Raw genomic sequence first — 72,089 nt, 5'->3', positions numbered from 1 at the left:
AACTCCCAGGACACTTCAGAAGAGGAATCATTTTCCCCTCATGAACTCAGTGCATTTTTAAATTCCGCTTCACCAGATAGACGTAGAACTTTGTTCAAAGTTTTCTGTAATTCAAGCTGGGAAGAGATATAAGTTACATTCTCTGCCTTGAATGTTAGTGTCCTGCCGCCAGGGAAAAGCTTTTGTATGTTGGATACACATTAAGTTTGGGAAATGAAAATAAGAGCTGGGGGCCTGTTAGTGGGGCAGTCATGCTGAAAGCACCTCAGTTGTCTTACTCCAATGATTATTTTATTTCTACGCATAAAACTGCTTCAACAAGGAGACTGAGAAGAAGCTTTCCCTCCATACGTGTCCAACTCCACAGCAGACCAATCAGAGAACCTCGAGGTCCCTCAGGTGGGAGCAGGTTTCAGTTCCCTGAGTAGACAGTGAAGCTGAGATGAAATTTTATATAATGCATAGGACTGCTCTAGGCCTGAGCAATAGCAGTAAAAGGCTATACAATTCCTCTTGGGGAGGAAAAAGAGAAGAAAAATACCCTCTACAGTGGACTGTCTCTCAGAATAACTACTTTCTCTGAAAATTTATTAGGAAATCTGTCACTAGAAGCAGAGTTTCTAGCTTATCTAGACTGATTTTCATCACTATAATAACAAGTCTTATTTAAAATAAATAAAACTACTTTCCCCTCCTCTTTGTACTACACAAAACGCAATCATTTCAGGGTATCACCTTTGTATGCTTAAACACACTTTAAATCGCTCTGACTTCTGAATTTTCTGATTAAATGTAATTGTGATTGATTACCTGCTGCCACTCTCACCTAATTTCTAGAAATCTCATAGAAATTAAAGCTTTCATCTCAACAAGAATAACCAGTTAAAATAATTTGCAATAAGCAACACTTTCCCTTTATGTGTTTTCAGTAATTCTAAAAGAAGGGCATTTTACTGAACCCTCTTGATACATCACTGTAATGGAAAAAGGAAGGCAGAACCTACTAAATCTTCAGCACTCAAAGGAGACGGATTCACTGTATGTCATTTAATATACAACTTATTCCAGTTGCAGTGTAATAACAAAAACGTTCTCTTCCAGTGAGGACTACTTTCTTGTTGACCTCAAGATGAGTGTAGACTTTCCTGGTTCATTAAAAATAAATGCTGAAGCAAGATTATGTATAAATGTGTTTATAGCTGATTACTTCATTTTCTCATAAACTCATATGTACATTTTTAAACCACCTATGTCATTGGTGACATGCACAGTCACAATTCTAGTGACATACGGCAGGCTTCCACTCCTTCCCCCTACCTTTGGCCCTATCCATAAAGTCTTCATTAATTCCTACTGCTACGGGGGAAAGAAAGAGGGAGAGATCATTGCAGCTGGAAGCAAGTGGTAGCAGCTATACTTGAAGGACTATTTCGTCTTTAGGGAGCACAGTTAACCTGCAGATTTTTCCTGATTCTAGTTCATTGCAGTTACAAATTTGGAGTAATTCAACTTTCATTCTTTAAAACGTAATTTCTTGGCCCACAGCTTTAGGTTCCTATGAATAGAATCTAAATCTAAGTTTCAAAAAATATTCCTTATTTATGTAGGTACTATAATGATATTAGAAAATAAAGCCTCCATTTAGCTGCTGAATTTGCTGCCTATACTGCTAAGTGGTCAAAGGGACCTGTATGTTGACTTGGATCCTGAGCCAGTAGTACTTAAAAGGAAGATGGAGCCCTTTCAAAATCTAACCCTGAGCTTCTTGAAACTCTGGCTCATTTTTAATATAGTCAATGTGCTTTTACCCCTGACCGAAACTTTGGAACAAGTCAGGTTTTTCCCACAGCATTCAGTCTTGGTGTACACTGAAGTCACTGTTTCTTGGATCAAGGACATGCCTCTCAAATGGCCAGAGTTCCTGAATTAGTACTCTGGCTCATGTATCAAGACTTGGAGTTGAAAGTCCATAATTTTCACTGTGCTTTAGAAAATAAGGGGGATAATACCTGAGTAATTAACTTCGGCTTTCTTTTTCTCCTCTCCACTCTTTCAACGCAGGTCTACCTAGCACACCCTGTATACATGCTGCATTGATATTTCAAACTAATCTTTGCTTTGTTTGTGACACATCTGAACTCTGCCCTATATATAATCTTTCTGAAGAGGTAAAGCAAAACTATTTTTTGCTATAAAAACATTTTAAGACTTTATTTCTGAGCCATGTCTTTGTATTGTTTTACTTTATGTTGTTTACAGACTTTAAAGACATGTAGAAGCCTGTAAGGATAAACAGATTTGCAGTATATTTTTTAAATTTTCTTCAGCTGGGCAGAAAGTCTGTATTTATAAACCCGAGAAACTTTACTTCTACAAAAGTTTAAAAATGTTTTAACCTGTATGTCCCTATTCAGGCAAGATTAGGAAATTCCATGGAATGAAAGGCACACCTTAAAAGACTACTTGGATCACCATCATATTTGCTACAAGCACCTTAAAACACACAGCCAAGCAGTGACTCACATTATATGTCTAAGCCTGACTGGAAGAATGTGATGTTTGTACAGTCAGGTATAATGTAGTTCTTCCTCTCTCCAACCTATTTCAGATCAGGCGAGCAGAGAGGGACCCAGAGGGAACACGGCATCCACTTTTCTTGTGATGCATTGGCAAACACATCGTGGCTGGTTTTAAAGGAGTCCTAATTTCCGGCTAGTATGGTGGGCTTCTGCTGTCTCTTGAGTAACGGGAAAGTACAGAAAGACTTGAGTTTCATGGACAGATGCATGGGCTGAACATTTGGTGTGCCTTCAAGTAAAGGAGATACTCAGAATACTATAGCATTGCAGAGTTTGTCACTGAAATTAGTTACAGTCTCTGTATAGACTTTCCAGGATGTGTGACTGTGTGTCATGGGACAACGGGCATAAGAGAAGGGGATATTGATTTTAGTTTCTTTTTTCTTGTTCCTTCACATGGGATAGAGTAGAGCAAAAACAGGCTGCACAGTTTGATGAAAACTCTTAAAGTGCCTACATACATGGCAGTGTGATATGCACCTCTGAAAAAAAAGAATAAAAGTAGACTTGACTTGCTGGTATGTAAGGAAAATACAAAGAGAAAGAAGAAAAGTTGTTCCCATGAAACAAAGAGGAAGTGGAAGTGACATGTCTGATTTTACTTTTAGACAATTCTGCTGAGCATCCAAGCCAGGCAGACCTGGAAAATCTAATAAAATTCAGCCTCTGAAGGATATTTCACATTGTAGACACCAGGTAGGCTTAGCTGCTAACATTTTTTTTTTTTTTTTTGGCAGAGAGGAGGTTATTGTGCTTTGCCTTTTGAACACTATCTTCCAGAATTGTGCCATGTTTCCCTCTGCGTATTTCCAGGTTTGTCAGCAATTTGAAAGAACAGATACTTGAAATGTTCCCCTGATGTCATAGAGCTGGTACTAACCTCCAAAATCGAGGTATAAAGAGGTGAAGTTCACCTAATACAGACCTAATTGCAGCAGCAGCAGATTTTGTTTTGTTTACTTTTGTTTTAAAAGTTATTTTAGAAAAAGTGGGGTTTTTTTTAATTCAATGAGTAGATTTATTTACACACTAATACTTTTAAGGGAAGGAGGAACAACTAGTTCTTCTGGTTTTCTCTCTTGGATATCTGAAGCTATTTTGTTTTCCCCAGAAAATTTATTTAGACTAAAATCTACCTTGTGCTTGGATATACCCATCACGACATCCAGTCTTGATTTGAAGCAGTCTGGAGATGGATAATCCACCATTTCCTTGATAGTTTGTTCCAACAGTTAATCATTCTCACTGTGGCTTATTTCCAATTGGAATTTGTCTGACTTCAGCTGTTAGCCATTGGTTCTTGTTATTTCTTTCTTTCTTTTTTTTTTTTTTATTAAAGAGGCCTCTAGTACCTCATATTTTCCTTCTGTGAAGCAAGGCATTTATGTACTGTAATCAAACCACCTCTCAATTTTCTTTTTGATAAGCCAAAGGGATGGAGTTCTGTAAAACATTCCTTCGGGCCTCAGATAAGTTTAGTGGCTCTTTACCGCACTTCTCCAATTTTTCACTATTCTTTTAGAATGTGGGCATAAGCTATGTGTGAAATAGCTTGTCTTGTAGAGAAATAGACCTACTTGCACTCATGTCTTTCCTGTTTATTCACCAATGGTTGCATTATTTTTTTTTCCACAGCAAGACACCAGGAGCTTATCGAGTTGTCTATTCACTATACTATCAGTACCCTTTTTAGATCAGCTCCTTAAAAAAGCAAACAGACAAATAAACAAAAAAACAAACACATAGTCTCACATTTCTGTTTGCTAGATATGTTACTTGGCAATGACCATACTAAATGCTAGATCCACAATACCAATGGATTCAGCTCATTCATTCTCCTTGATTACTGTTTTGCCAAATTGTGCTAACCCCAAATCTTAACTACTATTTATTATATCCAGGATTCTGCTGCATTTTTGCGACCCTTCAAAGAAAGCCAAGGATTTCACTTGGGTTCCAGACAAGGCACCTGGCTAATTACTCATGCATTCATTGTGCACTTTATTGAAGGTATTTGGCCAAATACTAAATTAGGATGGCATATAAGTGAGAGTTTGGCTCCATACAAAAAGCAAAATACAACCAAATGTGATTTTTTAAATTAACTTTCTGATTTTATTAAAGGATAAAATCAGGACAGTTTGAAGTTCTTTTTTTTTGCAAGATTCACCCCCTGTGAAGTCCTATTCACAACAAATATTGCTTATAAGCCCAGCTCTTCCTGTTTTTAATTTTATATAGCAAATTCTTTCTTAGTCTTTCCATCAGTTTGCATCCCCAAATGTGATTAAACTCGTGTGATACAATTACTTCATCTTGATGTTTTTACAAACAGCACCATTAGGACAGTTCTTCTGCCTTTTCTGCATCAATATGCAAAATGGTGCCACTTCCAATGAACAGAAACTGCATTTCTCTGCTATGCTTTCTTTTGTTTCTGGTGAGGCATTAACTATTCATTCTTACTGGTCTGAGCCTGTTCACCATTTCGCCTATGGTTTAGTCTCCATTATACTTATTTTCTGTACTAATGTTTATATTCTACTAATTCTTTACATCAGCTGTTACGGTATTTCTGTTTTTGCCACTGTTTATACCCAGTTTTAGTGTGTGCTTTCTCTCCGCCATTAAACTAAGACAGACTTTTCCCATGCTGATGACTGTGGAACCTGGGGGACTTCTGGCCATCTAAGTAAGACTGTTCTTAAAGATTCCTCAAATTGCATTCATTTTTTTTTTTCATCTATATTTTAAATCCCCTTTTTTCTCTTTAAAGGTAATGTCAATCTTAACTCTCTAAAAGAAGTTACACGTCTCTATCAGGACCCTCACATATCACTACTGTGGTAAAAGAAAGCTTTGCAACAGTGATGGAAGGATCTACTTCCTCTCCGTCAATATTCCTCAAAATATTCCAGACATGGTTTGGATGGGGTGTAGATCAAAAGAAGTAAACTGATGAGTTTTGACATAACACCTTCGCAGATGCTATGTTGATTCACCATAACTGCTTCCCATGCTCTTCTTACTACATTCACCTACCCACTTTTTCTTACACTTTCTACCCATTGTATTACACAGTCAACATTAATTGAGGAATAACGACTTCAGTGCAGGACACTTCCTCTAGATTAGTGACCAGCTGGGAGGGACTCTACGGCCTGAGGTGCAGCTGTAGGCTGGAAACCCCAGCGGGCCATTAATGTGAAGGAAATGTACTGCAGTGAGTTTGTTATTGCTAGTATAAAACAGTTTTAAAATGTTTTAAGAGTATCTTTGGAAGGGAAGGTTTCTATTTTCTTGCCTTGCTCTGTGTGAGTGGGAGTGCGTGAGGGTGGGTGGGTGAGGGTGGGTGGGTGTGCACGTGCGCGTGCGCGTGCATGCATGAATGTGCGTGTGCTTTGTAGTATTAATGATCGATGTACTGGCCAAACAGGGCCAGTCCATTCTTGCCAGGCTGCTAATTTATATGTTTTATGTTAATCTCACTTCCATGACAAAATCCATGCTTTCTGTAATGGTCTTTGTTGACTTGCTTATGACCACTAGTGATACTTTTTGTTACATGCCATTCACATAAGAAGCCAGAAAGCTTCTTATAAACTTTTATTTTTACTTGAACTAATTGTTTGGTTTTAAAAGAAATATGGTCATTCATAGTTGATGGGTGGACCTTGTTCTAATTTTGTCTACTGCAATTCCCTCTCAGGCAGGTAGAGATACTCCTTGGTCTGAGCATTTGAAAATTAAAAGTCAAGTTTACTGGAGCCCTGTTGTAAGACAATTAGATTTATTATTGACCAATTCAAATTGACCTGCTTTTCATGCTTTCATTTCATTTACTGTCCTGAAAAAAGTTGCAGACTTCTGCTCACTGAAACTCATTCCATATTCAACTGCTACTTTTACTGTTACACCCTTTTACTTGTGTTTCTATTTGCTAAAAGATCGAAAGGCTTATCTTTTAATGTGAGTATTGTATTCTGATCTTTCAGACTTTTGGGGGAAGTATTTGAAAATTAGACATCTGTTTTTTCACAGACCAATCATGGAAAATTTCAACTTCGAAGGTGAGAGTTTTCAGAAAGTTATGAAAATGTGCTTTTAAAATGAATACTGCATTTTCACTGTAACAATATTGATCTACCAGGCATTTACGGGAATAAGCATACAAACTGCTGAATTATTAAGCTTCATGATAGTGGTACTGGCTCAGTTTAAAACTTTAAATAGATATCAGGCAGATCTATTTTTTTCTTTCATTTCTGAAGGAAGGTAGCAACAAGTTAGGCAAATAAAACTAAGAAACCAGTGCATCAGAGGTTTTTACAATAGAAATATGAACAATTAAAGCCCATGTAGTTATGTATATCACACATGCTTATATTTGGCCTAGTTAGTGCACAAAAGCCAATGCTTAGAAATGTGAACCATATGGCGCATGATACTTCTGTCTCTACAAAAATTAGTTCTGACGTCTTACATGGGTTTGTTTTCTAAATCTAACCAGCCTGAATATCCCAGTTTAAATGTTGCATTTGATTTGGTTTATAGGAATACAGTAATATAATTAGAAGTGGGCTCACATAGAATTGCTTGAATTGAATATTGCATACCACAAACTTCGGAGAAGTTTGGATCTGTATTTGAACTTTTCACCTTGGTCCCAACTCTCAGTAAACTGTAGTATATGTGACTTCATTTTATGGGTACAAATTTGCCCTTGTAAAACTCACACTCTCATTCTATCACATACTTAATTTACAGTGGAAATCTGATCAAAGTCACCTCTAATTATCTGATTTGCAGCACTACTTATTGCACACAACTTATTTGCTGCACAGTTTATTACTGAAGGGCAAAAATGGGTTGTAAACCTTACAGATGCAAAATATCTTTATTCAGAAAACATGCTAGAATTTGGACTTTTGGAAAGCCTCCAGACTATTTTGTAGTTTTGGAAATTTGTTCAATGTCAAAAACATTTTTCTTGCGTAATTTAAACCAACATTTTCTTCAAGGCAGATCTAAATTAGAAGCATATTTTTCTCATTGGAGGAAATGCTGAATTAGACACAAAGCATGGATATTTCTCCAGAAAATGGATGGATGCAGGTGGATGGCTTTTCAACAGGAAGATGGGTTCAATGCTTTTTTTTTTTTTTTTTAATACCCAAACGATCTCAAATTTATAGTTTTCTGGCTTTTGTAATTTGCCTTGCTTTCAGTGTAGAATTTGACAACTGTGCTTGCCAGGTGCAAATGAGGACAGTGAGGAGTTTTTAATTCTTACTGGTTCTTTGGTCACCCCGTCACCCCCCTGCTTTTTTCTTACCTCTCTTCCCCCTCTCTTTTCCCCACATTTAAATTTCTCTGTGCTCAGCCTTTTCTTTATTGTTGCTTTGTATTGTGACTGGATTTTTTTTTCTTCTCTTCAGTTTCACTTAACTGGAACATAAAGTAATCCTAAAGTTCTGCTAAGAATCCTGAGCCACTCCAAGTTTTAAGTTTCAAAAAGGAAACAGTTGTTTTTTTCTTAGCCAGTGAATATAATTACTTTTAATAACTTATGGGAGTACCTACTATCATATCTCCTATTTTAAAGTGTCATATTTTAACTGATGACTTCTCACTAAGTGTGCTGCACAGATACCATGCTGAACCTGAACTTCTGCAGTTTGCTTTTTTTAAGCTAAAGTTAGATTTTAAACTTAGAAAAAAAAAAGATGGAAATAGAAGACCTAATTCTTATTTGTAACAGACAAAAACAGGATCAGGCTTTGTGTTAGTTTAGACAATAACTTTTGAGACCTTGAAGAAGGAAAAAAATGTAAATCCCACAGAAATCCAAAAAGGAGTAGGGATTTTTTTTTAAACAGGGTGGTGTGTGCATGTGTGTTCTTGTGATAAAGCTGTGAAGTTTTTGGCTGCCCTTTTCTGGCTTCTGTTGTTTTCTAGGGGCTCAGTGGGATAGATAGTTTGTGCTGTGACAGGACATGCCAACAAATTGCATCACTTCTGCCTCGGTGGCCGAGGACAATGACATGCCATATGCCCATGGCAAGAAATGAATGGGGCTCATTTACACTGGCACTGGGTGCCTTCAGCCCTGTCAGTCTTCAGAGGCTATCCATGGCAAATTGGAAAGTAGCACCGTAGTAGCAGCAGCGTAAGGAGAAGCAGCCTGAAAAGCTTCCAGCATTCATAACTTTATGAACAACACGCAGCTTTGAAAGGGGGGGGGGGGGGGAAAGAAAAAAAAAAAATCATGTGACACCCTGTGTGCACTTATTCTATCCCATTGCAAGTTAACATTTCATTCCTGGTAAGAGAAGGAAATCACCAATTGCTTTTCCCTGCATGTTTGTGCATGCCACTAAAAAAACAATAGATTTTTTTTTAAAAAAAAAGCAAACTTTGAATAAATTCCAGCTGCAAGGAGAAAACAAAAACACAGTGGGTGTCATGCTTCATGCATTCAAAATAGTTTCTCTGCTCAAGCAGATTGCCGCAAAGATTTGCCCCAAAGTTGACCCCACTGCCTGTAGTTTGCACTCCAGCAACAACAAAACTCATATTTGACCCCTGACCTTCCTGGCAACACATCATTTGTTTCCATGTGCCTACGCTAAGGATGATGGGTGATGATTAAAGAGCAATGGTTCTGCTGGCCTGAGACGCTAATGAGGATGAAATGAGAAGGTCAGTGATCATCCTCACATGGCAAACTAGGACATGGAGCTAATCTGTTGTTAATTGTCCTTCACATTTGTTTTAAGGGCAGTGGCAGAGGTAGGTAGCTCTTGCATGGCCCTGTTCTTTATAATCTTTGTAATTAGCATGTGAAGTGGAGTTAGGCTTGCTGGAGGAAGCCTGAAATGCGCTTTGCAAGGAGGTTCTTATTTTATTTCAGTTGTGTTTATTTCCTGCTCAATTTGCACGAATCAGAGTTGGCAAGAGGTGACCTGACTGCTAAGTGAGGAAACAGAAATTGGCCCTTTTCCTGAAAGGTATGAGCCAGTAAGCTGTGTAGGACACTCTTCCTTCCCCCAGCCTTTCCACAGTGGGATCAACATCTGGATGAAATGCGGCTGGTCCTGGATCCACAGGCTGCCAGGATTTCTCTGCATCTTCAACTGAGTTTTCTCATGAGCCACCTGGCCCAGCATTGTCTACTTCCAAGTTACCTAGGACTGAACTGAGAGCATCTCGTGTTTGTACACAGGCCCTCCCGTAAGTCTTGTGCAACCTCAGCCTCATCTGACATTGCGCTGAGGAGGTAGCAAAGAATATCTCACCTCAGGAGCAACTTTCAAATGCGCCAGCCTCTTCTGTGAAATTTCAACACTCCTATGAGTCCTATTTCAAGAAACCTATGAGAAGCTAGAGGGGAATCCTCATTAAGTAATATGCAGGTATCAGAACAAATCTGTGTGTTCAAGCTCTTGGTATTTTTGGCAGAACTGGCAGTAAAGTGGTTGGACACAAACCCTTTTCCATTACAAATCCATTTGATACCTTCTAGTGGAAAAGGGAAGCTAATGGCTCCTGTCTCCTGTTTTGCAGATTCTTCCAGAAAAAAAAAAAAAAAAAAGAGAGAGAGAGAGAGAAAAGAAGCCTTTAAGTATATGTTTTATGCTTCTTTTTGGGGTGATTGGTACACAATTTCTGCTTCGCTTCATCAGTTGCTAACTGCTCCTGATACACAGCAGTCCCATACATTATGAACTGTTTTGTCAGGTCTGCTGAGAGAAGGTTTGCTCCCACCTTCACTGTGGTGTCATTTTGGTAGGATTTTTCATTTTTATTTTTAGCTGTATTCTCCCCCTGCACAGCTAACGGGTGTGTTCAGCCTCTCAGAGGGAAACAAATCTGCTAGCCAAATGGCAATCAGCTGGTGAGCTAAAGCCTGAGAGCTTTAAAGTATTTGTCTAGTGAGGAGTTTACTGCAGTGCTAATCATAACACACTCATTAATTACTCATTTGGATTAAGCAGAAGGGTCAGAGGAGCCATCTTGACAATCCATGCCTATCAGTGCCCTTTTCCTGCCAATTAGCACAGAGACAATTCCAATGACTACTGACTCTGTTCTTACACCTCTATCACCACCTGCCTCTGCCCTTTATCCTATATAGCCCGTTAGCCATGACTGGAAGGCAAGACACACGCTCCAGTTTCAGGGCAGCATCTTGTCAAGTATGAGCAAAAAAAGTGGATTACAGACTATAATCTGGCCTAAGAACCAGCAAAACACTAGTCTCCCATTCGTTTTAGGGGTTTTTGAATGGAAGTCTTGAAGTGGATCTGTTTTTCTGTAAGCCTTTCGTACAATTAGAATGGCCATTGTAATGATGTGATTTGTGGTAGTCAAGGCCAAACAAAAGGAGAATCCCAGATGAAAGGAGATGAACAGCTGTTCTGTTTCTATAGTACACATGGGAGAGGAAGAGCAAGAATACTGTAGGGCTGAAATGGGGGATTTTGTGTCAGGAGGTTAGGTGTGTAAGTTACAAAGTGAATGACATACCCCTTGTACTTTCCAGACCAAAGTGCACATAATTATAGGCGATTACACATTTTGTTCTAGGAGGCTATCAAAAACCTTCTGTTCAGGCAACTTGTACCATCCTATTGGCAAATTTGGTTCTCGGCTCTGTTTGATGTTTCCAGAGTAACTCTACTGGTTGCAGTAGAGTTACCCTGAATTAGTCACAATGCAACTATTCACTTTTTCACATAAATTCTTCTTTGTGATCAAAATATATCAGATGTGTTCACAGCCTGAATAAATGCAGATTATTTTTATTCTGTGGCAATTAAAAAATGTCAACAGTGTCATTCTAAGGATGATGGAGATTTATTAGATGTGAAAAGAAAAAAAAAAGTAAAGTTTTTAAAATGTAAAAATGTAAGCTTTTGAGCTTAGATCATTATTAAGAGAAAATGTGTGGAATTCCAGAGACTTTTGATCTGCTCCTTTTGGACTTCTGCGATACACGCTCTATTCTTCTGTAAATTCTGAATTTAACGGCAATGGTTTTAAAATATATCTGTTCAAATGATCTATTTAAAAACATTTACAAAATGAAATTATTAACTATGGGTGTCCAAACCTAACAATAAATGTGCTCCATTTGAGGCTTTGAGGAAAAGTCTGATATCTCAGATGCAAGTGTTAGTAAATGCTACCAGTTTAATGGCAGCTTATTTTCTTTTCAATTCTTCCTCTTCAGTTCCTTAGGAACAGCCTTTTCTATAAACGTTTTTTCGAAGTCTTAAATAGACTCTGAAGTCAGGTAGAAATTACCATGATAATTTGGGGTGTATAGACCATATTTTACCAAAAGAAACCCATGAATATTCCCTTACATGATAATATCTTCTGGTTGATCTCATGCTTCTTTCTCATATTTTCCATATCCTGATGTTACGTAGGTTTTAGCTGTTTTAAATAAAGCCCAGTTCTCACTGTCTGTGACATTTCAACAGCTCAGTTATCTGAAACATTTGTGCAAATGAATCCCAAGTTTAAACATTGGCACTGGCTTGAAGGCATTCTTTTTGAGATGTCCTTGGCTTTGGAATTTCCATCCCTTGGTTCACAAAAGACTAGGTAGCTGAAAATACAGTTCTTCCAATTTTCCCTCAAAGTGGAGATAGGTAGGTGATAAACCACATCATAAATACAAAAGCAGAAAATTGCTTTAGGATGAGCTTTGGGGTGGTGGCCTTACCTTTTTTGAGGACTAGTGGAATTTTGCAAATATACATAGTTGACTGATTGAGCAATTGTTTTGGTATTTTTACTTAATATATGATTTTAAACTTCATACACCTTCTAGGCAAAAATAAAAACACAATTAAAAGCTGAAAATCTAGTTTATCATATTTTCCCAGCAACGGCAGTAACAGAAAATTCCTTGCAGAATTAGCTGTGCATTTGTTCAATGCACATTTACAGTTGCTTGAGGTATTTGTAGTAGAACTATGCTGTTGTCTCTTCCTTCAGTGAAGAGTGTCAAGCTATTTACAGCACTCTCAAGTGGAGAGAGAGATTTCTCTACTAAATTACTTCCTGAGGATTGTTTGCTCGTATTTGCAACTGAGATACTCGTTATGTCCATACAAAACCACATTCCCACTTGAACACAGGCAAAAACTGCAAGTCACACAAAAAAGCATTGGCCTCTTCATAGAAACTTTTAATAAAGGTAAATCATATATATATTCCTGTCACATGAACTCCTCCTCTATGTCAAAAAGCAAAATATCGTGCTCAAAATCAAGTTACACCTGTTCTGTGCCACAGATTTGGAGGAAATTATGGCTTGACTTCTATAACCAGAAGCAGAGACATGTCAGAAGCACATTAAGAAGTAATCTGCTTGTTTTCTTTGGCATAAATCAACTCTATCCTCAAAAATTTACACTGCAAAATATCACTTTTGCGCCTTTATCTGACAAACAGCAGGGTCACAAACTGTTAAGCCTTTTTAGCAGAAAACTGCAACACAAATAGACTTCGCATCTCATTGGATGTTAGCCCACACTACTGTTCTCTTAAGTTCATGTTTATTAAATATTTCTACTAATCAGCCTAAACATTTTTTGTAAGACACTGGCAATTAGGTCACTTAACAGAAGTTGGAAATTCACAGGAATCAAATTTTACTGGCAGCATGCTCCAGTGAGTAGCTTCATCCCATATGACGTTATATTAAATTGTGATCTTCCCTGTCATTGTAAGAGAATTCCTTAGAGATATAAGGATACGTTTTTGGTTAATTTTATGACCTAAATAAATTTCTGTTAACAGAAACAGCAGTGACTTGCACCCAAAGCAAGATAAGGATATGGGTGAAAAGACCTTCCACTGCTGCCAACACAGGGACATGAGAACTCACAGGAACATGAGAAGTTTAAGAAGCTTCTCACCTGCCTGGAGTTTAGGTGCAGCCCAGGTGTCAGCACCTTGAGCTTCTTGGTCCCTGGGTCACCCATAAGGTCACGCAGTCATACACTTAAACAGAAGCTGTTGTCTGCAACTTTGATCTTTCTTGAAGAATGATTCAAGAAGAATGATTCTTATTTGCTGTGCGGTCACACAGGAATCACAGGGAAGATACTTAGTTTTTTTTTTTTTTTTTTACTATTCCACAAACATCTTTAAGAGATGAGGAGTGTATGCTTTAAACTTGTCAGGCTTTGGTGGAAATTGAACCTGTCTCTACCACATTCTAGGTAAGAACCTGTGGTATCAGAGGTAGTAATATGTTGTCTGAATCACAGCAATTAACTGAGATGAGTCTTTAATAAAACAGTGGAAAGGAAAAGGCGTAAGTAGGGAATATACGCATAAAAGAGGATCTACTTCCTGTCTTTCTGTCTTTCCTCTGTTGCTGCTTGCCAAGCTCTTAAGAAACAATTATGGGTTTAAACAAAACTGTTTCAAGGATGTCACGTTATATTTTACATTTTTAAAGGACCAATTATGCATACAAGTGAGAATGCTGCTACCACCATCCACACTTCCAACACTACCACACTTTAAAGAATGAGCTTGTTCCATTCAATCAACAGCAAGGTCCTCAAGAGGACCTTTTGGGCTGTGGACTGCCAGAAGAGAAAAACATGGCTTCCACTCGAGTTAAGACTGCTTCCCAGGACAGAAGTGTTTAAGATACACCTTATTCTGAAGCATTTCAGATTGGCTGGCTCTAGACAGCTTTGTTCTTGGTGTATGGATTTTTTGGAATGATTTATCTGAAGCAGTTACGATTCCCATGCATTATATAGTAAATAAATATCATTGGAATTATTTCAGTGATGATAATTAACTATCAGAACTAAGTAAGTGATTAAGAATAGCAGTTTCACTTATTCAATAAAAATTAACTAATTTAACTAATATCTAATCAGTGTCATTGTCACATAGTTTTGGTGTGACATATTTTCTCATCTGTTTTTTGATTCTCTCTTGATTGTTTAGAAAGGTTGCATTAGAGCATGACTAGCATCATGATGAAGATATAAATATCAGAGATGAGTCAGTCTCTTACACCTGTACTGCCATTGTTCAATGAATTCATTTCCACAGATCCTGAACCATGGACTGTAAAAGGATTCATCTGAGGGTGGACAAGAAGAGCTCTAACAACCCAGCTCTTGTGAATTTTTCAGTTTCTGTGCACTGTGTCACAGTTCTTTACCAGTCTAATTGGTGTGATGCCCCAGTCCAAGCTCGCCACTCTGCACTGCCAGACCTCTGTGCCTAAGGTGTCTGTGGGGACCTTGATTACGGGAGCAGATTCTAGAGTTTTTACCATAGAGTAAACTTGTGCCAAGAGCAGCTGATGTGAACACAAGGTAAATTTGACCCGTTATAACTAGATTGACCTCACGTGAATACCTCATTCAAGCAACTCAAGAAAAGCTATTCAATACTTTAAAGGCCAGAGGTTTAATCCCTTTAAGTTGCTCTGGATAAATGTACATGGCTAAAAGAGTTTAGGCACCTGACCTAGAACAGATGGTGTGTATCAATAATATACAGTTTCTAGGCACTTCATATTTTCACACTGATATGTGAAAATCAGTGTGAATTTTATTCTTTAGATGATAGAAGCCTACCTAATACACATAGACCAGGATATGTCTGAGGGAGAAAAAGATGAGCCATGGGTTTATTTTAACTTCTTTGTCTAAAAATTAAGCTTCTATTGAAGGCATTTAGCAAGTCCTTTCAGCTTAATAAGAGTGCTGGCTTTCAGTGTCAATAACTCAATAACAGACTGGAGTGTAGAGCCAAATATGCATCATCTGTTTTTACAGACAGACAGGGTGGGGCATCAATGAATTGCATTTTCATGCTCCGATCATTAGAGCACTTGAGCATCTGATCCAGAAAAAGACCGATGTGGTCTTTTTTTGAAGACTTTAGAAATACTTTGGATCAGCATTTAAAAGATAACTAGGATTAATTGCCTTAAAAGTATAGTTGAAAACAGTACCCTGTATGTATTTGGAGAGACAAAGATATGTAAACACAAGACTAATGATGATGTAGCCTCTTGGACAGATTTTTAAAGGCAGCTAATAGAGACTGATTGCTTTTTTTTCTGTGTTAGGTGCCACCACATGTATGGGTGCTGGGAAATGCCCAAAAAGAAACATGGACAAACTCTAGAATAAATAAGTGTCTGACTTGCACCCAAAACCAACTTTGAGGGAACATTTAAATTTTAGGAATCAAAAATACAATCTCTTAAACGTCATATCTCAAATTTAGCATTCAGACAGGAGGAATATGACCTCTCTCTCATTCCTTTTCTTTACCCCTATTTGGAGGACTAGCTGTACACTGCTCTCTTATTTTCCCCTGCTTTCTTTGCATAGAGGATATGAGACCTGGCAGATCATCCTTCCATCGCTGAACAGAGTCTAGTGTACCATTAATCAGGTCAGCCAATCACAGCACAGGGATTAGCATAATGTACAGACACACTTAATCAGGTCTACTATACAGTTAATCATGTGTATGCTAATAGTTATGGGGGATTAACCATTTAGGACGCTAGCTTTGTGTTCTGATTGGTTACGTTTCCTACCTGTTAACTTTCCCTCTCTCCTTTTATGTTTTTTCCCCCTATTTGTTCCTTCCATCCAAAATAGTCACTGTTGAAAGTGCTTCTGGAAGGCTGCCTGTGTAATTAAAGATAGATTTTAAATAAAGGAAAAAAAAAAGCGTAGACAGATTCTAATGCTGAATTCACAAATGAATCTCAAACCGATAAAAATATGTTTTTGTGGAAAAGAAAAATACATAACTGTGCTTCCTCAAAAACTAGTCCTGATCAGAAGAAGGGCTATGAATCCGAACTACAGTATAATCACCAGAATATGTTAATTCTGGAGATAGATTTTTAATTTGTGAACTAACTTCTAATGGCAAAGGATCTGAACTTATTCGTTTTTGGCAACCAAAAGCAAAATACTGTAATAATATTCTTTGGCTATTTTCTGGAAACTGGTAGAGAGAGAACAAGTAGCAGCCAAAAGTAATCCCCCAAGCCGTCCCGTAATTGAGCGTTTGCATGTAGTGAGGGCTTTGGTCAGAAAGAAGGGTGGAGGGGGTAGGAGAGGTGGGAGGAAAGGGTGAGTGAGAGGCTCAGAAAAAATGAGCCTGCCAGTGGTTAATTGAGCATATAGATTCCTAATGTGTCAGGCACTACCCTCTCAGATGAAGGATGACACTTTTTAGGACACATCTTCCTTTGTTACCCTTTTAAGACTAACGAAGCCTGCAATTCATAAACCTGATGCTGGGCACTTATCTGCCGCCAGGGCGATCAGTGCAGCAGAAAAACATAACTTTGTGTGTGCGTATGTGTACATAAATTGTATGCAAATATGTTGCTCTGTGGCTATGTAGAACAAAACTGCAGTGTAAACAGTTGTGTCTCCAGATAACATTTCAGCAAGGGAAGAATAATTCGCAAATGCAAGATTGTCTCACTCAGCCACCCATCATTTAGCTTACTTTTATAATCAGATAGTCTTAAGTGTGTGCCAGAGCATTTTTGTACTTTTTCTTTTTTTTTTTTCTTTTTTTTTTTTTAAGTGAACCAGACCTGCTTACTTTTATAGTCTCTAAACAGCAAGGCACCATTATACAAAAGGGTTTTTTTTCCTGCCTTCAGGTCACTTGTTAATGAGCTGAGCACTGGGAGAGGATGGAAGCGATTACAACGGGATATGGGCAGAGAGATTTTCTTTATGTTTTCATAGATTTATGAAAGCGAGCAGGAGAGAGAAGTCATGTTTGTCAGCAGCCCATGCGAATGCATTTCCTTGGAGGCTGATGAGTGCAGCTGACGTCCGATGGGGCAGAAGTTGGGTTCCAGGCAGAGCACACTCGGGACCCACTTCAGCCCCTGGCTTGTATAGTTTCTGACCTTCCTAACCTCTGCAGGGCTTCCTTTATGAGAGTTCCCAGCCAGATGGTCGAGTCATCAAAGCTTTATGAGCACAAACTCTTTTTACCACTTCACAGTTTCTTCCAGCCTAAAAGCAGAGAGAGCAGAAGTGTGAGGAAAAGACGCTAAAAGGTGTTAAAGATTAAAACAAGACATAGAGGTGCCTTCTTTATCGATTAGTAACCTGGCATGGTGTATATGAGTTTGGTGTTGCCCGCCTGTATTGATATAGATGTGGTTACAAATATGATTAGATCGTTCTGTATAAAACACTTTTAAATGGAAAAGCACAGAATTATTTTCACTTTTTTTTTCCTCCACCATACCCACACAGTCATTGTATCATTCAATTGTATGAGGATTTAGATTTTTTTTTTTTTATCTTTTCTGTTTCTGATGATTCGGGACAGTTAAAAACTGCAAAAGATCTCTGATTCTGGTTTGGGAAGGCTGATCTGTAATGGTGGAGAATGTTACCTGCCTTCATTGGCAATAGGTGACTTAAATTACATGAGGCCTGAACATAGCAAAGTGACCTTGTTAACTTTATGAGAACTACACTTCAGTTTCCACCTGCATCCCAGGGAAACAGCCTCACTTATGAGGAAGTCAATTTTCAAGCACTCCTCCAGGAGAAAAGTTAACTCAGTCACCAATTCCTGGATTTAAGGGTTACACTTTTCCAATTAGAGAACACACACAGAACAGCAAAACGTGTAAAACTGCAACATTACTGAGACATGTTATAACAATACTTTGATGTACAGAGCTAATTTTAGAACCTTTGAAATCAATTCTTATAACTAGCAGGTAAAGTCAAAAATAGAGGACCCATGAATCTGGGTGAGGTCAGGCTCCTTTACAGGTTCAGGTTGATTGGTTTGCAATAAAACCACTGAGAACTGCTAGTTTTTAATGAGCTTTTCTCTGAAGAGGTGAACACGCATTTGCACCGGGAGTTGTTCTTGAGGGTGTTTCACAAGTCTGTCTCAAACATTCCTTGTAGACCTTACTCTTTTCCCCCGCATTAAAAATCCTCAGGGAAGTTGATGATTACCAGCCAAAGAGGCACAACGTATCATATTAGACCTACACTGAACCTACCATAGAGCGAGGAAGGAACACTCTTTGGGTGGTGCTCATTTTCTGTTCAATTGATTTCTCCTGTGGATAATGAAGCCCTAACAAGTGCCCATAGTTGAGACAAAGGTTTTTGACTCAAGAACCACTGGACTGCTTTGGAGGAAGAGGTGTGCTCTGGAAGTTTATTTTGCCCTAGCAATAGGAACTTTCTGGGTGAAACTGCAAGTAAACAATCATCTCACCTTTACCACGAGCAAAATATTCCTTGTATAATGCAGTATTATTTCCAGAAGCTAATGCTAGCTGTATAGGTTTGCTTTAACTTTTACTGTTGATCCTTTTCTAGATTAAAGGATGCATAGGTACTGTTTGCTTAAATATATTTTTTCCCTGTTTCTTTAGGAAGACCTACACATATATTTTTTTCTTTCATCCCTGGATATTCCTAGAACCTACACAGAGAAATACGAATTTGCTGTCTTTGGAAGATGACTTGTTAGCTCACCATTACACTGGTGAATTTAGTCTTTTGACCTTCTTGCAGAGGGTTTAATGAGATTTCTTTGAAGACAAATTTTGAATATATAACTTGTTTTATACATAGCTAATAATTATAATAAAATTTGCTCACAGGGTGGTCAAAAAGAAACTGAAATAGTTACAAACACAAAGAGCACTGATTTAAAAAAAATATATAAGTATCTCTTTCCAGATTGTATTTTGCAGTGCTTGCCAGACTGCAGACTGGGGCCTGGAAGATACTAAGAAAATCAAATACAACAACATTTGACCAAATGGCTTAAAAACTATAAATGATGTTGAAATAATACTTTTAATAGAACTTCATTTTGGTGATCTGGATCGAGTTAATATGTTTTTGAAAACTATATAAATGTTTGTAGTATATCAGTATATCCAGTATTTATACTATAGGTGATTGGCATTAGATACCTACTTTCATCTTCTCATGAGAAATCATACTCTTTCCTCCCCCACTGCCGATTACTTTTTTTTTTCCCCTTTTTTAACAGGAAAGTAACCCTCCAGACACACATAATGCAATGTATTCAAAAACATTAAGCATGAGGCTGGTAGAACCTAAGAAATTCAGAGTTAAGTCTAAAACTCTGTCCTTAGCTCACCCCGCTGTGCTTAGGTATTATAGCACATATGGTATGAACCCCCCACTGCTCTGAGGCCCCCTGATTAAGTGCTGCAATACTGTACCTAGACACAATGTGGTGACTTAAGGAGAGAATTTCAGCTTTAACTCTGAATGTCCTGGTTCATGTGAGACTGTTAATGTTATTAGAACATAAAGTGGGTGGTTTAATACCTTATATATGGTGCTTAAAGTCAGCAGCAGCTGCCAGGGACTGGGTTCCTGCACTATTGTTTTTTGCTGGGGGGAGGGAGGGTTGGTTGTTTTCCTTGCAGTAAAAAGTAGAGCACGGGACCTCTTTCTAATTAAAAGAAAGTTTTACTGACTATGGATGAGCTAAAAGAAAGCCATGCAACTAGCAAAGCAGAAACAAAGTTGAGAGGGAAAAGCCTCATGTTTTGAAAGACTGACAGAAATTCACAGTGCATTTTTGCTGACATAAAGGAAGACTGAGCTTCTTCTGCAGTCTCTGCGTGTTTCTTCTCACCTGCAGTACTTCTGGTCTCGTAACGTCTTATGAGATACTCGTAGCATTTGGCAAAATCTCGAGGTCCTGACCTCAGCCATTTTATGGATGCTACCTGTGAACTCAACGGCAGTTTGGACAAAAAAAAAAAAAAAAAAAAAAAAAGGTGCAAAATTAAAACTGAGTAGAGCCACTAAGATTTAGCCATCATGATTTTTGGTAATGTAATTTCTAATCTGAAATGTCTACTTGTAAAGAAGAGCCCTGCTTAGCACAAATAAACTAGCATTACTGAGTTGTTCGGGAGAACATACTTAGTGTTAGGCTATTACTGACAAAATTTCATTAGCTGAAGATTTGTAAATAGAATTGAAGACTCTCTTCTAGAGTAATAAAGCAAGTGTTGGAGCATTCTCCTTTGCTTCAATTTTGGTAAACAGAAAAGTTTCAAATGTTGTTGTGATTTTCGGCTTATTGCTAAATGGCTTGTCTCGATGTTTTAGTATGAAATTCAGAGGTGATTCCTAAGAAGTATTAGGCTGTCAAAAGTGTACAAAGGTTCACACCATTTTTGGCACTCTATAAGGCATGTCAAGGTATATGTAATTTGTGTGTGAACAGCACAAAGAAAGTAGTTGTTAAAGACAATTTCATCCTCAGTTCAGATGTACACCTTCTCCCAATGGCTTGGTGAGCGGCGTGCCTTGGTAGCCAACTGCTAAATCAGCTTGAGAGGATCAGGAACATCAGCTTAAATACAAGAGGGCGTGTGGCCGCCATGTCCTGAAGCTTTTGCTTAGCTGACACCTTGTGTGTGTGTGTGTACGTATGCATGCATATATGTGTGTGCGTGTATAAAATATTATGTATTATAATACATTATATATATCACCTTAGGAAAAAGAAACTTATCCAAGTATTAAAGATCATGTAGGTCATGTAGGACATATGTATGTACACACACACATACACACAAATTTTTCCCAGCCAAAACTTTCACAGACTTTGAGAAAATTCCTTCCCCCACTGCTCCACCACCCCTTTTTCAAGAGGTTTTATGATATTCCATTTGCAAATAAAACTTTGGTTGTTACATCCTTTTTTTGCCTACTAGGAGAAAAAATGACCAAATTATGTGGTTATCCTTTGCCCTTCCCTCAGTATAATGTATTAACTTCTGTCAACCTGAAATGTCCACATTTAAGTGGTGCAAGCACGGGGCATATGTTTTCCTGCTGAGGCTTTCTGGCAAATACAGAAATCCCTGCAGGAGTTCTGCACTTCTACTTCTGAAGGTTTCTAAATTCATTTGTGGGGCAGAAGGTCTTTTCCATGTGTGAGAAAACAATGTTTGTTTCGCGCAAACATCTTCAGGAGTCTAGGTAACTGAGAGGGGAAAAAAAGGCATATATGCTTCTCATCTTGAAAAGATACTTATGTGAATTGCTTATGTTATTTCCAATAATATCAGAGGTTTGTGCATCACAGAAATGTGTTAGAAAGCTCGCAAGTACACCCCTGGCAATGGCTGGAGAGGGAAAACAGCACTAAGATTCGTTGAGGTTTTGCGGATTACGCTTAAAAAAAATATGCAAGGTGGGAATATTAAAATATCGTACGAGCCCAGAGGAATAGGCTGACCATTCGTCTTTGGGAAATACCTGCAGAGAGCGAGAAGTTAAAGAGGTTGCCTGTCGAAGAAGGCAGGAGCTGCACCTGTGGGGATTTAGCTGGCTTCTGGTTCACCAATTTACTCCTCCGCGACCTGGATCCTTCACACTGGGATAAATTTCACATTACCAGGATGAATGGAAATGAAGAGCTGTGTAATTATTAGTTTTGTTGCTCGCAGATCAATCATCTGCGATGAACTGCTCACAAAGGTCACGTATGACCTTTCGGCTAGAATTTGGCTGGCACGGCGGCTGCGATTTGCTCGCAGCAGCAGTCCCCCGCTGGCTGTATTATAACAGCCTTGGCAGCGTCAAAAGGCGGGCCTGCATTCCATGTCATCGGGACTCTTATAATTATGACAAATGACTAAATGTGTTATTTTCAGCAAAGCAGTGGCAGTCAAAAGGGGTACTTAGGGGTTTGCGAGGGGTGATGGCTGGCGTGGCTTTGAAGGCTTTTCCTTTTCTTGACTGGAGGCAGGCTGAATCATACACGGCCACCCCACTGGTAGCTGAGCAGCGTGTGAAACCCATTTCACACGTACGCGCTGCCGTACAGCTGCGATGCCCCCTTTCAATCCGCAACAAAACCGGAGCCGGTGACGGCCACCGCTTCCAAACGGGCGCACGGTTGGATGGGGGAAACTTTACCGGCTTTGTTTTAAGGGGGATGAATAGGAAATCCCAAGCACTGAAGGGTATTTTACTGGAGTCTGGGAGGTGGGAAGGGGAGGGAACAAAGCCTAATAGGAAATGTCGTCCCGACGGCATTTCTGACACCAGAGCGAGTTTCTGTGTCCATGAAGGCAATGAAGGTGAGATCAGTAAAACATACAAGGAGGGGAAGGAAAAATGCATGTTTCTGAAGAGCTATATGGAAAAAACATTAAAAAAAAAACAGCCGTTTGTTTAATGCTTGCATCTTCTGAGTAAGCTGCAAATTTTATCTTGCATCACTGAAATTCTCAAGACTAAACTTTTCAGAAACAACTTTAAAAAATAGATAAGTAAGAGAGACAGGTGAGGTGGATTGAGGTTGAGCATGAGGCAAATATTCCTAAACTATATTACTGGGGGAGTTAATACCGCAAGGTAGAGGAAGGCCTATAAAATGGCTTGTATCGTGGCAAACAAAGATTAAACCTGCTCTTAAGTTTGCGGCATCTCTTGCCATAAACTGGCACAACAGTATTGTCATTGATATTTATGGTTATGGATCATGTTCTGTTCCCTTAACTAAAATGTTTCATGTGTGTATAAGACCTGGAATTCTGCTAACTTTCAGAGTTCAAAGTTAGGGCTTTCAATGCTTCTTTAAGCAAATTACATACTGCTTTTTATTATTCTTTTTCTGGTGTTCAGAGATATCATAAGGCAGTCTGCCCTCTCACAATTTGCTTTGTTATCACAAGAAAGGTGCTTAACTTGGATAAGGGTAAGCATTTAAGTGTGGTCTCAGAATTGACCACAACAATAAAAACTGGTAAATAATGAGTCTTGAAGGACAAGCTCTGTTCCCTGAAAGATTGGGCCCAGGAACACAGTGGAAATAACCTAGTGATGTTTTGTGCTGCATGGCTAATGCCCAACAACACTATGCTGAATTTTCGCCACCTGATTCATTGTGCTTTGGATCATCTCTTTTTAATGGCATTTCCTACCTCACCTGAAGTAAAGCAGCTGGCACTTGGCATTCTCTGCATCTTGCACAGCATGGCACCTTATAGAGCTTTACCTTATAACCTTATATACAGCAGGTGTTGGATTCTTATTTTTCTAGTCAGCTAGCAGCAGAGCAGTTGCTGAGGATCCATGATAGACTTGATAGGAGAAGAGGGCTTCCTGCTACCATTTCCCATTTGATAGTGTGCTTGTTTCCAAAGCAGGGGCCCTGGGTTGTCAGCTTGCCTTAAAAACAGCTTGGTGGTGACATTAATTTAGTACTTCTGACACCTCATCCTGTGTCTCTAAGATCACCAGTTTTATCTAGTTGTTTTGCAAGCATTTTTTTAGCATATTCTTCTTTCGAGGGATCATGGGTTAACGGTTGCACAAAAGAAATGGACTACTAGTGAAGTACGGAAGGGCACAGTTCTTGAGATTGTCATCTAAAGGTTGAAACTTTCCTATAGACCACCTGAGAGCATTCCTTTTTTTCGCTATGCTCAAGTTCAAAATACTTCTGACTAACCTCCCCATAAAAATTCACAATGTGAAAGAGTCTCAGTACAAGTTATAAAACTATTTCCCCCTTCCTGGGCCAGAAAAGGCTAGTAAAACAGTGACAAAACTGCTTTATGTGACCACAGTCTCATGACAGGTCATCAAATTACTGGTCACTTCATACCTTGCCTAAGCAAGTTCTTAGACATCCTGTTCAACAAGATGAAATAGGGCCCAGCTAAGCACTTGCTACTTTTACTGGCTGTTAGCATATTTCAGTTAACTTCAGGGGAAACTCGGTCATGGGTTAATACCCTTTATTATCAAATTGAAGATTCTGTGAACACTTCAGGGTTTTTTGCTTATCGTTCGTAAGACTTAGTACAACATGACAACTTGATGACAAAAGAAATAAATATTTGTCCTGGGGAAAACTTTAATGCCCTTCACACATTTCCTTATCTAATTGACATATTCATCTATCCAACTAAATCTTACACACTACAGGAAATCACTCTCTTAAAAATTTACCTCAACGGTTGTATTATTGGTAATGCAGCTTATTCTTTCTTGCACTAGGATGCTATGCCACAAAGTTTGTGTTTTATAAATAGCAAATAAAATCCCTGTAGGCTATTAGTAGGTCTCTTACCTTAGATGAATATGTATTCAACATACCTGCAATAGATCTATAAAAATGATTAAGATTTCCCTAGCTGCCTCTCTGAGCATTAAAAAATAACAACAATAACAAAAAAATACAATCCTTGAATAGTGACATAAAAGTATTTCTTGATGTCATAAGTGACTATTGGGAGCCATGTTTGGATGCGATGACTACATGTATGCTATTAATTTAAACGAGCCCCAATCTATTCTTTGACATTTATGACAAGAGTCCCAGACCAATCTATGTCCTTATTATTAAACTTGCTTTATTTTCGGGACAGGTTGGGCCCTTGCAGTCTGCCTATTGTGAATGGTTCCAAGCCCAAGGAATCCACAAACCACGTCAAAGAGTAGGTTTTTTTTTTGAATTGGCTTGTCAGCCTGGACCAAAAGCCTGTTAGGAATGTCCCAAAAAAAAGGGATAATATGCCTAAGATCTAATGCCTAATCTCCCTTGCTGCTTTGTCAGTTGCTAAGGGAAGATGAGGCCCCTGTGTTTCAAGGCCTTTTTGGCAATCTTATAACTATATATTAATCTTTCTAACTGCATTTGCTGGAAGTAGCCTTGTGGTTCCCCTAAGTCCATCAGACACTCAGTGCAGGGAATTGGTACCTCCCCAGAGCAGTTCCAGTTCCACAAGCAGTTCCACAAGTGTTCCAGGTCATGCCGTGGCCATGTCTGTCTCTGTGCCCTGACCATAAAGACAAATCTAAAGGGGGATAGACTCTGAAACTGGATACTTTTAAAAAGTGATCGGAGTTCAGTTTTCGATACAGATTCTTCTTTCTGTATTGATGCCAGTGGTGATGGGAGAAGCTGGGCTGGCAGCTCTATGACTTGAATGCCTCTTGAGTATTTTTCCTTTTTCAGATTATTGCGTTTTGTTTAATATGGTATCTGCTAAGTTGTTTTCCCTGATTCTGGCACTTGGAAAGAAAGCACTTGGAGACAGATATCTTAGGACACAATCTTTTTTTCTTCCCTTCCAGCTTTCTTCAAAAACCCTAAACATAAAACTCAGCCATAACATAACACTTCATTCCAAAAGCAAATTGACTTTTAAAGCTCTTCTTGGCATATATATTTGAATCCTCCCATTCAATTTATTCTCCCCTTTTTATCATATTGCTTTTTTCTGCTACTTTTTCATTCTGTGCTTTTAAAGTTAGAAACAGAGGAATCCACTGTGTTTCCATTTCTGTTTTTGGAGAATTCCAAGCCTTTTAGAATTTCACTCTTAAATATGGCAAGAGGAGAGAGAGAGAGAGAGGGAGAGAGTCTTCTAAAGCCAAAACCCTCAGAAAGTCTTGAAAATATCATGCTTTCTGTCCGCTCCAAAGCCCCATCCTTAATTTCAGCATGCTCACAGTAAATAGGAAGCCTATTAAGTAAATGACAGATAGTTTTTAAGGTTTTTTTCTTTTGCCAGAGTTTACAGCTGTAGTGAACAGTTTGATGCAGCTCTAATTTCTAATTATGACATACTGGGAGTGGAGGAGGTTGTCAATTTTGCTTGTTCCTTGGTGAGAGACAGAATGATTTCATACTTTATGCTGCCAACCAATTCATCCTATTCTACTGCAAAGCTAAGAATAATCACTATATATTACTTGATAAGCAGATGTGATCAACTCAAAATTGCTACCAGCTTAATCACCAACATTACCGACCAACAGCCAAAGCAAAGTGCTAGCCCAGTTCAAGATATGTGCACAACCATGTTTTTACATTTGGGGGGAACTCGATGAGTTTTGTCAATTTTTGTTTCTGTGATGGGCAAATTATTTAGGGTAAAGAATTGTGTCGTCCTCTGTCCTAAGCTTCTCCTAAATCAGTTATTACAAAGACAAGGGGATGAGGCATATGGGGAATGCCTTAAATGAAAACTACAATTGCTAAATTGTTTTCAGGGTGCTCCTTAATTGAGGAGAAGTGACCTTAATGTTAGAACAGGGATGCTGAGGCAAGAGCACACAGTTTTGTTTGCTAATGCAAATAGATGTGGGGATAAACTATTGGAACTAACAAGTGTATTTAATTCCCTTTAAAACATGGAGGGCTAAAAGCTGAAACTTATAAAGGAGACTCTTGAAGTGGACCAGCTGTCCAGGCCTTTTAAGTAGTCTGTACCAGCGTCTTCCCCCATTTGTCCTGCTGATTATTGCTTGATTGATGAGTTGGTGTGTGCAAAGTGACCACCTGAAAGTTCTGCAGGCTTTAAGAGCCTGGTCAGTGTGTATTTGACCCTTAGAGGCCATGGATCAAATATCAGGGTTATATGCATTTCAATAACTTTGTTTTGATACTTGAAGGGGAAAAAAATTATTCACACTAGGGGGAACGAAGGAGATTAAATATTTATGCTTGAGAGCATCTCTGAAAGGATCTCAAGTGACTGCTGTCACCAGCCTCCTGGTCAACTTTTCTTAGCTTGAGCTCCTTCGTCTTTTCATCTCACAAGGGTAAAATATATATTATTGTGAAGAAGAATAGCAGAAAAGCTTTTGTAGCAGCCTGTGAAGGGATTTTCAGTGAGTGGCCCCTTTTGATGGAGGAATGGGGGTTTCCTGAGAAATGGCTATTCCACACTGTAACCTGACTCAACAGAGCACTGAGGTAGCCAGTAGTTAGTCAGAACAGGGAAAAAAAAATCACTTTCTAAAACTTCATACAGAGCAGATTAAATAATAGAGGCCTCTTAGTTTCCCTTGGTCCCCTCTCCTGCCCGCCCCGCACCTGAAGGAGGAAAATAAGGGAGGAATTAGGAAATTTTCATGCATTTCTTATCTAATTGACACTTCTCTTCCAAAATTCTGTTGTGTCTTCCAAAATTCTGTTGTATCAATGTATGTGATATGGAAATGATTCATAATGGAAACAAAGAGGATCATGTGAAAATATCATGTGTTTTCTGATGTGAATAAATTCGTGCCTATAAATTTCCAAGCATTGGTATTGAAATACAAATAATCTGAATTTTCTGAATGATTTCCTACATAAATACACTTAGCATATAAGCATGAGTTCTTAAATATCCCTAAATTTATTCACATTTATTTTTCTGTTTAATGTTTGAAGAGAATCTCTTAGATCTCAGTAAGTGAAAACATATGTTTATACAAAAATGCATTTTAGTAATAGCATATGTTTCACTATATAATTTTGCAGAGGCTTTTTTTCTAAGAGAACTCATCTTATGACTAAGAATAAATAGAATGCTACCTCTATTATGTAAGCTACACTCTCGCATACATTTTAATATGGTGTATGTGAAAGAGAAAACAGTTTTACTTTCTATAGAGTGTGTATGCCTAGGTGTTTAACCCGCATACATAGAATTGATGTGAGATAATTAACACGCAAATGTTGCATACACAACTCCCCCCTCCTCCCCTTCCTCAAACAAAACGTTAAGGAAACCAGAGCAAGCACAGGATTCCTGTGTAATAGCCTCATTCTGTGAAGAATTCCAATGTTATTGGTAGCGTTATTTGTGGAAATACAAGTAGTGTTATGGTTGAATTTCATCCCTGTCTCATGCAGGATTCTGTATCTGACTTAGCAACATATATCCCTCCCCGCACTGAGCCTTCCATCTGGCTGCCAAGGGTGGTCCACTCATATGCAGAACATTATAGAAGTGGCTTCTGTGCCAGCAATTAACTTTATACTAATTTAGGGAAGGGCTTTCAGTCTGAGTTGGGTCCATTTCATCATTCAAGGGTCCATTTGCATCATAAGGATTATGGTTATTTTATTAGTTAACCATCTTTGTCGTTTAAAATCTGCACTGGATAGCCTGAATTTGTTTTCCAGACCTTAAGTCATTTTTATGACTGTTTTCTGAACCCTTTCAAACTGATCAGCCCACTTCTGAAGTGGATTTAGCAGAATATTCTGGTAATGGCCTGCCAAAACATAAGTAATGTCACCTTCCTGCTTGTACTTAAAGTTTTCCATCCTCCGCCCCTCCCTTCCTCCTTGTTTTACATCAAGTATTTCATTTATAATCTGAGACCCACAGCTGAATAGAGAATATCTCTGTTATGGCTTACTATTGTCGAATATGATCTTTAGATCCTTTTCAGTATTTTGTTTGTTCTTCCAGGTTTACCTTATTGTTGTTGTTTTTAAGAAAAATGAAAAAAAATGATATGATTGTTCCCTAGTGGCTCAAAATTTATCAAGTCAGAATTAGTAGTTCATAAGATTATTTTAGCCAAATCTTGGAAGGCTCTTGGTAAATCTTATGCAGTGCCTCAATATTTAAAATATTTACTTACAATTAGTACTTGTTAACACCCTTGGTAGCTAGAAAAGGAAATAGAAAATATCATTTTATTCCACAAGTTGTTATTATATTGCTACTTCTGCAAAAAACAAACAAACAGAACTCCAGGAAAACAAATTTGCATTTCAGATTTCTGCCTTTTCTGCATTCTGAGAAACTCTTCCCATTGCTTCCAATTATAGTGTATTCCCCTGTTGTTTTCAAGATAATATTGAAATACTGTGCTTCATTAACATTTGATTTCCTCATTTTTCTGTCCCTTTTCCCTTTTCTAATATTATTAAAGGGTTACTTTTGCACTTATCGAGAATAATTTTGGCTCAAGTAGATTTCCTGCAAGTCTACAGAACTGTGTGATTTGAAAAGTCCAATGCTGCATAGTCAAATACTTTCCAGATATAGTATCATTACATATCTATTTTTCTTCTCCCAAAATTGTCCTTTCTTAAAGCACCCAACACATCTACTCCTATTTTTAAATTATATTTACATACACATATCCATTTGGACAAGTGCTATATTTTGTCCACTACAGACTATTTTTTAAATATATGCTTTCCTTGGCCTTCAGGAGCTTGTTTCCTTGACTTCTTAATTTATGATGTATCAACTCACATTAAATCAAGACCTTGTTTGACATGATGTATCATAAACATTGAACTTTTTTAATGGGTATGTTTGTCATATGATCAATTTGGATAATCCATCTTGAATTGAAAAGGAATGAGTACAGGATGAGTTCCTGAGACCATTTAACATTTAAATCTAACTCTAAAAGACAGCAATATGCTTTGTGATATAAAAATCTAAGGCAATACTTCAAGTCAGTGTGCTACTGCATGGAAGATGTAATTATTTAATCTGTAGGTGTCCTAAAAATCTCTAGCATTGCAGGCTGGATAACTTCTGCTGCTAGAAAATTCTGAGTGTAGTTACCAAAATGAGTGAAAGTTTATTATGCTTGTCATGAAGCCCAGCATAACAGATTGTGTGTATTTGTGGACATCTATTGTTAAAAAAAGCATTTGTCTTTTAGATAATCAGGGCCCAAAGGCCCAAACCATATGATGATTTGCAAATGAAAATGCTCATGTGTTTGTTGTGTTGAACTTCAAACAACGAACATGATACAAACAGTAAAGATGTTCCTGTTGGTTTTGTATATGCTCTCATTTCTTATCTTATTTATTGGTTTAAATTTAGTCCAGCCTGAAATGGCAACAAGTGCTAACTAGTTACCTGGCAGACAAAAAAGTGGCTTTTTTTAGGAATCTCATTGCTGATTCATTAGCAGGATTTTATATGGAGTATCAGTTTGGGGAAGTTATTTAGGGAGCAGGTGCTCCTGATTTTTTCATTTCTGACACCTTGTGACAGGTCAGAGGCCTGTGTGAAATGTGTTCTCTGGCTGGTGCGTAAAAGCTCATGTCACACCAGTCACTGGGATTCTCCTAGTATCCAACAAGACAACAATTGTCCAGCAACCCAATTGTGGAAGCAGAGATGAAGTTTTTTGGCCTTCAGACACAAGACTAGAGACTTCCTGGATTATCTGTTCAAATCCCGTGATGTTGCAAGCATGCCACCATCAGTTTAATTATGAAGCTTAGTAGATTAGTTGTTTCCTCTGGAATAGGGTATGAGGTAAGGAATCTGGTGGCAAAAAGGTGAGAAAACAGCCTAACATTGTCATTTCTCTGGTGCAGGGTCAAGGAAAGATTTCATGTGTCGCCAATCAGTGTAAAAATTACTGATTGACTGAGTTTATGTAATTTTGTCTTTAAAATAAACATGCAGAAGGCTAAGGCCGAAAAGCTAAAATAATGAATGTTTTAATACTTTTCTTAATGATGTGATCAAATTCTGTCCTTTCTGCAAGATTACAGCTTCTCATGATATCTTCATTAGAGCACCAACCTGATCTTTCACTAATTAGTGTACTCACTATTTTTGCACTTTTTTTCTTTTCTCTTGTGTAGCAAGGCTGACCTAAGCATTCTCCATCATTCTCCATCCCATTAGCTCCATATTGTCTCTGTGTTGTGGAAGCACAGTTGTTGGCTGGGGCCATCCTTGCCCATCAAACAATCTACAGAAGAGAAAAGCATCACTTTTTGACCAGGCGCGTACCCTGATCTACTTCACCATGTAGCACAGGATGTGGCCCAGAGCAGCCAGTGGGTAGCAGTGAAGATCTCTTAGTGCTAGTGACTGCAGATTTCTTAAATAAAGCAAAGTAGTATTGCAACCAAATGTGTAACCATAGCCTGAATAAATGTGGAGGCCCATTAAAAAGATGCTATGTATTCAGCCATTAAAGTAGCATTTCAAAACGTTCTTTAACTTCTCTGGTCATTCTGGACTCCAAGTATTTGCTTTCCAGAAACAGAGCCAATGAAGTGCACCCACTCTAAGTAAAATATATTAATGGCATTACACAGCAATTTTTAGGAACTGGAAGAGTGTGCTGTCCAACTGAAACTACAGAGAGAATTTCAACAGGCACAGTGTAATCATCCTGACTGGAGTTTGGCCAGGACACCAGGATTAACACTCTGAGGCATGCTATAAGGGCCTTGGGAATGAATCTTCTTTAAACTTGGATTTCATCTGGAAAATAGCAGACTTCTGCAGCCCTGTCACTCAGACCTGCTCAAAGGAAAGAAAGCTGCCTAATGAATCATCAGCCCTACTTCCTGCAACAAGGCTTTCCTTGGCAGTTTGACCAAAGTACTAAGAGAGTTTAAACATACTTAGTGAATGAAATTCTGGGAACATAGGCCAAGATAGCAAGAACTGCAGGATAAACCCCTTCATATCACTTCTAATCTGCATGTAGGTGTTATTTTGTTTGTGTTCTTAAGGATATAAGGTAAAAAATACAATTCATTGAGTATAGTGAATGCTGTTGAGCAAGAAAGGGATCCTGTTTCTATTGAAATCAGTAGGAGTGTGCCCAAAGACTAAACTGGAACCTTTAGTATATTTGTTGGGGACTTTAATGACAACCATCTTATATGATAAATTTTGGAAGAGAGTTGAACCACATGACAAAAGCTAGCAAATAGCAGTCATGTGTATTGTTTGTTTATTAACCTGTCCCATTGTCTTTATACTTTGAGAAAGACTCAAAGTGAACCTAACCCAGAAAACTGCTTATCGTGGTCTGAGAAAATCTTCAAAATACTTTGTGCTTTCATTTGAACACAGCCAAACAGTAGCTTCAATGGCAAATTGAATACAGGCTTATTGTGCTTTGCATCAAGGCTTATATTTGGTGGTTCACTGTGCTGCTGAGTATGCACTGGCCAAAACATGTTGTCTAAGATTTCTTTCCTGTAGTTTTAACCTTTCAACTCATATTTGCTCATATTTGCTGATTCCATTTATGTGGTTGTGTTTATAGTGCTACACTATCCCATACCTGAGGCCATTGCGTATCATGATCTTTTCATCGCTGGAAAATCTGCTCTTTTAAACTGGCTGACTGGATTTATTTCAGATGCCTGAGATTTGCTATTATCTCTGCAAAACCAAAATGTTTATAGGCCTTATAAGAGCAGAACACTGAATGTTTTTCACTAATTCGTTTCATCATGTTTCAAGCTAGAGAAATTTGACAAAGCTGCTAGATGGAAGTGAGTCAGAGCTTCAGCATTCCTGCAAGATTCTTTTGTGAACAGAGGCTTTTAAACAGTTTACGATGTAATCACGGCAGCAGTGGAAAATCTTCTGGTTTAAAAAACAAAACAAAAAGAAATAAAAATGCTAAACACTTGAGCAGAAAGTAAGCCTCCTGTATGTGCAAAGTAAATGATTTAGTGATGTTCTCTTCACGTTAAATGAGGCAGGAGATCACAAACTAAAAAACACTTAAATATGATTTTAAAATTAATTATGCTTCACCCCCATAATAGTATTTAAATTGCATTTAAATTGGTTAGGCAAGCATTGGGTTTGCTACATAGTAAATGCATTTTTGTTCAGAATTTAAGTGGAGCTAGGCTTGATTTGTAAAATACACTTAGTGTGATCACTGAGTTCAATATGAAGCTCCTAAAACGAAATGCCAGAAAAATCGAAAGCATATAACATGATAACTGTTGTTAGAAGAACATTAATTTTTTGTTGTACACTTTTTCTTCTTTAATGTCTATGCTGCATTGCTGCTACAAAGTATTTAAAGCAAATTGGGTTCAGGGTAAATTTTGCTGAAGCAAAATACCTTGTTTCAGGCTATGATCTTTCTAGATGTGATATTGCATTAGCCTGTGGAAAACCACAGTTATGAAATAAGATTCTTGCATCTTTGCAATAGACTAGTGAAGAAGAAACTCTAACTTTCCACTGGTTCAATGATTATCTTCTGCTGCAATAGAGATACTCCCACTATCTACCTAGCTACTTTTCTACTAGTGAAGGTGAAAACCACCAGTCCTGATGCCTCCATTAAAGGGCAAGCATGCATGTTATAACCACCTCGTAGATTTGCATCCTGGGTGATGTGAAACAAGGGAAGGTTTGGCTTGAGGAGAGTGAATCACAGAATCATTATGGCTGGAAGAGATCTTCAAGATCTAGTCCAACCATAACTCCTTCAACACCATGCCTGTCAAACCATGTCTGCAAGTGCCTCATCTACACATTTTCTGAACACTGCCAGAGACGGTGACTCCACCACTTCACTGGGCAGCCTGTTCCAGTGGGTCAGCACTCTTTCCATGTAGAAATCTTTCCTAATATCTAACTTGAACCTGCCCTGGCACAGCTTGAGGCCATCTGCTCTTATCCTAGTTTCATGAAGATCTAAGCAATGTTTCATGCTCAGGTGTTCTGCATTTAGTAGCATTTAAATAGTTTGGACTGTTAGATCCATTAGGAAAAGACTAAATATTACTATGCATATGGTGGACACCTACCACAGTAGGAGCCTGGACTTCTGGCTGTAGTTATACTAGCACATAGTTTATTATATGTTCTGGATTTAACTGTTTATTTTCAGAAACAAAAGAATTTGTCCTCTAGAAGGAGGAGACTTAAATAAATGATGTAATGTGACAACAAGTTTCAAAGTATCTCAATTGCATTGTCTGTGCTATATTTTTTTCTCGTGACTAATCTACGTAGAAACCACAGATGTGATCTAATAAATAGATCAAGTTTGTGGTTTTTTGATCCTGTGATAAATCTCCACTGATGACCAGTAATAATGGTTCATATGTGTATTCACACTCTTACATTTCAGGTGCTTTGGTTGCACCCGTCATGTACACAAATGCTTGTTTGAAGCTCAAACTTTACATTACTCCAAGTTTGACTGTCATAGGGCCTTGAAGATGTCAGTAATACACATGACATGCTGAAGGATTTGTCTCTAGAAATATCCAGAACTCTTTGGATCTTGACAGTCTTGCCAGGTGCATGTTTCTCTGTCACGTAAGACCCAAGTAGATGACAAAGTAAGCATTTCACCAGTACGCTTATTCCAGAAGATACTGTAGTATTGTGCTAGCTGATATGGATCTAAGAACAGAGAATGTATTGCCTACCTCCTCTTCTTTTGTTAAATAACTCTTACTAATGTAGAAGATAGGAAAATTCAGATTCTCTGAATGTGTGTTCACTGCACCTTCACAGTTCGGCCTCAGGCCTAAACTCTTGGGGATTTACAAGTTAAAACTCTCTATCTCACCTTAGATGTTCAAGCCATTAGTGGATTGTTTGACTTATTTTCTGCAACAGTGGGGATTGAACCATAAGAACACTCCCTGCTATTTTGGCCTAGAGTCTTGTCTAAGGAGTGCAACCTCTGCTAGGACATAAGGAGAGAGTTTGGTTGCTAAGTCCAGATTCTTGAGGACACTAAGAATTCAGCTTCCCATTCGTATTCATGCCTCCTAGAATCAAAGCCTAAGGTTCTCTGTGCTGTGTAGCTCCTTGTGGAGATCTGTGCTTCCTATGATACCTTTAGCATCCATCAATTCTTGAAATAGATTGCCAATAGATTGGGAGGGAGGGGAACAGGGTTTTACATAGCTGTTTCATTACCTCCAGGATAAGTGCACACAATATTCAGCATACGTTTTGACACGACAGAAATATGAAGGTTTTGGCAGTTCATTGGTTGTGCAATTTCCCATTTGTACTGCTCCACTCCCTTTCCAACTGCACCCCAAGCAGCTCTAGTATTGGATGGTGCTGAAAATGAGAGCAGGAACTGATCAACCTAGAGACAGGCCTGGAGTGAGGAAACATTTTTGCTCCCATATCTGCACATTGTCTGGTGATCCTTTCCAATGACCTTTCCCTCCAGGGGCTTTATATGCAGGAAGTAACTCTGAGTGTTAATTATGATTGATTTGTCATGCTCTTAGATGACTGTTTATATCATCCCTTGCCCCCAATGACCTTTCTGAGACCTTTCATCAGAACACTTCAGTCTATACACATATATAAAAGAAGGGAAATTCTAATGATTGTTGCTAAACTGACCATGTTCAGTATTATTTCTTGCAAAAGCCAGTCTCAGTTGGCGGAGATTGACTCAGTAGCTTCTCTTCAGCTTTAGAGATGGTGGATTAGAGGAGTGTTACCTAAAAGTACAATAAAGCAAACAGTATATAGCTTCTAGCATAAAAGATAAGAAATATTTATCTGAATTATGAAATCTGTATTTCTTTTCTTTTTAAAGACAAAGCATTAAAATCTGGAATCATGCCTTTTCATTTAAAATGTGCAGTATTTGTAGGAGAGGGAGCATGATAACAATGGGCCAAGTATTTACTTATATTCTTGATTTTCAACAAGTAAGTGACAATCTGGCTGTGCAGAAAAGAAAATTTAGCCATCACTGAGTATAAGGTATTGGTACAGTGTAGCTCACATTTAGCATTTCTTCACATCCATGGTATTGCTTTCTAATACTAATTCAGGAGCTTACTATTGCTTCCCTATTCTCTTTCTTACTCTCCAGATAGATAGAGCAAGAGTTATCCTTTCAAAGAACACTCTGAATATATTGAATTTCACAACACAGATGTCAAATATCTTAGTTTATCTGTAACTTCTTATGATTTATGATCTGCAGTTCTAGCTCAGTGAGGACCTGAATTTTTCCCTCTGTCATTCAATGTGGTTACTTTAGAAACACATTTTTAAATATTAAAGCAGTAAACAAGAAAATCATTCTCCAATCAGCTGCTTGCTTCTTCTCTTTACCAGCAATGTGGTGTATTTATTACACTTATATGGTTTTAATTAGGATATCTAATAGTTGTTTTTTTTTTCTCCACAAAAACTAAGTTATTGCCAGTCATTTACCTGTTAAAATATCACATAGAACCTGCTGTCAGAAATGATCCCTTAACAATGACAGTGAGATTGACAATGCTTTCTTGGTTGCTTAATATGAGAAAGGATAAACAATTAGTGTTTTCTATACAGAAAAAAAGCTACAGTCAAAATAATAAGCATGATAACTGTATTAATTACTGTTTAAGTTATATGTTGTTCAGTATTATAATTCAGTTTATAGCAGCTTGAACAAATGACATGCCTCATAGAGGAGTTCGGAATTTTTACCCATCACTTCTCACATTTTTCAAGAGTTTTGCACAGGAGTGATGGGCTTATGCAGCTTCATGATTTTCGCTTTAAAATATATACAAACTGCTGTCATAACTCTGAAAGGTAAAGTGCTTTTGACCAAAGGTTCATCTTCCATAAAGTATTATTTTCTGCTATCAAGAAAGTCATAATTTAAGAAGTTGTAGCTTTGTCCCAGTCCTCCATGGGCAGCCACTTGTATGCCTTCTTATAAAACACTTAAAAACATTTTTCAGCTAGGTTAATATAACTGTTAATACAAATGTGCAGTCAATTGAAATTGCCTCTAATTTCTTTGAGTGCAATAGGCATCTTCTTGGTCTTGTTTAATGCTTTCTAATAAATAAATAGAAGAAAGCAAAAAGAACAAATATAAGGTTACATCTCCCAGAGAATAACTATTGAAGAGGTATATATGTCTTCTATGCCCTTCAGTTTTTCAAACTTTTTGACTTGTGCGAGCATCTGCAGCAATTAAGGCACAGATGAAGAAATACTGAACTGTTGAAATGTGCATTAGGATGTGTCCTTGAAAGTCCTTGTAGCTAGCTGGTACTACTAAGGAGGATGCCCTGACTCATGACAGGGAACTTGTATTTGCTCTCAAAAGGTAAACTTAGTTGCCATAAAGGCAGTGTATTTCCTATAACACTGGGGAAAAAAAAATAATAATATAATTGCTACCATCCTGGGCGGGTTACAGCACAATATTGTGCCTGGCCTGGTTCCACTTTGCAGTAATGTGCACACCAGGAGCTTGGTTACTGCTAGCTGCCATGGTACCTTTCAGAAATGAAGTGAGGAGAGTGAGTCTTGTCAGCTCAGCGAGGCAGGCGGACACTCAGCTGGGTCTGACTTGCGGTTGTTGCAGGTAAAATGTGAAACCATAAAAATGTTCTGTGATGTGTCTATATCCCAGATGAATAGGAGCCCACATCTAGGGAGTGTGGTGTAATGCCCTCTGTCAAAAGGCAATGCAGACAGTAACGTAGGAGGCATTTGAGGTGTTTACCTGAAAGCAGTCTGAAATTGTTCTGTTTTGTGCCCATCAGCAGCATCAGAGGCTCATGGCATCAAACAAACAGCAGTTAGCTGCAACTTCTCCTCCTTTGCCTAGTGCAGAGTTTAGTTATCTGATACACTTCAGATATAAGATTGAAATTGAAATAGTGAATAGCTATTGAAAGCTATGGAACTAGAGCTTCATCTGAAATATTCAGGTTTTCAGGAGCAGATGCAACAGTCTAAGGTAGTATCCTACGTGATTTTGTCTCAGTTAAAAAATAAAATGAGCTATTAAAAATGTCCATGGAATATTTTTAGATGCAAAGAGGAAAAGAAGAGGAACTGTGAAGATATATTTGTACACAGACTTTAACATCTCATCATGAACAAAATCTAACGGCCTTTACTCAAGCAAAACTTGCATTTAAGTTTCTGGAAGCTTGCGTAATCACTAAATAAGGACTGCAGGGTTTTGGCTCGAAGTTTATGTTTGTTGCTGGTTTCCAGTGAATGAGTTTTGCTGAGATACATCACCTCAGTATCTAGCAATTTAATTCATTTACAGAAATGTGTAAATTCCACCAAATAAGCTGTATTCAGGCAGGTTATTTTTTTTTCTATACCCTTTGTTTGGCCTTAATAGGCAAGCTATCTCTTGCATTACTAAACAGTTCGGACTCTAGGAGTATTCTCATGGGAGTGCAGAGTGTTGCATTCTCCGATAGCAAAATTCCCAGCCTCTCTCTGCCCCCTCCCTTTCTTCCCTAGGTTAAGCAGCTGTAAAAAAGCTTAAACAATTTCAGCAAGGCAGACCTGCAGCAGGGCCACACCGTACCTGATGAATCTGTCAGTCTCCTTGCACGGCTGTTTCCAAAGGCTGTCACTATATTGCTAGGCCTTAAGAATGGTCTCACTTGCCTTTGCACTCGTCCTCCCTGTAAAAAAAAATCCCTATAAAGGTCAGCCCAAGGACGCTCCTGCAGCAGGCTACTTGGTTGTGCTCAGTCTGTGAAGTTACCTTATTACCTCTCACTTTTTACCTTGTCATTTAAAAGCAGGGTGAACTCTATACCCTATCAGAGAAAATATCTCCAGTTAATATACCTGAAATAGATGCAGTGTCAGGTATCAGGTTTAGAAAGAATCTGCTGTTTGACAGGATCCTTCCTGGAACTGCTGCTTTATCCACTCATATTTACTGCTGGGAACCATCATCTTTGCAACAGCTGCCCAGCCTTTGCCTTTGGGCAGTAGGAACCCACTTTCAGGAACTATTTTTATTATTATTTATTATTCCTATAGTGCCATAAGTGTGTGTGATGTTTTCCAGACTAATTAAGAAGACAGTTCCCCGCTCCAAGCAATTTGCAATCTCCTTTGAACAATAGTTTACTGCTATTGCCCTCCCAGCCAAGCGCTAGTTGTATAATTATAGATAGATGGAGAGATAGAAAATGCACATACACATATGGAGATAGCACCACAAGAAAGAGAGAGAAAGATTAATTGATTTGGTCTGACTTGTCAATTTCTGAGGAATAGGTATAAATCCAGCCATATAACCTAAGAACTTTCTTAACAAGAAAGCATTTTGGGCCAGGACCACATGTGAAATAAATGTGAATAATCCTACTGAAATCAAAAGGGCATGGAGTTGCAACGTTGGAGAATTTACCATTTGAAATGGTTTGTTTGTATTTTCCTTTTCTTTATCTAATTGGCATTGCTGTGGAATGCTGACTCAGTTGTTTTTGCTTTTAGGTGTGAGCTCCTGCCTTGTTTTGTTTTTTTGTTGTTGTTGTTGTTTTTCAAAATGGATGGGGTGGGCTGAAGTCTTTAGGTATAGAGCGGAGGTTGATGGGTAATTTTACATAAGACAAATTTCCCCTTCCAAAACAACGCCCTCCCCCCTCCCACCCCCAGTCCAAAATAAGAAGCCCCCACCACGCACTACGGCTAATCTAATTTGCCTTAGAGATCTGCTTTGCTCAACCTGGGGAGGAAGCAAGTTTGTTTGCGAGCAGCACTTCAGCGCTTTCATCTTATAGCAGAAGATTTACAGGTATGGATCCAAACCCACGTCAACTCCCTACCAGCCTGATGCAAATGAGGAGACGAATGCTCGTGGGAACAATGCAGAAACGCTTCCACATGGCTTCCTCCCGCTGCACTGCTGATATAAGGCCCCTCTACAGGGTGTATAACACTGACAGCAGGGAAAAGTTTCCCCTGCCCCCCTCCCATTCCTTCTGAATAAAGTTATTAAAGTAGATCAGACTAATTAACAGTAGCTTATCCCTATTGATTGAACCAATCCCTGTTGTGGAGGTGTCGTAAGAATGCCTTTACTTTGCTGCGAGGGAAAAAAAAAAGGCTGCATTAAGGGAAACAATATAGTGGGTTGCTTACTGGTTGCTCTTACGGATTATGTGTGTTATTCATTATGTCTCATAAGCATGGTGAAGTCTTACGTGAGGGTGGGTTAACATGCACATAGAAGTATCCCATGCTGAAACATTTATAGTTAATGTCTGCATATAACAGGGGGCAATGCAAAAGCAAACAACAACCCTCTTTGTGGCTCTATTTTCTTTTTTTTTCATTTTAAATACTTAAAATTACTGGTATAAATATCAGCTGATGATTTAGTTTTACTAATATATTTTAAGAAAAATATACTGGAGAATATCAGGAGAAAACATAGAGGCAAAATGCTCGTGTTTAAAAAAATATCTTAACACTGTTAATGACTTTGTTCTAATATCACTACAATAATAATGTACTTGCTCGAAGTGGCATAAGCGTCCACATTTTTTTTGTGGTATTGTACTTGTTATAAATTTATGTTATATTATTCCTGCTTATACTTCTGGCTGTATGATGGCACAAATAACTGTATATATTCCCAAGAAACAGCAGCCTACTGGAGAACAAAAGAGAAAAACCAATCTTCTTAATGGCATACTAGGCTTTTTTCCTCTTTCAAATAGTATCACTAAACTACTTGGACACTAAAGTGTTTAAGTATTTGGGTAATGTAAAACCTCTTTTTGCATCTTAGCTCAAAGTGTAACTAAGTAGATACCAAAGGATTTTAAAAATCATTTACAAGCTCAGTAGATATCACATCTTGTAATTCAATTTGCAAATATTTTAGGCCTTCTTATTTATTTGCTACTATTCTTTTTCCTAGCTGTTATCATAAATATTTTAGCATAATATTTAGCATTTAGCAAAGTAACATTCACTACTTCTTAAATAACATACTGATTTTCCTTTTTTTTTTTTCTTTTCTTTTTTTTTTTTAATAAGACTTGTCCAGCACTGTTGGAGTTTGAGATGTGAATAACTTTTGGCTCATGGGAATAGCCATTCAAATCCCAGACACCTCTCCTACCTCCAAGTATTTATTATTAATAAACACTGGAGTCAACAGGGTTAGGTGGCTGCTGGTGATTTTTTTTTTTTTTTGCACAAGTTTTTTTTTTTTTCTGCTGCACTTCATGAGCAAAATGCTTTCAGAATGCAGAGGTGTATCGGCTCCATAAGGCACCAAGTGTCCAGGTGTGAAGCACCTGGGGACCCCCCAAGGCGGCCCTGTGTGCCAGCCATATGCAGGCCAAGAGATCATGCTTGGACTGGCAGGAAATGCCCAACAGAGAGAATGCAGATACACAGTTTTGTAGCATTAATGATCCTTGAAGACCCCTGAAACTAGAGCAGGCAGCTTCCTGTGCTGGCTCTGGGGTCCATAACCCCAGCCCTGGGGATGGATTACGCCCTCCTGCCCGTGCCATCTTAGAGGCAAGGCTGATAACTGGCACGGAAGCTATTTGGGATTCAGCTCTTCATTCATTACTTCATTAGCTGCATGTGTTAGTTTAACGTGTTAAAATGTTTCTGATGCCCAAACAGGAGACAACTTGGTGTGGTCTGTCCAACAATTACACATCAGAAATAGCTGCACAACTCACAGGCTGAAATCTGGATGGCATAGATTGCCTTTTGCCCAGTGAACAATGCAGAGAGTCCTGATGATTTGTAAACTTGAATCCATGTGTATTTCATTACTTGTAGCAGATCAGACCTCTCTAAATAGGGATGTAATAAGCTCCCTGCAGAATATAGTCGGCAAGGCTGAGTAAGCTCAGTGAATGCCAACATTAGCGGGTTGCGTCACGGTGCTATCCTGATCTCTCTTCTGGGTGCTCTGAACGCCATGTATTTTCTGCTGTCAGCTTAGAAAACCTTGGGAACAGCAAAGTGGTGGTTAAAAAAATTGAGGTCGTGCATTATTAAAGCTTGTTGCCAGTCTGTCCTCACTGCTCTGCTTTCTTCCCGTTTCACCCATGCTGCCACTTTATTAAATCTTGTTTTATTTGTCTTGAAGTGTCTAACAACAGACTGAGTTAGAAACTTGTACTGTACGCAGGGCACAACACAGAGTCCCTTGCTGACCCTCTTTGAGTATTACATTAAGCATCTGACTAACTTCTGTCATATGTAGCTCTTCCTTTCATCCTCACCCCAAGGGGAAAATAGTCTGTGTAATCCAGTGTTTATGTTAGAAAAAGTTCTGTCTGTAGCCAGCCTGTAAACCAAGAATCGTCGTTAAAAAATTAATCTCTTAACAGTTTGGTTGGCCTGTTCAAGCAGGTCAATGTTTAAAATGTATATACACTATTTTATGGCAGATGGGATATAGATTTAGCTTAGGTCATGCTTGTAAAAACCTATGCATCCCTGCTACAATTTGCCTCTCCTTGATCAAACTTGTGTGTTTGTTTCAAAACTGCAAGATGCTTGTGTCACATTTGGGGTAACGCTCCAGAGTTTGGCTTCCCTGCCACCCTCTGTAAGCAAAAACAATAATAACCAAGCAGAGAAAAGTTAATAGCCTAGAAGGGCATTACTGTTGAAAAGAAAAACAGCAGCAGCAGCCTAGCAAAGAATGTGTGGACCACACGGCCAGCAAAAGAGATACTGTAAAAAAAAAAAAAAAAAAAAAAAGTCATTCACTCGAACATTTACAACAGGGAACTTAGGTACTGTGAATTTTGCACAACCTTATGCTTCCTGTTGAACATTTTAAATGGGTTGAAAGGCATAGCAGACACCTTTGCTTGGATTCATAAATAGGCTCCCACCTCATATTAAAGGCCTGAGTTTAATTTGTTTAATATTCCCACCACTAACGATGCCTATTTAAGACATCCTTTTAAAAGTTTGTAACATTAATTTAATGGAAAAATGCCAATACCGTTCTAAGAACTCTATTAGATTTTCTCCCTGTTAAATTAATGTTACTAACTTTTAATGGATGTTGTAATTAGATGTTATTATTAACGGGAATATTACCCAAATTAAAATCAGACCCTGAGAGAGAGACAACTTACATTTACAAGTGCATTAAGCATTAGTATCTGGACATTATACATACAAACTCGTGGAGCCAGATGGCCTTCGCTTTGTTTTTCCCCTGTAACCTGCTACAGAACCAGGCACACATAGTTTTGTTAGCACATAATGTCTGCAAGAACAGCACAACTATTAATGCACCCACATACAAAAGGAAGTGATGGTTTCTCCACCGGCTCTGGAGTAGGAAAGGGGAGCTCCATCTCCCAATTTCACACTCAATTTAAAGGGTCACTCTCAAACTGGCCTGATTGGGTTCGGCAGCTTGAAATTGATTGTTTTGGTTGTAAAGCTTGCCTGCCTTCCTAGCCAATTTAAAAAAAGAAAAAAAAAAAAGAGGGGGGGGAAAAAGACTGCTAAGCTACTAGCTTATTATGAGCTGGAGAGCAGTGTGAGAAGGAATGTCATGAATTCAAAGCTACTGAATCCAGTCTATTTAGGGCACAGGGAAAATGACAAAAGTGCTGTTGTTTATTAAGCGTGCGATAGACACTTCTTCCTTTTTTTTTTTTTTTTTTTTTTTTTTTTTTTTTTCCTGCACGCTTAGGCTTCTGGTCTTCTTTCCCGGCAAAATTTCTGCCACAGGCTCTCACCAAGACTGTACAGGTGAGGTCTCAGCTGAGGAGGAAGGAAGTCTCTTTCACCAAAAGCGCAGTTACTTCTGAAGCATATCCCAACAAGTTTGGGAGAGGTTTTCCTTCTATTTGGAGCAGAGAGGAACGCTACAATAGCAATAAGGAAAGTCCTGCCCTGTGGTTTCAGCCTCTGCTTGTGATTTGATGTTCCTGGGAGGAGGGGAGAGAAACACAGTCTAGCAGTGTTTTGGAACAGAAATATATTCCATTAATTTGTGTTGTGAGCAGGCTGAGTCACTGTTCAGCAAGTACAGGCTGAAAAATGCCTTACTTTTTATTTATAAATAATTAAATACATAAACCTAGCTGTAGCTGCTTGAACAATTTGGCGCAAGGAAGGAAAACAAGGAAGTAGAAAGCAAAGTTAAGAAATTAGAGAAACAAGTGTAACATGTAGTTTAGATTATGAATTTTCACACGCCACATCCTAGAAACTGCATCAGATATTTTTTTTCAAACAAGTAAAGGTCAAAAGTCAGACCTTGGTCAGACCTTGCAGAGCTGTGGTGCTTCCTTTGCGCCGGAGACTCTTCCCTGCTGTCAGGTTTGCCATGAGATCAGTTTTCCTTACTCCAGCTCCAATAGGTATATCCATGAGACAGAAACCCCAACGCCCTTTGGACAAGTAAAAAAGATGTTTTTAGCATTTTGAATGCTTATTAGATCAAGACAGTGTCACCAGCTACTGTTTTGGGTTACTGTTGCTACTGGCTAGAAGTTGAACCTAGTGGACTAGGGATAAAGCAGATGAGTTATTTTTTCTTCATAATTATTTGTTGACAGTTTTTTTTTTCAAAATGAAACAGCACTGTGTATCTCAGTATGTATTTTTATTTGCAAAAACATTTCCTTTTTCTGTTTGGGCTGGGGTTTTTCTTTTCTCTCCCACACACCGCTTACTTTTCTGTCAGCAAATGAGAGCAGTGGTAGAAAATGATGAAACAGCATGTGCAGGCATCTTCTTCTCTCTTTTATTTTTGCATTGCCTAATATTTCCTTTAGAAAGAATTTAAAATATTTTCAGGAAGAAAAAAATCCCAGTTAAATCCCTGTTAAATTCCCAGAAAGAGGAAACATCCCATCTTTCCACAGGGCTAAGGACAAGCCAATGTAATTGTATCATACATGTCCTGGTAGAAAAAGAAAGATATATATCCACCCAGGAGCTGCTTAGCACTTGCCCCTGTAAGTTTGGCAGCCATTTTAGTGTTAAACCATGACCCTTAGCTCCCTCTTCCCTCTGCATCACTCCCACTCAAAAGGAAACATTTCCCTTTCACACTAATCAGCATCTTCCTCTGGCAGACTTAGGACAGTATCAGTACATACTTCTTACAGTAGCCTTGAAAACATGTAGCAAGGCTGAAACTTTTTTTTAAGTGTCAAGAAATTCTGAAGAAAAATTCCACAGACAGCAGCAGTTTCCACAGTTCCTTGACCACCGGAGCTACCGGATGCCCACGAACATAAATACAGTTTGTGCAAATAGGGGAGCATTACAAAAGAACGGAGTGCACTTTTTGTGAAGTTCTAAAACCAAACTTCAATCTATAAAATTACAGCAGCCATTTCCTAATCACACAAACATTAAAGTCACAGTAAACTGATAGTTTTTACTGCTTTCTAGGAGGGTATCCCTGGAGAGCTACCTGACAAAATTTATTTTAATCTTCTGTAGTTATTCTGTATTATTATTTTAGTCACAGCTATTAAATAAAACACTAAATACATATAAATTGTACAACATTCAGCCTGTGGCATAAAAGAAGGTCTTTTATCATATTTTCTAGCTTCTATCTCTCAAGTGTCTATGTTTTTGCAATGAGTAATATGCCAAAACGTTTTTTAAATGCCAAATACTGCATAGTAAATTGGGTTCAATAGTCAAAGTGCCTTGTTGTTCACAGCCATAGACTGTATCTCTGCTGTTGCTGTTTTTTGGCTTTCTTATAGTCTTTCTTATAGTCTTTGTAGGAAGACTATTACAGACAAGGGCAAAATAGGATGAACATTTTGAATGAATAATGACTTCATCCTTGATAAATCATACAATTTAGAAAGATACAGGTGATAAGAAAGGAAATGCTTTTGGAAGTACACTCCCTGCTAGTGGATTTTTTGGTGGGTGGTTTCATGGTCTGTTCCCATCTTCATGTGGCCACACGTACATCCATCGTATGATAAAGAAGAGCCCCATGACCGGTGTGAGACAGTTGCACTTGCACTTGTGTGACAGAAGTGGCATGAGCATCCACGCTGGTGCTCTGCTGGTGGCAGTGGTGGGAATACATCTGTCACAACAACCACTCTGAAATTCGGGCATGCCTTTGCCATGTGGCCTGCAGCACCTGTATTTAGGCCACATGATGAATGTGAATCCCATGCACGATGTCACGATATGATGTGTTGCAGTACACAGCACAACGGGGTCTCCACACAGTCTGCTGGGCACCTCCAATTTTTTCAAGCTTGTAGTTAGCTCAGTCTGAATGCCGGCTGCTGTCTTTCCCTTCCTCACCTTGCAGCGGGAAGACTAAACAGCACGTGATAGGTACAAGCCAAACCTTAAAATCTTGAGGTGGGGGTAGTTTGCCTTCTTTGGAAATCTGCTTCCAAATGACAAGCTGTCTGTAAATCTTTTGCCACGCTTTTTACTTCCTGTAGCTGTCTATCCCCAATGCAAAGAGAGGAAGATTTATGTGGTTTTTAAAGTGAACCTAGATAAATTTCTTTAAACTGGGCGACCTTTGACCCTACCTAGTCTTATCCCTCCCCTTTTCACTCAAAGCCGAATTCCTCTTGACTTGAATGGGAGCAGGATCAACTCCTCAGTTAATTATCTCTGTTAATATTATGTGACATATTAGATTGCAAGTAAAATGCACGGAGATCAAAAAGGAGCTAGTCAGCGCTGGCAAAGGAAAAGGCATTGACGTGTAGAAATCGGTGTGACTGGAGCATCCCCCTCATTTGTGCTCCGTCTCGGAAAGCGTGGGAGGAGGTGATTTCTCAGAAGTGATGCTATGCAGGCCCCTTCCCCTACATACTCCATTCACACGGATTCAATGAGGGGACTCGTAGAAGGCTTCAGCGCTGCCTCTCACACCACCACACGCTCCCTGCCAAGGGTCAGCAGCTAACAGCTACAGCTCGGAGCATACAGGAGATATCATCCAAGTTTCAACAGCACAAGCCAAAGCTAATAAACACAGCAGAATCTTTATGGGATACTGTGTCACTAAGGCGCTGTTTGGAATCATAACTAGAAAAAAAAAAAGACAACTGGTTAACAAGCTCATTTTAAACCCATAGTATTCTTGGAAAATTCAGATATTAGGGAGACAAAAAGCTCTTGTCATCCCAATTATTCCTGTATATATATATATATGTAACGACTTCATTATATTTAGAATTAAGTTATGCGTGCAGATAAAATTTTAGAATTAGCGGGACTCTGATACTATGGATTGTTGATCTGCATGGGATGGACCCTAACTTCTCAGCTGTTTTTTTTTTTTTTTTTTTTTGTCTATTTGAAAGCAAAGGGTTAATTCCTCTTGTTCAATTTTATGTCTTCCCATTTTGTGTTCATTCATACATACACAAATCAGGAATTTTGTGAGGGGGACTAGGAGCCAGAAAAGTTAGCTTTGATCCACAAACTGGCATTTGTAGGGCTTGAAAGGATTATTTTTTTTTTCTTTTTTTTTTTTTTCACTCTATAACTAATGAGTGAAATCGCAAGCCTGTCAGGACAGGATATCAACAAATTTGGAAAAAATAGTGAAGAACTCAGCGCTGTTGCCCTTTATTAATTGTTCACTATAGGTGACAACCATGGAGTCCGAGAATGCAAGAACATGTCTTCTACTGCCAAGGACCAGCTGACACCCACGGAGCCGCAGAATGGGAAAGGCTGTGTGCACCAAAAGGGAGGAAGTATATAAAAAGATTTTTGTTTTCAGTCATGCTGTGACCTAAGTAACGTCCTAGTTTAAACATTAAACTCAAGGTCATTAACTTGTCACAGTGATTTCTGATTTCAAACTTTATAGTAAAATAAGACTTAAGAAGGCATGAAAAGGATCATTAATTGATACGATAAAGTTCAACAAAACGTAGCCAGTTAATATAATTCATACACACAGAGGCAATGTTTTTTACGTTATGAAATTTCAAAACTACCTGCATTGTTTAAATCAGTGTATGTTTTGCATGTCCTACATTAAAGTTGAAACGATGTGAAAAATGCCAGGTCCTACTTTTATGCTTCCAATAAAACAGAATATTAGGAGTTTGGAGTTTGATTTCTCTTATGCTAAAAATAATCTGTGAAACTATGATCTGAATTCAGAAAATATTAAGTAGCTTTATATTCTTCAGTCACAGGCTGATATGTGTAGCAAACATGAGCAAATGAGCATGTCTCATGAATCACTATTAATTTTTACACTTTAAAATAAGCACAGTTTAAAATGAGATCAACTCTATTGGCATTATAGTTAGTGCCAATTTCAATGTTTTAAAGTAGTTGAGATTGCTTTGTTTCATTTTCATTAAAAAATGGAATACAGCATTATTCCAGAGCTAGTAAAATTTATTCTAAATACTTATCAAAAATATGAATTTACATTTTCCATGGGTGATCAACCTCCTCTTAAAACTGTGTGGTATTTTTTTCCACCTTAGTACAGATATCTTAAATCAACTTCATTTATTGATCATTTTGACATACCAATCACAGAATATATGAAATATTTTAATGAAAAAAACCTACAGCAGCATAAAAAAATTACAGTATAAAGCCAACATTTATCACAACCTGTTTTCTTCAATTGGAATAATCCAGCATAATGGTGCTGAATTTTGAAAGCTGGAGATTGCCAAAGTAGATATAATATTGGTCTCATCAGCCCCTATCACTCTCACAGTAATTACCCATTCTGTCTCAGAGAATTGAAGGTTTTGCTTAAAAATAATATGGATTCCAGATGAATTGTTCATCCTTGTTTCAAATTGCCTGTAGGACAGCAGCATCCCACAGTAGTGGGCAGCCTCTACCTTAGCTCTAAAGATGGCTATGCCTTGGGTTTTACTGTTTGTTATGTACATTAGCAGTGTAGGAATTCTGCCCTGCTCATTAATGCTCTTTATACTAATCATTCACAAGTAGACATTGTATCTACAATGTTACAATCCGGTCTTTAATTGGATTTTATTAACTTGCAGCTATTGTTAAGCAGGACCAACAATACTGGATTTGAAAAAAAAAAAAGAAGAAGAAAACCAGTAAATTGTCAAGATTTTTCTCTCATTCTTATAAGTGATTTGAAGAGGTGGAGAACCTTAAGTATTTAGCAAATGACTTGATTGTCTTTTGCAAGTTAGAGTTTATAGTGAGCAAATGCTTTAAAAAAAAAACAAAAATGCCCCTTCTAAAAGGTAGGAAGCAAGTACACTGATAATATCTCTTCATTACTTCTCAGTTTGTATAAAGATAGCCAAATATTTATTTTTGACATATTATTCTGTTATCTGAATATTAAGTCTTCAGCTACTTGGGCAATGAAAACTGAGTCGTACTATATTTTGGTTGGATGATAGAGGACATTCTTTTTCCTACTTGCAAGGAAGTAGGAAGTCAGCATTGTAAACAATGGGCAGAATTTCCATTAATAATAAATGTACTATCTCATGCCAATGTAAATTCACATATTCTTTCCTGCTAGTACATCCATTCCTGTTTCTATTTTATAAAACAGGAGTTACAAAATTATACATTTCAGGAATATAAAGATTCCAAATAATTCTAGGTCAGACCAGAATAAATTTGTCTTTCCCTTTGAGTGTAGCAAGGGCTTGATTTCACCTACAGGATTTAGGTGTGCTCCCCTCTAAAATTCTCAAAAAAAAAAATGATATCATTTGTTATCCAGTGAGTGCAACCACCAAATATTATTCAGTTATCCATTGTTATCCAATCAATGAAGATGGCTAAAAGAAAACAAAATGCTAATGACGAAAGAGATGTATAGTTTTGCTTTGTTATGTTATCATATTCCTTGGGTCAAAATATAATTCATTTTATTATGAGTAAAATTTATATGCCTGGTCGCTTTGTTTTGTTTGGGTGTATGCAGTCTACATATACTGGTAGATAACTACTGGTTTATTATAGTCTATTTAAGATAGGATAAAATGTTTTTTTTTTTTTTTTTTGCATTTCATTTGAACCTCAAAATAACATTTGTGCCTTTAGTACAGATAAGTAAAACTATTCAACATCAGAAATAATGTACATTGAGAAATGTACATATTCATTATTAACTATAGAGGAAAAACATGTTTAAAAAAATAAAATCAGCTGATGGTAAAGTATTGTGGACTAATAAACACTGCCTACCTTCCACATATGTGTGACCAACAACAGCAAAGCACTGGAATATGCTTAAAATTAAGCTGGAAATTAAGATGTATTTCACCCCATAATTAAACTGGAGCCTTGCAGGAGGAGTCAGATCCTTCTTAATGCTTTTCAGAATTCCTCATTAAATGAGAGAATCTCACTGTGATATAAACCAGAAAAGTCTTTCTCCATCAGAAATTCTTTTCAGTGGTAAAGCCTGTTGATTGAATATAAGTATTCTGGATGTTCATTGACTGCATTGTATCTTCCTGTTTATAATTTTACTAAGTTTGCAGAGTTCAAAATGAAAACTACATTTTGTGTCACATTACCAGCAGTTTTATGCACAAACATAGTGAATTAACTGTTTTGCTGTAAATCAATTTAATGGTTTTCACTATAAATGTAATTGGTAATTTTTAACGGTAACTAACACTTTATAATACAGTATTTCTATATATAGCAAACAGTTCAGGAGACTTAATTACACAGTGACAGAGATTGTTATGTTCTCCCTATGTAATTTTAAAAATTGTTTTTAACAATAAAGAGCAATTGAAATTTGTCAATTTAGAAGTGAAAAAAAAAATGTTTTTGAGTGTAAATGCGGTACTTAAATTGTTGTTTTACCAGTAGACTTGTCACCTTGATGTAGATAGATGTCATAAAAACAGTTTAAAACTGTAAATTTTACCGTTAAATCTAATAGCAAGACTGGCTAGTCCTTGTTAAAATGAAGGATTTAAAAATTAGAAAGAAAGGGGGGGAAGAAATAAAAAATTGGCATATAAGTTGTACTTTAGGGATTGCTTTAAGTGAATAGTAATTAACAACAGTGAAAGTGCTGCCATTAAAATGATATGATTTTGCATCAGAGATTTATTTGAAATAAATTCCTAATATTTGGAAGCCAACATAGAGAGCAACTGAGCATCTCCTTGTGTCTAAAAATGAGGCTAGAATTAAAAACATACTTCCATGCTTCTTCCTACCTTAACAGGCAAGACACTGATTTTGATGTGCAAAGCATTATTCTCTCATATGTGTAAAACCTTATAATCGAAATATAGTCCAGACTGAGTAAGCAGGAAAAGCGTGCAGGATGCTGCTGTATGAGTAATCAAAAATTGGCCTTCACTCTCTTTTTAGATCTTTCATATTCAACGGTGCTCCAAGTGCTACAGCACTTTACACTGCATTGATGTTCAGGCAAGCCATGAACCATGGACATATGTTTAAACCTGCTATGGCTCATCAGCATCGAATATCAGACTTGGGAGGCTTAGATAAACTTGGGCTTCCAAGCGCAGAAAAAATATCTATGGATTTCATGGCTGGGAAAATCCCTGTTGCTTCATAAGGAAAAGTTATGATTGCTGATGGTGCACAAAACTGCTCAGCTGGTTCCCTAGCTCCTCACACTGTAAACCGTAGTGCAGCTGTGTTCATTGGAAATACAGCAGGGAGAAGTGTAAAGGAAAACACGCAATAGAAAATGCATTCAAGTGCTTGCCAACTGCATGGTGGAAAAAAACAGAAACACTATTTCAACTGATGGAAGCACTGAAGAGAGGCAATGATAAAAAAAACACCAACTGTTGGTGTCCCTGCTCCTATGTAAACGGTGCACTGCAACTCTATTTCTATGCACTGCATTTATTATTTGCAGAAGTAGGAGAGTCCTTCTAACCTGCAAGCATTACCACTGCTTCCTAGATACCCCTCCATCTGGGGAGATGAAACCATCCAGCTTCACCAAGAGGAGTAGCTTTCCTAGGAGAGGACCTGCACCTGAGATCCTGGAGCACCTAAAAAGCCTCCATTCTTCCTCCAACATTTCACAGAGCTAAGGAGAGCTGTTCCCTGAGGGCCTATCATTTCCAGGCTATCCTGATGGCTCTCTGGTCCTCCTTGCATGCCCCCTGGAAGAGCAATCCACAGAGAAGAGGGCAGCAGTGACTGTGCTGCAACCACAGGTAACTCTTTGCCCCATGTTACCACAGCTGAGCCCCACTGGTGTGAGAGCAAGGGAAAGGAGCTACAGGAGGACCCTGGGAGGAGGAGAAGAGAAGGGATGGGGCCCAAGGATAGTCCTTAGGGAAAGGCAATATATGAGACGTACAGAGAATACACTCACTAAAAATCTGCTCCTCAGATCTGCTTCTTTTACCCCCAGACTTTTGAACAGCTGCCTTATTCCCCTCTGTGCCACTCCATGGTGAAATTTTATGATCATGTGTGTCTGTCCTGTATCTGTGACAAGGTGCTCTATCATGTAGAGAGGACGTTAGAGGCAGCTGGAATAATTATAACTTATTTTTCTAAGCAACAGAATTTAAATTGAATAATAGCAGAGAGGAAGAATTCAACCTCTTCTGGCATATCATTTTTTTAAATAAAATGTCCCTGTACAGAAAGGAAATGCAGTATAAAAGTGTTGCCATTTTTGCAAGACTAGGTGTACAAACTGATCTGGTCTACGTTAATAGAATGGACTACAGACATAAAGTTTGCATCCAGTGAGAGCACTCCCTTCAAATATAGGGTTAACTAAGGGTTGTTCTCTTAAATGAAGACTAAAAAATGTCTAAGGGCCAAAATTTGCTGCCAACTACACATAAACAACTCCAACTGACTTCAATAGGAGTTTCCTGTGTGTATCCAGGAGCAGATTTTAGAGCTAAGAGTATGCATCAAAGGCTAAATAGCAAATGTTAGTGAATTGACATAGTGTTTATTCATTATTTTAAAGGTGTTGATAGGGGTTTCTCTGTCTAATATAAAATGATTTGGTCATCACATTTTTAATGATGGCTTTTAATTACGCTTAATATACAGTATTGTATACTGTATTGCAAAACTGGTTGTTCTGCAAAACAACACTGGTTGTATTTTGCATTTAGCCAAATCCCCATCTATAAGAAAACCTGTCTACATAAAGTTCTTGGTCTTCTTCACTGCTTTGTTAAGATGATTTTTTCAACTTGTAGCAGAAAGCATAAAAGGATAGACCTATATTTGACTTAGAATATAGATAATATTGGAAAAAAAAAAGAATATGTTGTATTAGGAGATGCGTCTTTGCCCTTTTTGTAATAGTAAATGTGATTGATTATGCTGAGTGCTGAAAGAGTCAGAAGCTATAAATCAAATTTTTGGCATGTGGAAGGGGGAGTTTTAAGAAAGAGTAACTGTGCACGCTCAGTTTTGTAACAAAATGAGGGGTCCTTTAGCACACTCGCTGTCCTTGGAATGGTGGGTCTGAGTGTTTTTTTTTTTTTTTTTTTTAAATCCCAGAGTTTGATTCCCACAGAAACCAAGAAATGTGGGCTGGCAACTTGAAGGAGGGACACTCTCCCAGTTTTAGGTCTTGCCCAACATGGCACTGTAATTCCAGGACAGACCCAGAGCCCCTGGGTTAGGCACAGGCCTTCTGCACATACTTCATCTGCTGCTCAGCTGGGTTAGATACAGACATTTTCAGAAAGACTTTCAAATACATGAGGTATTTGTATAGACCCCAAAGCCTGCAATGTCCAGATAATGATTTGCAGACTCATGGAGCAAATTGAGTTAATGGGCATTTCATTTCTGACTGTTAATGTTTAAGCAGGAAATGGCAGAGACAGGACAGGTTAGATGAATGTTTTGGCCAGGTAGAAAGAGGCACTGAGGACACGAGCATCTTTTCTGCCCCCACCTTGGGTTACATAGAAAGGCTTTACTTCCTATGCCTCAATACTTTTGAGGGCCAAATGTCTTAATGAATCAGGCCCAAATGAATAAAGTGACATCTTCATTCACAGATCCAGGCCATGAATAGTGTAATTCTCCCAATCTGGTTGGAAAAAAGCCCCATGACGCTAGCAGCGAAACAGTTTTTAAAAATGAAAATAATTACTTACCTATTTATATATTGAAAAAAGCATAGGTGTGTGAATTAATCCATCTATGTATTACAGGGGAAAATTGAAGCAACGATCAAAATAAAGAGACTAGCAAGCAACTTGACACCTGCATTGGTGGCAAATTTCATAGAGCCAAGATAATGAACCTCAAATATTAATCAGCTGTTATGTTTCAAATTCTAGTGCTCTTTAATTGCCTTGATACAGAAAGTCTCCTGCTTTGGTATTGTGGAAGGCCCCACATGTAACAAAAATAAACACATTAAATAAATAAATAAATAAACCCAATCTCCTAGGTACTAATTTGCCATGGATTGTATTTAAGTCCTCATCCATTATGTGAATTAGAAGTGAAACAAACACTGGCATCAATACTCTATTGCAGCCAGACCAGCCTGAGATCCAAGTGAGTGTGTGTCCTGGACAGTTTGTATTGATGCTGTCCTGAGTATCACGCTCATCAATAATGGAAATAATTGCATTTTAATAATTAAAAAACCCCCATCATTTTCACAGAGGTAGAAACGATGACTTTGTTCCCTCCCTGCAGTTTATCTACCTTCTAATGACAGAACTGATTCACCAAGCAGCTCATTTATGAACACACAAATGCACACAAAGAAATCTGCCTTTATTCAGGTGAAACAGTATCAAATGTCTCTTAAATATCAACTTCGCAATACCTTGCACTCAGAAGCTTGAATTAAAGCTGAAATGTATGGACTAGCTACTTTCCTCTTGGCCCCTTTTCTGTTATGTCCTGATAATGGGTGAAGAAAAGTCATATGAAAAATTTTATTCTGAAGACTTTTCATTGAACTTTTTGGACTAACTCTGCCTTTTTATGACACTAAAAACCTCTATTGACTGAAATGAGAATGCTTGATAGTGCAATAATGTCTTGTTTTGTTATAGACTGAGTCTGTACAACACTTTAGTGTAGATCCGAAAAAAAAAAAAGGTTTTATTTCTTATTTCTCATGCCACTGTGAGAAATACTGTGCTGTCTTTGCAGAATAATCTTGAACTTGCCTGTTAGGTCTAGCTACTAGTAAAACTAACGAAACATGATATAAACACAGTCTTAATAACGACATGTCATCTTCTCACTATTTACTTTCCCAGAAATCAGACATTTGGGGTATTCTGTGCAGATTGTGTCTTACCTGGGATTTTGAAAATTAAGAATCATGTCTTCCTGCCATAGTTAAATGTCTTGGAGATCCAAACTCCTGAAAGTAGAAAACAAGTAAACAGAGTCATAAAAGGGAACCAAATAAATAAAATCATAAAATTCACTTTTCTCTCTGTAGAATTTCTTATGTTGGTTTAATAAATCTGCAGTGAGCAAGGACTAATTACCTGGCCTCGGCAGAAGCCTGTTTAGATTCTTGACGGCTTGCTTTCTTCCGTGTAAAAACAGTCTTGCTACAAACTGATGTGATTAAGATAAGACTCGACCAAAAACTATGAAAAAAGATCATAACAAATTAGACACCAACTTTAGAAGCTTAAGGCTCTTTCTCCTGATGTTTTTCAGTATCAAAACTAAAGTCCAATAAAAACAGTTTTAAAAGAGTTTACTAAAATTTCTCACTGAAATGGCAGCTTTTAAGATGTCTGTCACACTTTCAGCTCCTTGGAGAGAAATATATATTACTATGGATATCGTTATACTTTATACTTTTTTCTTTAGTTTTGTATCATACCTATCTCTTTCTTTAAAGTTCCTTAGCAGATTAGTTCATCAGAAATAACAGCCTTATTGTTGATTATAACAATGACTCAAAATATTTGACATATTTAATTCGACAAAATGCTACAAATGTCATCCTAACCCAAGGTTTTGTTAGTGCATATGCACCAGGATCCCCTCTAGGATCATTAAAAGTTCAGTTAATTTACTAACACTTTGCACTTAATAGTTTTATTGCAATGAGTAGGTTTTTGAGGATAGCAGCAGGCCGTTACCTCCAGGTCCAGCTTCTCTTTCAGAGTGTAGTGAAACCGAACAAATAAAGAAGAAAAAAAAATGAAAATACCTGAAGAGAATAAAGAACAAGGGTGATGGGGTAAGATGGATTACTTGAATTTTCCACCAATCACTGAACAACACATTGGCTAAAGCATTGATTGATGAAGTATTTAAGTCGTCAATCTCACATCACAAGCCTTTTTACAAATGGCTGCAGAAGGGGCTGACATCGAGGTGGTATCAATGGAAGTTGGCTTTGCTACAAAATATAAGAAAGACCTCTAGTCCACAATTTGCTCTCTTGCAAGACGTTCAATAACCGCTTTCGACGGCCACTTTGCCAGCAAATGTTTCACTTAAAATGTCGGTATTCTTTACTCAGGACTGCCGTCCACCTCTAAATTTATAGGTCTTTACTACGGGAAGATTTACTTTCCCTTAGTTTTCGGTCAGATTATTTTTCCCTCATGTAGACTGCTTTTCAATTTACATGCAGGGTTTTTTTTTGGTGAGTACTTTTTTCTTTTTTTCCCTGTTCTTAAAAGAATTACAACCCATTGTTGTCTCTTCAGATATGCTTTAAAACAGTAAATCAGTCATTGCCAGAAATCTGTGTTTGACTGAGAAAGCAGCTTGTTCTAGCTTTATATTTCCTACCCCTCTTTCACATTACTTGTTCATTGACATTAACCTAAAAATAAATGACTAGACAGGACTTGAGCTTAGCATCTGTAGGAGCTGTTGCAGCACAGAGAGGTCACCTCTTGGCTGCCATCAGCATTGTACCGTTTATTCTCTGAGCCACTTTTCCTTCCCCGGGAATATGACGAACGAAAGGGGCAGCTCATATCAAGGGTAATAGAGCCAAGCAATTCAGACTCCATGGGGAGGGGAGAAGAGACAACAAAAGAGTGTACATACCCCAGCATGAAAGAGCATCTTGATTTCAAGTTTTCTTTCAGGAGTCGTTAATATTTTATGAGACCACACAGAGTGTTCCTCCAGTGACATTTTTCTAAATAATGTAATGTGCAGTAAAGTTATCAGACAAAGGGGAGGAGGAGGGAAACAGCCTTGTTTAGATCAAAAAAAAAAAAAAAAAAAAAAAGAAAGAAATGCTCTTGAATTCAAGTGTTCTGAAGGTTGGATAGTGCCTGACTCCAGAGTCCCAAACTTTTGTAGGGACCAGACTAGCCATGGTGCCCATGAATAAAGGAGGTACCTTTTTTTTTTTTTTTTTTCCCTTGAGGAGAATGTATGTGCTCACTGAGCACACTTTTTTTTTTCGCATCAGCAAAAATGGATGGGGCAGGCTACAGAAAATCATGCAAAAGGAAGACTGCCAAAAACACAGGGGTTTCTCTTTTGTCTGCCAGCAGCAAATTCTTCCTTCCTGACCCCGTGGTATCTGGGAACTTTTCTTGAAGGCAAATGTTAGTCTAAAGCTGCAGGTTAAAATACCCCAGACTTTAGGAAGTCTTTTGGCAGCTTACAGATCTTACAGAGAGAACACAGTTTACAGAGAGCTCAGCAACCTTGCCCTGGAGCAAATTAAGCCTTCAAGTTCTCTGTTTTATAGTAATGTATGTAGAAGTCCATACCTTCAAGATGATTCCGGTTTTCAGGTTCTGCATCACACATTATGGCCTATTTGGGGATTCCTGTTTTGCAGCAGGTGGAGTTTTCACTATTGCTTAATCAGCTTCCATTCCTCAGTTAAGCCATTTTACTTTGAAAAAGCAACAGGATAAAATGATTCATGTGCAAGGCTGGCTGACAGGTTACTAGTTTGATAGTTTATAGTTTCCCTATTTCTGCTAGTTTACGTTGATCAGAGGACTTGTTAACTTACTAGAGTCTCTTAGAATCTTTTGGAAAACCAAAATGAAATCCTCTACTTTTTTTTTCTGTTATGAATCTTACAATTCCACCTCCACTGTTCTTCCTGGAGCTGTCCATCCCAAAACCTATATTTAGAGGTATAGGAGAACTTGCCACAAGCTTTTTGAATTCAGCATATTCTGTGGGGTACTATTATATTGCATATTATCAGCCTTGTGCTAATTACTAAATAGTAATGGTTCAGAAAGATTTATCTCAGAATGAACTAACTAGTGAAGAAGTAACCAACAGAAAAACAGACTTATATAACACGACATTGAAAATTATACTGATTTTTTGCTTTAAATATACAAAATACCTAGTTGACATCGAACTGTTGTGGGTAAAATTACTCAGCAACTGCACATACCACCCTCCTTTTGAATTATTTAGATGCAAGTTAGTGGTCACCATTATTGTCCTAATATACTGTATGGGATCAAAGCGAATATAATGTACTGTAGTAGTAATGTGTGGAGTGAACTAGACAACTTGTACAAAGCAGCAACCAAATTTACTGTATTAAATTAGAATCCAGATCACCACTGCAGTTTATATGAGCAGTTAAAATGGCTTGCCTCTTCCCGTTACATGACAATGTAATCAATGGAATAAATCACTGGCTGGCAGAAATCCTACATTTGAAATAACTCACATGTTTCCTATGGCACAGCAGAAATCTTCACAGGGAAATAGAAAGCAAGGAAGTTGATAAAAGCCATTTGTATAAGTGCTGTTGCCAAGAATTGCATCCAAGTTAGGAGTTAAATTGTGCAAGCTTTGATCATTCAGACAGACAAAAACATGCAGCCTGATCTTAAGGTATGCAATGATACTGCATCAGTTATAGCAATTACGTAATTACACTTCAATCCTCCAAACACTTATGCATGCGTATACTTAACTTTATTAATAGGAGTAATTCATTGATTTCATTGATTTTACTACTCATGGAACTAAAATTAAGATACACTTGCATATTTACAGGTTTTGAGTTTTGTATCACTTCTCTGTTCATGAAAGGCTGCTTTATCTGTACTGCTTTTTATATATGTAACATGAATGTGTGTGGTGGCTGAAGTAGCTGTTGAATTGAAAGTGTGGATGGGAAAACCTTAGGGACAGAAATCCTGGATCAAGTGAAAGCGGTGGGAATTGTGCCATGGTTTTACCCCGACGTTCAAAAACAGATGAAATGCATCAATTAAAATGTTTCTAATAATTTATTCAAAATACCATGACAAATATTTTAATATGATAAAATAAGATAAATATGCATAGCTGTTTAACTTGTGAGATTATCTGCTGATGTTCTCTGATTCTTTTTTCCCCTCCTGTTCAGGACTTCCCTGTCTGCTTTTAACAGACTTGGATATTTTATCTTATATTGCTAAAATCTCGTTCTCCACGTACAACTTTATTTCACCAAATACTTCCCTTCAGAGGAACCAAACAGAACCAGAGAGAACCAGATACTTCCCTTTATCCCACTGCACTCACAAACATGGTTTCTCTTGCGTCTTCTTTTCCTATTAATGGCTGCTCTTTGGTCATTATCCCATCTCTTGTGCTCCTTGTTCCTAATCCTACCTTGATACCTGTTCCATTATTTTAATTTACAGTTAGTGGCCTGCTGTGGTGTTCAGTCCCATTTCTGTCCATCCATCGCCAGTATCGTTTCTAACATTGTTTTAAGTTTGAATGTTGCTGCTTTCTACTTGAGCACTCTCTTCAGGTACTGCTGCCCCAGTGCTGCCAGTTCAGGCATATTAATTGGCTTAGCATCACTCCCCATAGTGCCTGTGTGGCCTGGAAAATATTGAATTGCTGCTTGGCCAGAAATAAGGAGATTTTTAAAAATCATTTTCATTAATTTTCTACACCTATAGCTACTCAATAGTAGTGACAAAATAAATAAATATATTGAATAAAAACATCACTTTACTGGGTCTTAATTGGTGTGTCTTGAGTGAATCTATGCCAATGTATAATGAATCTATATTTTTTTCAAAGATCTTATCCAGCCCACCGTATCTGGCCTTTAAACTGTCACAGAATTGCACACTGAGGTGGGGTAGACTGTGTGTCTGGTTTATGTAACCATGGTTTTGTTTAGTTGGCATGTTAAAAATAATGAATTGGGTATAATAAAAGCTAGTTTTCTTGTATACAGTTTAGAGTAAGCAACTTTGAACTCAGAAGAGGTCATTATGATAGCCTAATCTGACCATTTGTATAAAATAGGCCAGGCAGTTTCTAATGAGAGAGGACACCTGCTTAAGAAAGGGTGTGGAGAGGAAAGGTAATCTTGTCTATCATCTGTTGCATACCTTTGTAATTACTGTCAGATAGAACTTCTGCATTAAAGCTGATAAGGTAATTAAAAATACAAGAAGATCCTCATTAGAGGGACATACATATGGAGCAATGAAATCTTTCCTTGAATAGGGGTTTCAAATATCTATGAAATTACAGTATCTTAATATTCTGTGCATTTTTCTTCCCTAAAATTATCCTGATGGTTTTGTCTACCTCTTGCAAAAAGCAGTTCTGCATTTTGCCCTTACAACAGGTGAAGTAAGACCCAAATCCCACCTGTTTCTTTAGGCTGATGTGTTTTAGCAGGAATTATGAGGACAGCTCATCTGTAACAAGATAGTAAAGATCAGTGGAGTAATGGGTAAGCGGTTAAGAGTTTTCTTTGTGTTCTTAATGTCAAGGATTGCATTTATTAGATTGCATGGACTTAAGCTGCTAGTCAGTTAAGACCATGTCCTCATAGTTGAGCTCATAGTCCAGTTGACGAGGTGTCCAGCTAGTTGAAGTAGTTCATATCATCTGAAATGGCACTTCTTTCTGCTCAAACCAGATTCCTTTGTGAAGAATCAAAGGTGCATTGACACAAAGATATGAGCAGAAATTTTCCAGATGACCTAAAAACCTCACCTCAAAAGTGCAAGCAGCACTTTAAACGACATATTTTTAAATGACATATTTTAATGCGTATATTTTTCAGTGAGAAATTAATGGAAGTTAGTGATGCAAATACACCATAAATTATCCAGCCCTTTTTACCTTATATCTAATTTTACCCATTGTATGTAGTAACATATATAATGGCAGGTAACTTTCAGGCTATTATGCACCATTTCTTCACAAATTATAGGAGAATGGGGATTAAGCTGTTTGTAATTTAAATATAGGCGATTAGGGCCTATTTCTCTGCTGACTTCACTCTGAGTGCACTAGGAAACAATGGCAAGAAATCACCTAATCATAGCCTGCACTATAATTCATCAACGGTGAGCAGCCAGGTGAAGGTTCCACACACCGCCGAACCTTTCGTATTTCCCTCCATCTGTCTGCTTACTCATGTCTGTCTAAAGGTGCAGCTCGGTTCTGAAAAGTATTAGCATAGAAAGTTCCTTCCTTCCCTCCCTTTCTCTGTGAGACACATTTACTAATGCCGTGAACGGGCATATATTGTGAATGGGCATCTACATTAATTTACCTGTAGAAATGATAACAAAACTTATAAATCTGTAAACAAATGATCCAACTATCAAAGAAACTCAACGTATGTGGAATCCTGTAATGCCACTCGTAGCATCTCCTTTCAGAAGTAAGCTGTATTTTAAAATAAGGGGTAGATTTTATACTGAAAGTGAAGCCACAGAGCTTCCTATTTTTACTTTTTCCCTTCCAGATTCAAACAGGTTTCAGCTCCGTCATTCAGATGGGTCAAATCTCCCAGCAGACAATTGTGCCTGGGAGATAATATATTAAGATTTTAACCCAGAACCTCTTTCTGTTTCAGAGGAATGCGACCTTGTTCATATCAGAGACAATAACATTTCCAGACATAAAAGCTAAGGCTGCGTACACTACTTAAGTCATTAAGAAGGTGCAAAGAAGGACAGCTTTTTTTTCTCTACAGAAGAGAAGGTGAATGAATGGATGAGACTGACCTTCAGTTCCTTAAAAATACTGTGGGAGAGAAAGAGCTATCTTTATCGGGAACACCTTTCTCACCCTGTTCTATTAACTCTGCCTCTTACTATATCCTGTATGTCCCTGAGCTTTCTGCTGAAATCAGAGAAGGTGCACATGGTTTTGTAAAAGCAAAAAGTGGGGAATTTGCATGCACTTGTGCATAAAGATCACTGTCAGCGCAAAAGAATCCCTCTTTTTCAGCCCAGCGGGTTCCAAAGAAGCATTTGAAGAGACAGCAAAGTGACCACAAGAGGTAAGAGGAGCCAGTGGATGCCTGACTAAAGTTTAGATGCACGAAGGTCAGAAAGAATTCCAGTGGATGAATACTCCAACTATAAACAGTTTGAAAATGCTAAAGGAATATATGGCCTCACATATATGCCGTCCCGGATTCAACACCCCAGTAATGGCTCTGGGCCACTTGTTCTTTCCTGATGTGAAAGTGCAGCACTTTAGCTTGTGTGCTTGGCAGCAGGAAGCCCCAAAGGCAGGGGAGAGCTATTTTATGTACTGTGCATGTGAGGGGGAACATTATGTTTGGTAAAGGGGAGCTGCTGAGGTTTTTATACTCTCATTACTAGAAAACATTTCTGTGTACTTTTCTCTGTGTTTTTATTAATCCATTTCATTTCATGCTGTCTCCCCTCCCACATCTCTAACAGCTGCTCACACAATATCTCACCTACAGTTTGGGAAGACACAGTAGGCAGATCACAGTATATATTGCATTATACTCCTGGACGTACCATCTGCCTTCTCCTCCTGGACATTTTTGTAACCGACTATTTACAGCAACAGAGGGTCTGACTGCTTAGGGCTTGATCCTTGGCAAAGAATGCCTTGTAAATAAGTGAAAGTTAAAAAGGAGCAAGCAGCAGAAACAATTGAGTCTTAGTTAAAATGCTTCTGCGTGGCTACCAAATGCCTCCCACTTTGGGAAAAAAATAAGATGAAATGTGATCCTTGATGTGCTCCCAAGGCAGCTGGCTATATGTCTCCCCCTTTTCTCTTTTTGTAGTTGGGAAAAATGGGGTTTCATATAGCCAACTGTCCCAGGAACATTTCTTTTCAGACTTACCCACAGCCAAATCCTAATCCCTGTCCTTGCATACAGTTCCAATCCAGCAGTGTTGTCTGACCCAGTGTTTGAATTCCTAGGTAAACTGGTTGGTTAGCTTGTAATGTGTACTGCAGGGCAGATCATGTGCACTAGGAGACTGACCAGCAAGGTCACTATTTCTTTACAAGTCACACACTTCTAAGTCATACACTTTATTTCTCACAGAGATCAGGGATTGGGTCACTGAGATGAGTGCCCAATTTTTATCCTGCCAACCATGCCAAGGTACCTGTGTATCGCTAACCAGAGCTAACATATGAAACATGAAAGGTAAAGCAAAGGCTATCTCAGCTTCCTCTATTGATTCAGGCTGTGAGCAGACTGAACAGCATCACTGTTCAGTTATGCTCAGGGTTTAGAATGCGAGATATTTAGAGAATATTAGGACTAAAACAGACAAGTAGTCTTTTTAAAAGAAAGCTAATAGCATCTTGTCGTGACTCCAGGAGCAATGAAATGCATCTGGAAATGCAACAACTTTACACTCTTTGAATCATACAAGGACTTAAAAGACCAAAGTCCCAGAATATGATCCCCACCCTCCCTCCATCCTTTATGTCGCCAGACTGACTGTCTGTCCAAGATGGTATAGAATTTTTAATTCATGCGCCAGGGAAATATCAATGAAATCATTATGTCTTCAGCCTATATGGGAGATTTTTTTAAAAACATTCCCTGTCACCACATGAAGACATCAATAGAAGTTAAATTGCTTTATACCTGCTTGGAACCCTTAATTCTGTATTTGCACTGCAACAATTGGTTGCTACAATCAATAATTTCCTATAATTCCTTTTGTGAGTAGGACAATAGAGAGGAGGTCATTTTTACAGCTGATATTTAGTCAGAGACCAGTTCACAGAAGGAATTATAGCTTTTTATTGCTTTTTGCTGAAGCGTTATAATATTGTTGCCATTTTTTTTTTTGTTTTAAGATGGATTGTGGTTGTTTTCTTGAACATTCAGGGTCACAAGTATTCAGTTGATGTCTTGTGACGCCTAGCTAGTGCCATGTATCTGAAGCTGTTTGCTTGCCACCGAAGAAAGATTTATGTCTTCAGCCATGCAAAGTGAAATAGCCGCATTGTGGAGAAGAAGGCAAATGTTTGCTTGTTCAAGTTTGGCTCTTATTCATCTCCCAGCTGACTAAATCCATGAAGATAAACATGGCCTGACTTCCCCAGCTCAGCAATGACTGCTTATTGTCTTCGAATAAATACTGCAATATTATTGCTCCACACTTTCCTGGCCACTGGCAGGCTATGAAAACAAGCTGAAGTAATGCCATAAGTCATAACATATACAGTCTCCGTTGTCATTAACCCAGGGGAAAAGAAAAAAGGAGGATTCAGAAGTCAACTTTGTTTTAACCCTTTGAATTGTAATCATTTTTTTTTTGCCTCCTCTAAACATGATTGATGTCTCCTAGGAGCTCCCTATCCTTTCATAGGTTAGGAAGCATTAAGTAGCTGCACTTTCCACTGGCTGAGTCTAATCACATTCCTATAGATGAAGCAGGCTGCCTTGGACACCCACAGCTTCCTATTTATCTTTTAAAATGCAATCTACGCTTTTGAAGATGAGCTCATCTTGAGGAGTGGCCGAAATAGGAGAACAAGAATAGAGGATGGATCTTGGAAGAAACCAGCACATGGTAACGCTTATGCTAAAAGCACCATAATAAGCTGCCCTAAAGGAGTTGGAGGAACAAGTATTTCAGAAGTTAATTTTCCTGTAGATGAGGACAAGCCACTAGGAAGATTCTGAATTGTCAAAGAAGACCTGTTTCTTAGCAGACAACATTGGCACTTCTCGTTCCCCCTCCTAGACATCTCTGGTCAGCGCTTTCTAGAAGTAACAACAACAAAAAAATCTTACTGAAGAGTGTTTTATGAAAAAGTCATCATACCAGATGACAGTGTGATCAAACAAAACAGTTCTAATGGAGAGTTTAGGGAATTACTTGGCACTGGCATTTGGGGGCAGAAATGGTACCGTTTTCTAGTACCATTCCCTTTCTTCTTCATTTGCAATTCACTTAACCACAACCAGCTGCTATCAAAAAAAATTCCTTCCAAGTCATTTGTCTTCTCTACCTGCTACACTGATAAGTTCAAATATCATCACTACGTCAGTGATACGGTACAGTGATACGGTACAGATACTATACATCCAGCACAGCAGACGTTTGTCTGCCGTGATTATAGTGTAGGATCACTTCCATTATATGGAAGCAGATGATCTATTGCACAGATCTACTTACAGATGCCAATGTGCTTGATTTCATAGTGGGATATCATGGGGCAATGGTTCTAGGTGGGTGAGTTGATACTGGAACAATCTTTTGACTGGTATGAGGATTAATGCCATCTATTGCTATACAGACTACTTACCAAAAAAAAAAAAAAAAAAAAAAAAAAGTTTTTTTCAGTTACTACAGGACAAAAAAAAAAAAAAACATAAAAGGTTGCAGAAAATCTCACTGCCTATTAACAACTCCACAACTGAAGCTGGAGTTGCATGTCTGGAAAGACCTTTGCGCTGGGAGCAGATGTTACATGGTTATGTTATTTCTTTTATAATTTGTAGTGGTTGCACCATTAAAAATAAATGAACAAATAAAAATATTTTCATAAACCACACCAAGGGAAAGATGGGAGGTTGGGGAAGAGCTATTTATGCAAAAAGACATTGTTGGCATACAAACATACAGACATTAGGTGGTTGTTTAAAAAAATAGTAGCAGGAATTTAAAAGAAACTTTCTAACCAGAGGAGTGAGACTCTACAATGGCTTTCTTGTAAAGAAGCGGATATGAATAATCCTACTGATTATGAGAGTAATGTATGTGCAGTAGCTGACTCAGTGAAAAGGGGTAAGTAACATGTTATCACTGGCTTGCATGGTGATAAAGGAAAGTTCTGTGTAACAACCAGTAGGCTAACTAAAATGAGAAGCAATTTGTGAAGATAGAGACAAGAATAACTTCTGAAATTGTCCATATTGTCTTCTAAGTCTCCAAAGAGTATCATGGGTTTTAGACTTGTGTTGCCCTGCTCACTGTGCCTGCAACACTGCCTGGAACATTGGCTCCTCTATCACCTGTTGTTTTGATCGGGGGAGAGCAGCATCTACATCTTTTCCTCCCATTTTTTAGGGAAATAGCAAGATAGTATCTCTTGCTTCTCCAGCAGATTAACCCTTTCTGAATAGCAGTTTATAGGAGAGAGGAACAACTTCTTTTTGCCATTTTTGCTGACTGGGTTTCAAAGACTTTAAGCTATGTCACAGGTTTTCTGCTTTTATTTATCACAATGCACCTACGTTCTTGTAACAACCCTGCTTTTAGCATCATATTGCATAAGCTCTAGGTCTCACCTATTTATTAACACTTGAGCCAATAAAATGTCTCAGGGATGTTGTAATTCAGTCATTGCATGGAGATTTTTATTGACCATTTTCCACAGAAATGTGGCTTTAAGGGTTTTTTTTTTTTGAGCATATTTGCAAGAACAAAGTCTTACTTCAGTCTTTGTTCTAATTTCTTTTTGTCCTGTTTCTCTTACTATTAATATTTTACTTATGGCATATATCTTCTGTCTGAAAATGCAACTTTTATTTTTTCTCCTCAAATATTTTCACTTAATTGTTTTTTTATTCTATGTTTGACTTTGGATCTTTATTGACTTCTGTCATTCTACAGTATAAAGTCTCTCATTGAGACTTACTTTTTGACATGCTTTCAGCCCTAAAGTAGATACTATGCACTAGTACACTCCTTTTTCTTTTTCTTACTCCTTTTTCTTTTTTTTTTTTTAATAATAATATTACTAATTTATCTAACATCCATTTGGAGTGGAAATTACTTTCCCAGTAAGTTTTAAAGTTTTACTTGTTGATGTTAACTATGGCCAGAGTTTCTTTACAAACCCTTCATTCAACTTCAGCTGTCACTTATTCCCCAAAATATTAGGATTCTCTTTTTGTTCAAAGTGACATTTCAGTCATTACCTCATGTCCTTGAGTGGTTTCTGTGACTTCCCCTCTTCAGCATGAAGATATATATTTTGTTTCTTTTTAGCAATGTTAAGTCTTCTAAAAAATTTTGCAGAGTTGTTTTGTCCCTTGTGCATATTATGATGTGTCCAAAGACAAGTCATTCCTGAGACCTTGCTTTGCTTCTATATTATGTTTGCGGTTCTTTAGGCATCGGTCTTCTTCAGGTTCCTTTGTGTTTGTTCCTCTGTTTTGATGATACCCGGTCCCTCTGTTTTGTTTTTACCCAAAACTTCAAATCTGCTTTAGGTTATGCTCTTCAGCTTTGCAAATTGAAATATATTTATCTGAGTTCAAATTAGAGGAGGGTTAAATCCCAGATAAATGCTTTAATTTCCAGTAAGAATGTGTGTGTTTAAACGCACATATATTTCAAAAGCATTACCTTCAGAAAATAAAAATAAGTAAATGAATTCTTGTTTCTTTGGAGGAGCTTGAGACAGGACAGTTTAGATACCAGACATGAAAATGCCATCTGATTATGCCAATGAAGACACATCTCAAAGAAATGTAGCTGTATAAAAATGTTCCTTTCAACGTGAATTTCTATTTTGACAATAGCATGAAAATCAATGGGTAATTTACACCTTTATAAGGGCAGGAGAAGTGAAAAATCTAGATGAAAAATGTTTTGTTTGTTCAAAGCATCAGAAATATTCTACAGTATAAAACTAGCTCTAGCCTATATATCACCTAAGATATATTTTTTTACACAGTCTTCCACACTAAAACAAGGAGCACAATGTCATCTTCCCACAATGGCCCGTTTGATTACATCTCACACTGACTTCCAAAGTCCATTTGGCACTTCGACCCTCAGAAATTAAACCAAAACAACATTTCCTTACCAAATCTTACTGTAAGTTTATGTGTGCACACATATACATTCAAGTAAACAACAGCTGTTCAGAGTAAGAACGTGTCTTCTGTCCCAGCACTGAGCAGAACACTAGCTGGGCTCGAAGGGCAAGATCCTATCTAGTCCAGTCACTGTCTTTGTGGTGCGCAAGCCCTGATAACACCACCACAGATAGCACTCAGCTGTGCTTGTGCCAATAGGATTGGTGTTCCCTGAAACAGCTCTTTCCTTAGAAACTTCAGGGACACAGGTTAGTTGAGGACTATATTATCTGCATCTACAGAGAGGAGAGATAGCAGAAGCATAATGGATAGGACCTTGAACTAAAGGACATGGATTCTGCTCCTGGCTCTGTTTCTCATCTGCCACTTGATCTGAATTCAGTCTATCTTTCTGTGTCTCTGTTTCTATAGCTATGTAAATTTTGGGGGGAGGAGATACAGGATCTTCTTGTTTTTTGGGGTTTTTTTTAAGGGCTAGGGCAATGATATCTCAGTCTTAGATCAAGTGTCTACCCCTTATTGTAATATAATTTTTGTTGTTGTTACAAGAGAGCTGAGCCAGAAGTAATTTAAAAATAAATATAAAGCAACCGTAGACTAAATCTTCAGATTCGGTATCTCTTGCTTTCTCTCTGTACTTGAAAAGGCTTTTGTAGACCCTGTTCTTCAAATTACCTTTTATTGTCAGGTTGTAAAAAGGTCCGATAGTGGGAGTCTAAAAGCTTGCTGAGCTATTAAGCCACATGGTACTCTGAACCTAATTGAAGCCTCTCATTGCTATGATGAAACTAATGAATAATAATGTGAAGATTATATATCGTAATAACATAGCAAGTAGAAATGATTTAATAGTAGGTTAGTCAATGCAAAATAATCAATCATATCTGAAAAACAAATATTTTCTATAGATTCATAAATAGAAATTTTGTATTTTATTTTATGTTATTGTTGGCAGCAAAAATGACAAAATTTCATCTGCCTGAATTATTCTAAATTTTTATGTTGTCATTTATCTCTGAAAAATACTTCAATGGCCATGAGGGGCCAAGTTCAACTTCATCAAAGCTATTGTGAAAATACAGACCCCAGCTTATGGTAAAAAATTCCAAAGTAAAAGTGAATCCAGTGCCAGCAAAGAAACAATATAAAGCACACTGGGAAAACAGGAAGGCTCCTGTTTCCCTTTACTATCCTGTACACTATTTAGAATGTAAGTCACTAAAGAAATGTTGTTTGCCAAAGTCCAGTCAGTCTGCTGTGAAAGAGACCAGTTTCAATGATACATTGCATAGAATATACAGAAATTGTCCTATTCCGTCTTAGTCTGTTCAAGTAACATAAACTTCATGTACAATACACCCTTCTCAGCATATTCCACTCACAAAAACAAATGATCTTTGTTTCATAATTGGCTTAAATCCATTAAAGCCTGTAAACTGTACTTACTGTTTTAAAAGCAAATGCATTCTTTTCTTTCACAGCTATCTTGTCTAGTGATGTGTTTATCCAAAAACTTTGCCAATGCTTTCTATGATATGGGAGCATACCCATGAACAGCGTATTTATCAGCCAGGCTAAGCTTCGAATGCGTGTGTTTATCCAGCTTGTGGGAATTCCTGCCAGGGGAGGAACCATCATAACAGTCAGAGGCACATCCATAGCCTGGGAAAGAAAATTCATCTCTCATATGCTTTTCACCTCAATTTCATCAATACATTTGACATCGGGAAATGAAGTTTATTGAACCTCTGCATTCATCCTTTGGAAAGCCACTCCCAGTGTCAAAGCAATAACTCAAATGGAGACAATTTCAAAAGGTCCCTAGCCAGAATTGCAATTGCTTCTGAAAGGTGAAAAAAAATCCTAATCTGCTTTACTGAAGTATTCAGCAGATCTTTTTTATCTTTTTTTGTTTTTTTTTGTTTGTTTTGTTTTGTTTTTGTTTTGTTTTTGTTTTGTAATCTGTAAGATTAAAATAACAAAAGAAAAGCAAGTAACTCATCCTCTCAGAGAAGGAGAGGTATCAAATGTTCTTGATTATAGTCTTGATCTTATATTTAGTACCATTTTTCTCTGAAAGGAGGTGCAGGGCAGACTATGAACTCAAGTTTACATGGTTTTTATGTCACTACAAATAAGGGTCCAAATTCTCCCATCAGCTACATCCACATAAACCTCACTTTTCTGAAACAAGTGAATATTGACTTTGGTGAAGTAGTCAAAGAATCAAGAATTCTGTTCCAATTTTATCTAGGGCTGTGGGAAAGTGTTTACAGAAAGCAACTTGCCAAATGGTGGTTAAAGGCCAGAATCTGGTCTATGATTTTAGATAGGTAACAGTCAATTGCATGTATCTCAAGTGGTCCTCAGGAAGTTCAGAGTTGTGCAGCCCTTCATGCCTGAGCAAAACAAGATAAAAAATACCATGTAGGTGAGCAGCAAAATTTTCGCTTGTCCAGTGTCTCAAACATATACGCATGCACGAGAGCAAATCACAACAAAATTAGGGAAAGGCTTTTGTTACCATTTTACTGTAGACAGTCACTTGAGACAGAAAGCATGTCAAAGCCTCATCTTGGGAGCCCGCTAAACACTAGACAAGAGACAGGCAGCTGTGTCCTGTAACTGCTACGTTTTATGCTAATCTGATGCATCTGAGAGCAACAGCCCATCATAATCCCTGGATAGGTGAGATCCATCCGACTGCAGCAGACCCCCTGAGCAGGGCTGTGAGCACAGAGGTGGTCCTGATGAGAGCAGGGACTTCCAGCTACACTGATGCTGCACTTGGCAAGGTGAGCCAGCAAATGCTGGCTCACAGAAAAGTAATCTGATGAACTGGAATATTGCTGTTCCCGGGAGCAATTCAGTGTGGATATGTGCTGAGCTGCTTGCGTTAGGAAGAAGGCATGCTGGTGAGCGAGCCACGCTTCGCGCATGCAGGCAAGGCCAGAGATCAAAGGGAGAGACACAGTTGCTCATCACAGGAGGCTGACATGGTGTGCCAGGGCAAGGCATGATTTTGGCTGGCATCAAACAATTCAGTCTCAGGCAAGTTTGATAGTGTGAATCAGGGACACATAACCCCTCCAAAAGGCTTGTGGAATTAAAATTATTTCCATAGCTGTATCTTGTACTCTTGCCATGACTATAGCTGTGAAAGTATCTCCATTTTGAAAAGCATCTTGCATGGAGACCTTGATCCCTCCAAACTCTTTGGGCAACATTGTCTGGCAAAAAAAGATGTTTCCACACTGAATCTTAAGTTTTATGTCTCCTCTTGGTTGAAGCCATATCTTTAAGTATATTTCAATGCTTTTTTTTATTTAATAACTATTATGTTCCCTTTATGATTATGGAGTAATGAATAATATTTCAGTCATTTATATTCTAAAAGCTGTGCATTACTGAAACAAATTCACTCTGCTCTAAAAAAAAATTCCTTTTTAGGCTTTCATTTGGTCAGATTCACAAAAGCTTAATGTCAGATTATTATTTCTGGCATTCAGTCATCAGCAAATAACATTGTACCTTAAAATGTGATTCTCAGATACTAAACACCAGAAATAATTGATCATCATGACATTCCTTTGTGAATTTCAACTTTCATTTTTTTTGTTCTTTTAACATCACATTTAGTCAGTAACATGTACCAATTGCTGTGTTGCATAAAAACAATGCTGCCTTTGCTATTAAGTTCCCCAATAGAAGGTTCACTCTCAATACATTCTGCTGGACAAAGCCAGGAAGTTAGTACCTTAAGTAACAGTGTATTTTTCAGATCCGCTGAACTTGACTCTGAATTCCAGTATTTCCCTTGAAAATGCTGTTAGACCTGGGAGAGCCTGATCTCCTAATTCATTCTCTCTTTTTTGTTCTGAAGCTTATCAAATATGCCCTTTTCCCACTGCACCTCCCAGAATGTTTCCAGTTATAGTGTCTCCTACTATAAATTCAGGAAACACCAAGCAAATTAGCATTAGTGCAGACAAACTATCCCCGGTCAAATGTATAAATAATTTCCAGAGAAAAGGCTAATTCTAAAGTGAAAATGAAAAGTTGCTTAAAGAGAGAACATATGTCCAGGGCTGCATGGGAAATTTTTATAAATTCGAAACTTAGAGATGCACACTTGCACAGAGCTATGACACAAAAGCTCTTG

Source organism: Tinamus guttatus, unplaced genomic scaffold (genome assembly GCF_059628265.1).
Source record: "Tinamus guttatus ecotype Peru unplaced genomic scaffold, ASM5962826v1 Tinamus_guttatus_pri_ptg000497l, whole genome shotgun sequence".
In the NCBI taxonomy this organism is placed as follows: domain Eukaryota; kingdom Metazoa; phylum Chordata; class Aves; order Tinamiformes; family Tinamidae; genus Tinamus; species Tinamus guttatus.
This window is presented reverse-complemented; position numbering follows the sequence as displayed.